General features: G+C 37.0%; 7 protein-coding genes, 1 non-coding gene and 2 pseudogenes across 10 annotated transcripts; 1 reads left to right on the forward strand and 9 right to left on the reverse strand.

Moving 5' to 3' along the window:
* Window positions 1-20564: 20564 nt before the first annotated feature.
* On the reverse strand, window positions 20565-21140 carry LOC113340556. Its single transcript, XM_026585687.1, has one exon. It carries the CDS (start codon window positions 21138-21140, stop codon window positions 20565-20567), a length of 576 nt encoding a protein of 191 aa, XP_026441472.1.
* A 5353-nt stretch (window positions 21141-26493) lies between these two features.
* Window positions 26494-29847, reverse strand: LOC113340639 (40S ribosomal protein S4-3-like). Its single transcript, XM_026585764.1, has 5 exons — window positions 29732-29847; window positions 27933-28010; window positions 27663-27843; window positions 27415-27512; window positions 26494-27128 (listed from the first exon to the last, which is right to left on the reverse strand). The coding sequence occupies exons 1-5, from the start codon at window positions 29732-29734 to the stop codon at window positions 26694-26696; spliced, it is 795 nt and encodes a 264-aa protein (XP_026441549.1). The 5' UTR covers window positions 29735-29847; the 3' UTR covers window positions 26494-26693.
* LOC113340709 lies at window positions 28299-28377 on the reverse strand. The gene has a single exon (XR_003355624.1). It is a non-coding gene; the product is annotated as a small nucleolar RNA snoR14 (small nucleolar RNA).
* Window positions 28514-28679, reverse strand: LOC113340711 (annotated as a pseudogene).
* A 707-nt stretch (window positions 29848-30554) lies between the features above and the next one.
* Window positions 30555-32410, forward strand: LOC113340663. Of its 2 annotated transcripts, none has more exons than XM_026585781.1 (6): window positions 30555-30705; window positions 30802-30963; window positions 31054-31275; window positions 31402-31547; window positions 31647-31863; window positions 32271-32410. In XM_026585781.1, the coding sequence occupies exons 1-5, from the start codon at window positions 30590-30592 to the stop codon at window positions 31838-31840; spliced, it is 840 nt and encodes a 279-aa protein (XP_026441566.1). In that variant the 5' UTR covers window positions 30555-30589; the 3' UTR covers window positions 31841-31863; window positions 32271-32410. The 2 variants fall into 2 exon arrangements, with proteins under 2 accessions (XP_026441566.1, XP_026441567.1); XM_026585782.1 differs by having other exon boundaries at window positions 32279-32410.
* On the reverse strand, window positions 32251-33797 carry LOC113340557 (annotated as a pseudogene).
* Window positions 33798-34373: 576 nt separating this feature from the next.
* LOC113340490 (BURP domain-containing protein 3-like) lies at window positions 34374-35952 on the reverse strand. 2 transcript variants are annotated; one of them, XM_026585632.1, is made up of 3 exons: window positions 35842-35952; window positions 35621-35735; window positions 34374-35498 (listed from the first exon to the last, which is right to left on the reverse strand). In XM_026585632.1, the coding sequence occupies exons 1-3, from the start codon at window positions 35884-35886 to the stop codon at window positions 34570-34572; spliced, it is 1089 nt and encodes a 362-aa protein (XP_026441417.1). In that variant the 5' UTR covers window positions 35887-35952; the 3' UTR covers window positions 34374-34569. The 2 variants fall into 2 exon arrangements, with proteins under 2 accessions (XP_026441417.1, XP_026441416.1); XM_026585631.1 differs by having other exon boundaries at window positions 34374-35501.
* A 947-nt stretch (window positions 35953-36899) lies between these two features.
* On the reverse strand, window positions 36900-38601 carry LOC113340658 (BURP domain-containing protein 3-like). Its single transcript, XM_026585778.1, has 3 exons — window positions 38524-38601; window positions 38325-38433; window positions 36900-38199 (listed from the first exon to the last, which is right to left on the reverse strand). Exons 1-3 carry the CDS (start codon window positions 38563-38565, stop codon window positions 37160-37162), a joined length of 1191 nt encoding a protein of 396 aa, XP_026441563.1. The 5' UTR covers window positions 38566-38601; the 3' UTR covers window positions 36900-37159.
* A 13731-nt stretch (window positions 38602-52332) lies between these two features.
* LOC113340559 (BURP domain-containing protein 3-like) lies at window positions 52333-53005 on the reverse strand. The gene has a single exon (XM_026585688.1). It carries the CDS (start codon window positions 53003-53005, stop codon window positions 52364-52366), a length of 642 nt encoding a protein of 213 aa, XP_026441473.1. The 3' UTR covers window positions 52333-52363.
* A 48-nt stretch (window positions 53006-53053) lies between these two features.
* LOC113340503 lies at window positions 53054-53921 on the reverse strand. The gene is made up of 3 exons (XM_026585641.1): window positions 53867-53921; window positions 53634-53763; window positions 53054-53260 (listed from the first exon to the last, which is right to left on the reverse strand). The coding sequence occupies exons 1-3, from the start codon at window positions 53909-53911 to the stop codon at window positions 53091-53093; spliced, it is 345 nt and encodes a 114-aa protein (XP_026441426.1). The 5' UTR covers window positions 53912-53921; the 3' UTR covers window positions 53054-53090.
* Between the last annotated feature and the right edge of the window lie 16801 nt (window positions 53922-70722).

Consider the following 70722-nt stretch of genomic DNA (forward strand, 5'->3'; position numbering starts at 1 on the left):
AGGAAAAGGCAGCTGCAGCAACAGCAGGGGCACAAGGCAAAGAAAGCAGCAGCAGCAGCAATACTGCACAGTAGCTGCACAAGCAGTGCAAGTAAAATGAAGCAGCAGCAGTACTGCAGGGCAGAGGCACAGTAGCACTAGCAGTTTGCAAGGCAGTGGCCAAAGCACTGAGTAGCAGGGTAGGGAAGCAACAACAGGGCAAAAGCAACAGCACAAGTGTTTCTGGCTTAGTAGCAAAAGAGGAGTGTAAACAGTGGCTCTAGGCCAAATTGGAAGCAAACCAAAGAACAAAAGAATGGCAAAAACAGCAAAGATTAAACAGACTAAAAACTAAACAGCAAAAGAAAGATGACAATGAAGAAAACAGTGTGAACAAGATAAATGAACCAAGGCCTAAGGCCAAGGGCAGGGATGTGGAGAACAAGTAACAAAGCAAAGCTAAGGCATTCAAAAAGAATGGGAAGAGAATTAGCTTGCTATGAGCACTAATTTCTCCCAATGCTCAATCAAATCAGTGCAACCTAAGCATACAAAAATGGAATGGCAAGATAATCATCTTGCTATGAGCACTGATTTCTTCCATTACTCAATCAATTCAGTGCTTCAAAGGTTTCTAGCCTAGCATTCTATCACTTCACATGTATCACAAAACAGGTATATTAACATTACATGGAACTAAACATGCATTAACATTAAACAGGACACATGTAAACAACATCTAACAGTAACAACACACATTAACAGAACACATGATTAAACAGGAGCAACAATTTTAACAGGAGCACATTTAACAGGAGACAAACAGGATATGAAAACAGGAAATTAAAACACAAATTGCAATAAAACTGACAGAATTTAACAGAACTTGAAATTAAAATTGAAACCCTAAATTGAAATCTATTGAAATTTAAGAACTGAAATTAAACCTAAACTAACCCAATTTTGGGGGAATCTCGGCTAGCCCAAGAACACCCTTAAATTGCTCTACACACTCTCTATTTATAACATACAAAATACCCAATTTTTGTGAACCCTAATTTTGAAATTAGGGTTTTGAAAATACGAAATTTACTCACCAAATCCGCTGAATTGGTGGTGACCCATGCCTCTTCTCTTCTCTCTCGATCCTTCTCTGCCCTCAATTTCAATCTATAGCCTCATCTATCTCATCAACTCTTCACGCCTAGGGTTCCAGCGAGAAAGAGGGGTGATGGGCTGATGTAATAGATGGCTAGAGAGTAGGGGGATGTATTGGTGATTGAGACAGAGGAGTTGGTGGTAGAAATGGTGGTGACAGGAGCGATGGATGATGGAAGTAGCAGGTGAGGTATGGTGGTGGTGGTAGTTTCTCTGCAGAGGGATGGAGAAGAAGGAAGAAGTCGATAGAATGGGAAGAAGGGGCTGTTTGGCTAGGTCATAGGGTTCGGTCACTATGGTGTGTAGCGAGATCATCGAGTTTGATGTTCGGCGAAGCTGAGCGGTGGATGTTGGAATTTGGAAGGAATCGAACGGCGTCAAGGATACTGGATTAAGCGACCGTTGGATTGCGAGATACAACGAATTTAACGGCACCAGATGGAGTTAGGTGCTGTAGTGTGAAGCAGGATCTTCAGACCTCGATGCACTGACGATGCTGCGACCATTGGATGTAGATGGATCCAATCTGACGGCTACAGGAGAATGGGCTTTGGGTCTTGTTATTTGGCTTGGGAGATAAGTTGGGCTTGGGATAATTCTGAGCCCATTTCTTCTTGTGAGAACAATCTCTTCCTTGCTAAGCCCATTGCTAGCCTTTTGGTCTTGTGCACAACATTCTTCGCGGCTTCCTTGCGTAATTTCTCTCGGCTTTTCACTACTTTTCTGCTCTTTTCCGCTCTGCTATTCATCCAAACTTTATTTATTACCTAAAAATGCAAAATTAAGTAAGAAAAATATTTATTCTTGAAAACAAAGAAAATACAGAATATGGGATAAAATGTAGAATTAATGCACAAAAGATGAGTTAAATGCCAAGAAAAATATATAGAAATATGCACTTTTTAGCACTCATCAAATACCCCCAAACCTGAATTTTACTTGTCCTCAAGTAAAACAAAACTAAGGAAATCCTAACTATACCAATGTCGCTGGTCTCTCGAATGCATTTAGCGTATTCACTAAGCCTTTTAAACCACGAAGTGTCCCTAGTGGACGAGTGAAGTCTCGTGAAGGTTTGCTTAGAACGTACCTACAAAGTTCTAGGTCAAAATATAAGCTCAGATTCCATCAAATGTGACATGTGCAAGTCAGTTAAGCTCACATCAAAATGGAGATGTCAATCTAGCTATCGAAGGCACAATCCTAGCACTGATAACAAAAAAAGACATGTGATAAGAGTGTAAAGTGTATCTACACATGTGTAAAGAAAGATCTGAAGTTATGACTACTAATCACCAAGAGATAGTTTCTCAGGCTAAGAACCAAGGTCGAAATCTAGCTAGCTGTCCGGAGTTTACGAGAATTGTGAATGAGTTGGAGGTATTTCACAATTACTCGCGTTGTACATCAATGGCATACACCCTTCCTTGCTTATTACAAAGAAACAACAAAATGACTATTTACATGACTCTTATTTACATTTACTATTCTCTTTTATTTTTGGAACAAGAGATGATGGAATTGATAAATACTTGATTTTTTTGTATTTTTCTGATATTTTTTTTTTCTTTTTTTTCTGAATATATACATCGTTTTTTTTTTTTTTTTTTTGAAGAAGGAAACACTTTTGATACAAATACAAAAGGAAACAAAAAATTACATGACACTTTGCAAGAGGTAGCCCTTTTTGATGCACCCAGTTAAATTCGATGGTTGTCTTTCTTAATGTAACCTCCACCTTCTATCCCAACCAACCAAAGAACAAGCTAGTCAAGTTTCGTTCAGTATTCTAAAGTGATTGGCAATCGTAACTTCCTATCAAACACCTTGAAGATCGAGGCCATACATGTATTGGTAGATCGTGCGCGTGCAAATTTCTTATCACTATGTGAATTGTGCTAGAATCAGGGTGCCTAAATATCTAGACTAAGACTCCTAATAAAAATACATATTTGCACAAGAGTCAACATTTCAAGGTAAATGAGCTCCATTTTTATGATTTTTTTTCAATTTTTTTAATTTTTTTCAATTTTGATTTTTCCAATTTTTTTTGGAATTTTTCAATTTTTTTCAAAAAGATGGAGTTTGTTTTCAATTATGACAAATTATCATGGTATCTACTCTATACCCCCAAACCTAAACTAAACATTGTCCTCAATGTTTCAAAATATGGAAAGAATTAAAATGCAACATATGGAAAGGGACATGCTGAGTAGAGTAAAAGGAGAGAGAATACCCGATTTCGGCGAAAGCAGAATTAAAACTCCGTTATTCAAGGCAAAAATCCAACATATTTCAGCCGAGATCATATTGGATTAGCAAAATATATACAAAAGGAAATTTAACTAACACATTATCTACAAGAAGATTTGGTTTTTTTTTTTTTTTTTTTTTTTTTTAATGGGATTGGACTTTTTGGAAAAAATTTGGTTTTGTTGGGAAAAGACAAATTTTGGTTTTGATGGGAAAACGAAAAAAAATTTGGTTTAAAAATGGGAGCAAAAGAATTTTTTTTTTTTTTTTAAAAAAAAAGAAAATAAAATTTGGTTTTTGTATGGGAGCAAGCCCACTGTTTGTCCTGTGTTTGCTTTGGCTCCGCTTGGTTGAAAACTTTTGGTGGAACTGAGTCCAAAATCTCGGCCTAGAATTTGGGTACTCGGCCCACTAACGAGTTCAACTAGCGTGATCGGTTACAAGCTCAGCTAGGTTTAAACCCAGAGTCCAAAATACAAGTCCAATGAAAGAATTTAAACAAGCCCACAAATTAAACAAATACAAGCCCACAAATAAATTATTACAAACCCAACAGAAAATAAGAGAATCCCAAAAATTGGCTTTAATATTACAAGCCCACAATTAAAAAATTGGAAGCTCACAATTCGGGTTCTCTTAAATGGGTTACCTTTTAAGCACAACCCAGCTGCTCTGATATTGTTGCAAAAACCCAGTTGGGCTTTGGTTCTTTTCCTTGGTGGCGTCCCAGCAGAGGAAAAACAGGTTCAGAACAGCAGGTCCAACAGCAAATGAAGTGAAGCAGATGCAAATGCTATGCAGTGAAATGCAAAATAGCTAAGAAAAACACAAGAAAAACACAGCACCAATCCCCGGCAGCGGCGCCAAAAACTTGGCAGGCCCCGGAGATGTGTGAAAATTAAGCGAAATGGTCCCCGGCAGCGGCGCCAAAAACTTGGTAGGCCTCAAAGATATTATATTTAAATGCAAAATGGTCCCCGGCAGCGGCGCCAAAAACTTGGTGGGCCCGGAAAGCGTATAAAATTAAGCGTAATAAAAACAGGCCTACAGTAATACCGCAAGTGCACGGTCGTCGGTTGTAGCTCGTGCAAGTACGGGTCGATCCACAGAGATTGGGAGTGTTTTGTAGTTTCTAGCTATTTGGGCTCTAAATTGCTATTGGGCTATGAAGCCTTTTGGGCTTTGGACTTAGGGTACCTTTGGATTATAGGCTTGTTTGATAGTAAAATGAGCTTGGGCTTAGTTGGTCTTGAAGTGCATTAGGCTTTGGCCTTAAACTTAGGCTTGGGCTCAGTTGCAGCAGCAGCAGCAGTGGAAGGAAAAGGCAGCTGCAGCAACAGCAGGGGCACAAGGAAAAGAAAGCAGCAGCAGCAGCAATACTGCACAGTAGCTGCACAAGCAGTGCAAGTAAAAGGAAGCAGCAGCAGCAGCAGTACTGCAGGGCAGAGGCACAGCAGCACTAGCAGTTTGCAAGGCAGTGGCCAAAGCACTGAGTAGCAGGGTAGGGAAGCAACAACAGGGCAAAAGCAACAGCACAAGTGTTTCTGGCTTAGTAGCAAAAGAGGAGTGTAAACAGTGGCTCTAGGCCAAATTGGAAGCAAACCAAAGAACAAAAGAATGGCAAAAACAGCAAAGATTAAACAGACTAAAAACTAAACAGCAAAAGAAAGATGACAATGAAGAAAACAGTGTGAACAAGATAAATGAACCAAGGCCTAAGGCCAAGGGCAGGGATGTGGAGAAGAAGTAACAAAGCAAAGCTAAGGCATTCAAAAAGAATGGGAAGAGAATTAGCTTGCTATGAGCACTAATTTCTCCCAATGCTCAATCAAATCAGTGCAACCTAAGCATACAAAAATGGAATGGCAAGATAATCATCTTGCTATGAGCACTGATTTCTTCCATTACTCAATCAATTCAGTGCTTCAAAGGTTTCTAGCCTAGCATTCTATCACTTCACATGTATCACAAAACAGGTATATTAACATTACATGGAACTAAACATGCATTAAGATTAAACAGGACACATGTAAACAACATCTAACAGTAACAACACACATTAACAGAACACATGATTAAACAGGAGCAACAATTTTAACATGAGCACATTTAACAGGAGACAAACAGGATATGAAAACAGGAAATTAAAACATGAAATTAGAACAAGCACATTAACACGAACTTAAAATTAAAACACAAATTGCAATAAAAAGTGACAGAATTTAACAGAACTTGAAATTAAAATTGAAACCCTAAATTGAAATCTATTGAAATTTAAGAACTGAAATTAAACCTAAACTAACCCAATTTTGGGGGAATCTCGGCTAGCCCAAGAACACCCTTAAATTGCTCTACACACTCTCTATTTATAACATACAAAATACCCAATTTTTGTGAACCCTAATTTTGAAATTAGGGTTTTGAAAATCCGAAATTTACTCACCAAATCCGCTGAATTGGTGGTGACCCATGCCTCTTCTCTTCTCTCTCGATCCTTCTCTGCCCTCAATTTCAATCTATAGCCTCATCTATCTCATCAACTCTTCACGCCTAGGGTTCCAGCGAGAAAGAGGGGTGATGGGCTGATGTAATAGATGGCTAGAGAGTAGGGGGATGTATAGGTGATTGAGACAGAGGAGTTGGTGGTAGAAATGGTGGTGACAGGAGCGATGGATGATGGAAGTAGCAGGTGAGGTATGGTGGTGGTGGTAGTTTCTCTGCAGAGGGATGGAGAAGAAGGAGGAAGTCGATAGAATGGGAAGAAGGGGCTGTTTGGCTAGGTCATAGGGTTCGGTCACTATGGTGTGTAGCGAGATCATCGAGTTCGATGTTCGGCGAAGCTGAGCGGTGGATGTTGGAATTTGGAAGGAATCGAACGGCGTCAAGGATACTGGATTAAGCGACCGTTGGATTGCGAGATACAACGAATTTAACGGCACCAGATGGAGTTAGGTGCTGTAGTGTGAAGCAGGATCTTCAGACCTCGATGCACTGACGATGCTGCGACCATTGGATGTAGATGGATCCAATCTGACGGCTACAGGAGAATGGGCTTTGGGTCTTGTTATTTGGCTTGGGAGATAAGTTGGGCTTGGGATAATTCTGAGCCCATTTCTTCTTGTGAGAACAATCTCTTCCTTGTTAAGCCCATTGCTAGCCTTTTGGTCTTGTGCACAACATTCTTCGCGGCTTCCTTGCGTAATTTCTCTCGGCTTTTCACTACTTTTCTGCTCTTTTCCGCTCTGCTATTCATCCAAACATTATTTATTACCTAAAAATGCAAAATTAAGTAAGAAAAATATTTATTCTTGAAAACAAAGAAAATACAGAATATGGGATAAAATGTAGAATTAATGCACAAAAGATGAATTAAATGCCAAGAAAAATATATAGAAATATGCACTTTTTAGCACTCATCACTATACCACAATTCAAGTAATCATAATGAATCTTTTATTAACTTTCAAAGATTATAATTGGATATATTTATTTTACAATGATCTTACAATGTCTTTACTTGCTCTCCAAATAAACTTTCTCTCTCCTAGTTTCTTGTCTAACACTCACTAAAAGATCTCTCCCCTTCTCGTGATGAATTCTTTCCTTTATATAGTGATTCCTCAAAGTGGATGACAGCTAAGAGATACACTATTTTCGGGATCACTGTGCGATACATTCGCTCATTTACAATAACTCACTCTCGCACAAACTATACCTCGCATAGAACATCATACTTTACTCGTGATTTTGCTGACATCATCCAATATGTCACTTTAATCTTGCCATGTGCGATCATCCTCGCTTACATCAGATAATCCTTACTTCGCATACTTATTGATATGTGTGATATTCCACTCCTACATTTTTCCTCTTCTCATTTTGCTTGCATTGTGAGGTGAGCGATATGGGAAATTTCCATCCTATAATATCGCATGTGTATATCTTTTCATATTCTACCTTCCCGACATTCTTCCGGAATTCCAGTTTTCCTTAGTTACGCATGCATTTTTAACCACTTATTATTTGACACGTTCTTTTAACCGCCTGTTTTTATCCATTCATTCCTCGCATTAATGAAATCTCGAAAAATGGGACTACTCTTTCCTTATATATCTTCCTTCGTCTCCTTCTTCCTTTTTTCTATTTTCTTGTTTCATCTTCTTTGCTATTGTTTTCTCTGATCAAAGCTAATTTCATCAAACAATTTTCTTTTTACCCATCTCCATTCCCATTCTAAAAATGGCTCCTGCTGGCAAGAAAATGGAGGAAGAATTCAACAGATTGAAGAATGAATTTCATTCGAGAGGTTATTCACTTTATCTTCCCCCATCATCTGATTTTTCATCCAAGCTTAATCTTGATTTGATCAATTCCGATCAATGGAACAATCAAAGAGTTATTGTTTCATTGGGACAACTTTCCATTCTTCCAATTCCTCTTTTTAACCGAGAAATACCCCTATTCTGTGAAATTTTTGTTGATGCTCGATTCGCACGGGGAATATTCCAACTAAGTGGTGATGCGATGAGAATAACATATGAATATTCTCGTCGCGCAGCTGGTTTAGGGACTTCTTATACTTATGAAGTGTGAAAAGAATCGCATCGTGATAAAGTTATTGATCCTACCAAATACACTCTTGATAACTTCTTCAACAATTATTATGTTGCAATTATGAAGAGTAATTTGACTAAATGGGTCGTTCGGTTAAGAAGAAAAGACGGTATTGCTGAAGATAATAAGATCATGCGAGATGTTGATTGGAATGACAAATCTAACAGTTCTGCTCGCAGATCTAATGACTCAAGCTGGCTTAACTGCCTTGTCATTCTAGAAGGTCCTTATATTTCTGGTAAAGCTGAGGATGGCTCTGATATTCCTCTTCCCGAGAAGTTTTCTTCTTATGAACCTTGGAAATTGGTTCTTTCCGAAGCTGAATCAAAGAAAGTGGTATGGGGCTTCGCATAAATGTTTTTAGTCTCGCATAAGTTCCTTCTAATTTATTATAGTCACATAAATGTTATCAATCTAGCATAATAATCCCATTTTTTGCAGGCTGCTAAGAGGACTAAGGTTTCACACAATGCATCAGCTTCGCAGAATAAGGAAGTAAGAAATACTCTTTTTGATTTTAACAATATTGTTGCCTCTGTTTCTTATCTTGCTTGTTCACGTAGGTGAAGTCTTTAGGTGATAAGACCTCAATTAAAAGCAAGAATATTCCTAAAAGGCCTACCTCTAAAGCTTCATCAAAAAGGTTATCTTCAATGGATGAAGTTTCTAGGACGCGTAAAAGATATGATTCTTCCTCAAGTTCGGAGTCTAGTAAGGATGATACTCTTGTTTCTGATAATTCATCAATTCTTTCTTCTTTGAAAGAGTTATCCAATCTTTTCGCTGGAGATCTTTTGACTGTTGTTGATAATTCTAAAATATGCGGTGCTCCTACTTTAGATGATTCATCTCTTCGTGGAGCTGCCTCTGCCATAAATCCGAATCTCCAATTCACAATCAACTCTTTGGTAATATTTCCAACCTCACCTTTTTGCCTTTTCTTTAGCCTTGCTTTATTCCTAATTGTAACACTTTCTTTCATTCTCGCAGGGAGACGGTTTATCTTATGTAATCTCCTTAGACTATCAAAGGAGACTTACTAAACTTGAGAAAGAAAATACCAAACTTAAAGATGAGAATTCAACCAATTCTGACTTGATTCGCAGAGCTCGAGAAAGAAATAATGAATTCATCGGTATGTAGCCTTTATTTCCCTTGTTCTTCTATTTTTTATGCGATAATTCGCATTTCTTATTTTGTTATATTCGCCGACCTGTATAACCTTTCGGATGAGGCTTCCAATCTTCCTGATGGTGAAAACCTTTTAGCACACCTTAACTCTTCTTTAAATAATTATTCCAACCAAGGATTTGAAAACTTGAGTTTGGAGGAACTAAGATTGAAATATGCTGCTCTTAGAAAAAGTCATAGATCTTTATTGACAACATTTAATAATTTTAAACATCATCTTCATGAGAGCCAAGAACAAATTCCGGTTTTGGAAACAAAGAAGAATAAGCTTATTGATGAGAAAAATGAAATTGCTCTTAAGGGTGCAAAAGCACTAAAAAAATTCCAAGAATCCATTGTTGAGGTTCAAAAAGAACGTGACTTAGATTTGAGCGAAAAGAACATCCTTGTCGAAGAAAAAAATTTAATTCGCTCTCAGCTTCTCATAGAAAGTGAAGATGAATTTAGTTGGGTTGCTAGGGTTCTGAAAGATGCTAGAGAGAATTTAGCTATTAATGTGAGCCTTGAAGTTGATCATTCCGCATTGGTTAAAGAAATTGTTTCCAATTATGAAGGTTAAATATTTCTCTTTCAATACTTGTATTTTAATTGGAGATAGTATTTTTTTTATATATGTGTCCTAACCTGCTTATTCATATTTCGCAGATAAGGAGAAGAATTATCTTAAGAAGATTGAAGAGTTAGAAACTCGCTTAGCTTCTGAAGAATTAGAAGCTGGCTTGGCTTTTGAAGAAAAAGATTTATCTGCTCGCAACTCTAAATATCAGCAATTGAAGAATAATTTCCTCATCATGGTTTCAAACAATAGTAATGATGCTAACTGTGCTCGCGAAGCTGCTGTTAAGAAAGTCTGCGTTGAGAATAACATTCCTCTTACAAAGTATAGATTTCCAGACATCCCTGATAATGAACATATTTCTGATATTTCAGACAGCGAAGGAGAAGATGAAGACTCTGAAGAAGAAACAAGTGGTTCAAAGGCTGAGCGAAATGAAAAAAGTAAAAGATAATCACTTTCGCTTGTTGTAATTTTTTGTAAATACTTTGCCTTCTGAATATGTTCATGTAATCTTAAAAATATGAACTTTTCAAGCACTAACTTTCATTTCTTTAATATAAATTCCCTTTGTTCGTGTTCACGTCCAAAATATCATTCTTTCACATGTATATGAGTCTATCAACTGGGGCAATTAACATTCCCTTTGCATTCCCATTCTTGCCTCTGTTAATTGACACATCTTGATAGTATATGAGTCTATTTTATAATTCTTTATTCATTTGGTGCGAATATTTTCGCAGTATTCTTTTTCCCTGTAAATTCCTGCAAAACTAAATTAATATAAAATTTTATATTTCTCACAAGGTCTTATTTTGCCTTCCTATGTAAAAGTCTTATCTTGCCTCAATTCTGTGCAATGAGATCGCAGGCCGTCTTTATATTGTAGTGTATCGACCCATTGATCTCATCTTATCTTTTTCTTGTATTATTTCCTCTTCAGTTTTTTCGCATAAATATGATAAGTCTTAATACTCCCTTGATTAAAAAGTCTCATGAAATTTACGTCTTTTGACACAATTCAGCTCCCTAATGGAGTGTGTCGTCCTTATCTTCCCCCTGATTTCCCCTTCAAGGAAGCTTACCTCTACCGGGTTAAGGTTATGGCTCTTCCCATCTGGTTAATTCAGCAATCAGTTGGTTTCGCAGTCTCATATTCCAACACCGATGAGGTTTATGGTTGCGACACCGCACCCTAAGTGGGGTATCTTCGGACCGAGTGCATCATAGTCAGGACTTGTCAAGAGTGTCAAGGTACGCTCCAGACGCCCCGGGCACTCATGACTCAACCGTGTATCTCGGCGCCCTGATCGAGTTTCTGCACTTCTTAGAAGAGACTTTCTCACCTTAGTCTCTCAATCTAAGATTATTATCTTAGACTGAAAATTTAAGGTACCTCTCCCGGATGGGCATTTTCGTTTGTTCTCAACCCAAATCTCCATGACTCAGGTTCTAGGGTCGGTGTTTCTTTCCCCTGAGTCATGCTTTCTAGGTTCCTCCGACTATGACGTGCGATAGGTCTTACTTTTTTGCCTCTTTCATGTATGCGAACTAGGTTGCACGCCACATCCGGATTCCTAGTCTATCTTGATAAAAATTATTATTTCTGGTGCCTTTTAGTAAGGTCTTATTATAAAGATTCTAGTTTTTCTCTTCTTGACATGGTATTACTTTATGAAACTATAATTTATCATTCCATTTTCAATTTTTTGAATTTATACAATTCACACCGAAGTTTGTTTACAATATGACAAATAGAAAGTTTGCAAGGATCATTAGTAGAGGGTTAAGTAGAGTTGATGATGTCGGACAGAGTTTGGGAAATAAAATTCACACTACCCAAAGCTTAGACATATCCATTCCTCATATTATTCATTTATCCCCTTCATTTTTTGTATCTCCTTAAGATCGCAGATGCTTTTCAGAATATTATTTCTCATAACCCTTTCAACCTCCTCTTTGCGATGACCATCGCACACTTCTTTGCTGTCTTGAAAACACAATTTCTGCCTTTGTATTCTTTCTGCCTCTTAAGAAATAGTATTTCTGGTTCGCTTAGTATCATTACCCATATAAAATCCTGCTTCAGTATTTTGCTTATCTGTTTGTCCAACATTATATATTGCGTCCATCATTAACCTCTCAGATCTTTGACTTTCTGCAGCATGCTTTTTCCAAATTCTTCGCTTACTCTCTCTTTCTTTACATTTGTCTATGTCAGTTTTTTGACAGTTTCTGCTTTCCATTGTATCTCCTCTTATAATGCCAACACCCTGGGGTAAAGGAAACTTTATGCACTGATGAAATGTTGAGGCCACTCCCAAGATACTATGTAACCATGGTCTTCCTATTAGAGCATTATAGGGAGATTCAACATCCACAACACAGAATACAATTTATGTTGGCATATTTTGAAGAAGAATCCTCATAGTCACCTCACCTTTGGGCTTGTTCGCAGTTCCATTGAAGCCGTAAATTTTATATGTTGACGGGATCAACTTATCGTCCCTTCCACCCATGGTTTTGTATATATGATAAAATAAAATATCAACAGAACTTCCGGGATCTATTAATATTCTACTTATTCCCGAAGTGTTTGTTTCATCTTCTTCATCATCTTCTACTTTAGGTTTCAGATCAATTCCTAATCTCACTACTAATGGACATTTATGCGATTCCCCTCCTCCTGGTGTTTCTTCTGCATTAAATGAGATAGTCTGTTTCTGCCAGTCTTTCAATGGTAAGCCTTTCGCAAGATTAAGAATTTCTCTTTCATCAGCATCCCTCGCATACACCCTACTTAAGATATTGTCATGAAAATTTTCTATGTTTCTGAATGAATGTACAATTGAATTACAATATAGATTCTTCGCTTTCGCACCGACTTCAATGACAAATGTATTCTTTCCTTTCTCCTTTGCATATATATTTCCTCCCGATGGTGGTGGTGGTAAGTTCTTTGATTACTGTGCTAAAAAATGATCCAATTTTCCTTGTTCAATCATTCGCAATATGATTTTCCTCACATTTATGCAATTACTTGTTGTGTGACCATGAAAGCGATGGTATACACAAAATTCTCTACTTATCCTCCCTGGTGGTGGTTCATCCCCTACATTATGTGGGTCTGGCATTTCTTCCATTAGGATGACAGCTTCCCATACTTTATCTATTGTAGTGTTCAGCTTTGGCAGATTGATCTGTTCCCATACTATCCTTCCAGCTCCTTGTTTTTTACTATAATACGGTTGTTGACCTTCTGAACTTTCTGGTGGATTATCCCTTCTTTGAATCTTATTACTCCCTCCATGATTTTGAAATTATCTATCTCTATACTCTTTGTCAAATTCTGCTTGATCTGCACTACCCATGGCTATTAGCTTTTGTTCCATCTCTGTAATATTCCTTCCTTGGTTTCCCTGCGATGTAATCGCAACAACATTTGCCAGTCTTGGAAGTAAACTTGCATTTCCACCTATCGCATCAGGTACTGCAACTGGGTATGACTCCATATGTCTTTGTTTCTCCTCAAGTGCTATGTACTCTTCTTGAAATTCGCGCAGTTGTGACATTGTTATTATGTCCTTTATCCTAAAGATTTGTGTATATAATAAATGTGTAGCGAAAATAGCATTAATAAATGCAAGAATAAGGTGTCGCTCATCTACTCGTCTTCCCATATCACTACACATGGTTCTCCATCGTATTGTCAAATGACGCAAACTCTCATTTGTTCTTCTGCGAAGTCCAAATGTCGTCTCAATCCCTGGTCTTGACATATTATTACTGATATATTGTCCTAAAAAGACGTTCTGTAAGTGACGGAATGATCCAATGGATTGTATTGGTAATCCTTCAAACCATTTCAGAGCTTCTCCTGCCAGGCTCGCGTCGAAATATTTACACATTACTGCATCATTGTTCTCCCACTGCAATAAAGATCGTGTATAAGATTTCGCATGTTGTATCGCACAGGTGCTTCCATCAAATATGCTAGTGAATGCTGGTAAACTGCATTTAGACCGGAGCGACTACGATGTGGTCGGGCCACATCAAACAAGTATGTGACCCCTGTTATTTTCTTGACACGTATTAGAAACCATCAGTTTTTTGCTTTTTAGGGAGATTTAGAGGGGGCAAGTTTTTAGGGATAAATAGTTAAAAGTAGTTTTATGTGTTTTATATGAGAAAAATTAGGATACTTTTTACTTTAAAACTAATTTTCTAATACGTGTCAAGAAAATAAGAGGGGCCACATACTTGTTTGATGTGGCCCGACCACATCGTATCCGGGGAGCATTTAGACGGTGTATCACTTCCCTTTGAATCTGCTTTGTAAAGGGAGTTTTCCCAGCTTCCTCCATTGCTTCTTCTAATTGTCTTCTTCCACCATTTCTTTTTGCAGTCATCATTTCTCTTAATTCCTCCATTTCTTTAAGAATTTCTTCACTGAAGCTTTGGTCTATATCTTCGCGCATAGGTCTTTTTAATCTTGCTTGCCTCAGTCTATTCTCATGATTATTCTGACGTATTGCCTCTTGTACCTCATATTCTTCATCTTCTTCTCTCCTTCTCCTACGCCTGTCAGTGTGCATTTCGATCTGTGTTCTATCATGTCGTTCCTCTTCACCCGTGGGATCATGTCGATTTCTGGGACATTTCTCTTTCTTGCGGTGCAACCCTTCCTTGTTCTATATCATTCATGCGATGATGTTCGCGCCACCTTACTCGATTATCATGATTATTTTGGCGTAATGCTTCTTGTAGTTCTCTCTCTTCAATTTCTTCCCTTCTTCTTTGTCTGTCTCTTTCATTCCTTGCACGTGTAACTTCCCTTTCACGCTCATTCTCTTCTCTTAACATTTCTCTTCCATGTAGTATCATTTGCGCTTGCCTCCAATCCTCTTCTTCTCTTTCAAAATCATTACATATGCGACGTAGAAGTTCACGCGGATGCTCATATCGATTAGTTCCCAAATCTTGGACTATACCACTTCTCCTTTGTTGGACCTGTGGATTATCATCTATTTGCATATCTTCTTCAATAGTTTCCATGCGTTGTCTTCGCCTAGGATCTTCTTGATTAGATCTATTTTTCCTTGATGAACTCTTGCTTGATCTCGACCTGGATCTTGTAGCACTTATGGATCTCTGTTCTTGCAATCTAAGATTATCTTCCCTTAATTCATCATTCTGACGTATCAAATTCGCACGCTCTTCACCTTCTCTTCGTCGTTCTGTAATCAATCTTTGTCTAAGCTTTGCAATTGTCATATTCTCATTCCCCTCAATTCTTCCCGTATCTCCAGTTCTTTGTATTTTCTCTTTAGTCGAACTTGTTTGCGAAGTATGAACACTTACTCTATCATAATCAATATCATTTTTATGTTCTTGTTCGCGCTGAGAACCAACTGGATCTTCGTTTCCTTGTTTTTTCTTCTATTCTATCTTCTTGTTGGTCAAGATTTGTAATTCTTCTTCTTTCAGCAATTCTATTACTCCTTCTGGCTGATGTTCCCTGTTCAATAGTAGATCCAAGTCTTGCCATCTTCATTTTCCAGATCTTACTTTTTCCAAGATTCTATGAATTTACTACCAGAATTTATCACCCAAAGCTGTTTCTGGCGCCAAAAATGTAGTTGCAGGAAAACCTACAACCACACCCCAATATAACTATACCACAATTCAAGTAATCCTAATGAATCTTTTATTAACTTTCAAATATTATAATTGGATATATGGATTTTACAATGATCTTACAATGACTTTTCTTGCTCTCCAAATAAACTTTCTCTCTCCTAGTTTCTTGTCTAACACTCACTAAAAGATCTCTCCCCTTCTCGTGATGACTTCTTTCCTTTATATAATGATTCCCCATAGTGGATAACAGCTAAGAGATCCACTATTTTCGGAATCACTGTGCGATACATTCGCTCATTTACAATCACTCACTCTCGCACAAACTATACCTCTCATAGAACATCATACTTTATTCGTGATTTTGCTGACATCATCCAGTACGTCACTTTAATCTTGCCATGTGCGATCATCCTCGCTTAATCAGATAATCCTTACTTCACATACTTATTGATATGTGCGATATTCCACTCCTACACATTGAATGCGATGATCTAATGTAATTTTATTTTAGGGATTATTCATTAAATGCGATGATTTTGTGTAATTTATTTTGATGATTTAATGTAATTTAATTAGACATACTAATGAGTCTGTCTTAGTATGTCTTGTCTTCGGGGCAGGGTGTTCAACAAGGTGACCTTCTCGGTTCATTATTGAATAAAGAACTTAGGGATAGTCATGGGGCGGGTATGGGGCGGGATCTTGTATCCCAGTCACTGCCCCGTTCAAAAAAAAACCCACAGCCTCTCCATTACCCGCTTGATCTGGGACGTGGCAGGTATGAGAAATACCCGTACGGGGCGGGTTTTTTACGGGTTACCCATAACAATTAATGATATTTTATACTTTTACCTTTTCTTTTATAATAATAAATATAATTTTTTAGTTTGAATATAATATAAATAATTAATGATATTTTATACTTTTACCTTTTCTTTTATAATATAATATAATATAATCTTTTAGTTTAAATATAATATAAATAATTAATGATATCTTATACTTTTACCTTTTCTTTTATAATATAATATAATATCTTAGTTTAAATATAATATAAATAACTAATAAAAATATAAAATCCTAAAATGGGAACGTACGGGGCGGGTATGGGGCGGGGACCTAGAATCCCATCCCCGCTTCACTAATTTCGAATATTACCCATATCCAATCCCAACCCCGTTTGTACGGGTAAAATCCTACCCAATAAAGACGAATACCCACGGGGATGGATTTGGATGGGGCAAATGGCCATCCCTAAAAGAACTAGCATATGAAATTTGCACAGAGCAATAGAATGATTTTAGCTGCCATTTTCAAGGCAACAAAGTTATTACAATCTCAAAATTAATATTATTATTCCGGTCATTTCCATCAACTTATCATCACATTCTCATTTTACTAGTTACAGATACCACCAGGTCCACCATACGCCATAGTATTCCCCGAACCCCATAACAGACCAGCAAACTTGATATCATAGCATCGCGGTAGTGCACCATTTACGGTTCGCACTGAGCGTGGGTCTAGGTTAGCGAGGTTTCCCATCTCGTTTATATACTTCATTCCCCTCATGAAAGCTGTCTTCTTATAGTCTAGAAGTTGAGGTAAATATCCATTTCCCATCGGCAGACTTGATGCTTGAGCTAATGATCCTGCATTTCCACCAAATCGTACAGCTTTTGCAGTCTATCTTAAATTTGGAAGAATTTCACTCGGCCAGTATCCTACATCTTCAGTTGTCTCGGCATTCGGTCCCACGCTTAACCACCAGTCACCAACTTCTTGAACCTATCAACGTATAAACTTTTTCAGTAAACCTTATGCATTTAGAGATCAAGATTTCATTAATCTGGATTTCAGTTTAAGTCTTAAGTTAGTATTTGCGTATCTTTTGGTATATATGAAGAAGAATAAAAAATTACTACCTCCGTTTCAAAAATTACTACCTCCGTTACAAATGAAACAAGATTATTATTTTGAAACACTCGCGAAGAAAAATATCTTAGATACGGCCTTACCTGGTATACCTTAAGATACACATCGTATATTCTTTGCCCATATACTGACGACTGCGTAAACCGATGTTCTAAAAATATGTCCCGACTGAATTGAATGAAGCCTTGGCACAAAGTATTATAACAACCAGTAGTTTGGTCTCCAACCTTCTGTAAAATTAACAATAAAGAAAAATCGGTAATGTGCCGATAAGTTTAGAATTTATATTATAATTTCAAGCACGTGATTAGCTTGAAAAATGCATACACCAAATAAAAGTTATATATTTCAACAAGCGGTATTCTATGCTGAATAAGCAAAAAATTACTAAAAACAAAACTTACAGAACCCCAGTAACCAAATAGTCGAGTTTGACTATCACCAGCTGCGACTACGGAAGGACATTTCTGAAAATTTTATGGCATAACCCAATAAAGTGAGACTTCTTTGTTAAAAAGAGATGATCAAATCTGATATAGTAAAAAGAGAAATGAAGAAACAAACGCATACCATTATTCCGAATTGAATACTATCTAAAACCTCTCGAGTTGAATTCACAATCCAAATCTGAGTACTGTACTGGTCAGGACCTATTGTAAGGTTATGTATAGACATAGAAGCCGCGGCTCCGAAATACTTTTTCCCTCGGATGTCTTCTACTACAGAGACAAACTACAACACACAACTAATCAATCTATACAATCAAATGAAATGAGCTTATCATTAGAATGCATAGAAAAAAATATATAACTTACATTGTTACCGATGTTAGGATAACCGTTTGCATCGATTGGTTCGGATTTTTTTGCCAAATATTTAGCGTTAATCAAGTCTTCTCTAGTTGTTCTGCGAATAGGTACTGTCCCCGAAGGACAACGTGCCCTTTGAAGCCCACCAAAGATAGAGGATGTTGAAACATTTTTACTTTTTTTGTCTCCTGGAATTGAGCTTGGATTCATCTATGTATATTTAAATGTCAAATTTATCGGGATATCACTTATTTTCATCATAATCAATTTAAAATTGTATTTGTCTGGTAAAACAATATGGAATAATGGACCTATATATATAAAAATTTGGTTCCACTTTCATCATGTGAAGCAAAAATTCTTATAAAGGAAGTTACTCTTGAAGTCTGTGAGTTATAGTGACTTATGATCAACACGAATTCAATGAAAAAGAGCTGATATAAACTATCTGTACACGAAATGATTTTTATCTTACCCGAATTTTATGATCCTTGAACAATGGATTATCAAATGCCGGTTGCTTATAAATGTCTATGCAATTTATTATGTCACCAGCCTCAGTCTGAGATACAGGAAAAAAAAATACATTAGAAAGAAACAACTGACATGAACAATGAATTCAAGAAAACTACTCGAAGCCATCTTTATCATAATATCTACCAGTGTAAAATCATAAGTTAAACCCCTGAATACGAATTAGAGCATAGATTACTTAATATAATTGTTTTAACTGGTTTTTTGTTTAAAACTCTTAGCTGTCTCTCAATTTCCAAATCATCTTCTTCTGCTTTTGGTATGTTTTTCTAATTATGTGGTTCGTTCTATTTAATTATATAGTTTTTTTTGTGGCATGAATGTGCATTAAATGAGAATCAATACAGATTATTTTGGGAAAATGGTCTTACACTCGTACATAAAAAGTAACGGCCTAAACGAATAAACGCATCTAAATCCAAAAATACCAAACAACATTTTGCCAGATAATCTTAGAAACCTATAGACACGTAAATGATCATGGAAACAAGAATGTGAAGGCTGCCAATTTTTATTATTACGACAGAAAAGCAAGACGTTAAAGTTGGAAAACAAAGGGATTACTCAGCCCGTGTCTCAGACACTAGTATAGCGAAATGTTGAAGTATAAACCATACAAATGTAATACAGACTACATGGCAGCACTTAGCAGAGAAACCATTTATGCTTAAGTTGGCCTGAAGCAAAATCTCCAACTCCATGACAAATTAGATGAGAATCTTTTGGTAGAAATTGTAGTTTTGTTGGTACTAATGAAATTGAATTTGGTTTTGGGTACTGAAGGACTAGAAGATTGAACCATCTCCCACATAACTTGTATGTCTGGATATCCTCTGCACGACTCCGTTTCGTTGTACAGTTTCGCCAATCCATAATCCTTTCCACTTCACATTAATCATAGATACATAAACCAAGTAACCTTTCACGTTTATCAATCTAAATAGAGATAGAGAGATTAGAATTGTATTGGAGTACAATCTTACCTTTTTTCTTGCGGGTAAGGCGAGAAGTTATAGGAAAGGCGAAACGCTTTGAACGAATGAACATGCCGGTGTTCTTGAACCAAAGCCAACTCTTCAACCTCCCAATGACCATTTCTTCTATCTTGATATACTCTCACTTGCTTCACTTCACTAGCTAGTTCACTTACATATACACTCCCTCTCTTAATCAACATGCCCTTTCATTCGTCCACATAACAAAACCAAATGGTTTTGAAATCACGAGACAACAACTCCTAATCGACGTTAAGGAAGGTGAAGCTTTTAACTTGCACAATGTACAAATATTGCCCCTTTATAGTGTTGGTTGATCTCCCATTGCCTCACAATTTCAAGAACAATAATAAGGTTATTGTTGTCATTTCGGTACAGCATAAACTTACGTGGATATATTGGATTGGAAAATAATTAGTAACTAAGACAGCCATAGAATGAGTTGAGAGCATTTTTTTTTTATGCCAAAGAGATGATTTATTGACCATGAATAAAAAGTTTGTCCGACAATAATTGGACCTCAACATTACTACAAGGATAATCTAACCAAACTCTAGAAATTCTAAACTTATTGCTGAATTTTGCAAGTTTATCAACAATTTATTATACTTTCTTGGGACAAAACATACTTTCCAAGCTTTTTTTTTTAAAGTAAGATATATTGCCAAGCAGAAAGTTGATTCCTTGATTCAGATCTATTTGGAATCAACTGTGTAGAAGTTGTTCTGCTAGTGACTGAATCTTCAGAATTAACAGTTTCTATAACGATTACAAGAGAGTTTTGATTGTTACATAGTTGTTGTGTTTTGACAGAGTCATAAGCGATTGAAGAAAATAAAAAAGTAGGTACATAATTAAACCAACATGCCGTCAAGTGTTCCCTTCTCCCTTTCTTTGCTATTAAGTCTGCAACCTTGTTGGCTCGCCTGTCGACATGTTTAAAGCCCAAAAAAAAACTAATTCAGATGATTCTGATTTAACATCTTCCAGAATAGGTATACTCTGCCATTGAACTGAAACTGATTTCCCCTGCAGATAGTTGATAATGATTTGATTGTCTCCTTCTATGACCAGATTGTGTAGATTGTTCTGATTAGCCCATCTGGTAGTATACAGAAGAGCTAGAGATTCTGCTTCTTCTGTTGTTGATGCTCTGAAGACTCCCATTGCTGCTCCTTTGCATGTTCCTAACCAATTACGAAGCACACAACCAAAACCTGCATCAGTGAATTTTGAAACCCAAGAGGCATCACAGTTTAATTTTAGAGTATCTTTTGCAGGAAAGTTCCATTGCTTAAGCATCACTGTCTTAATTCTAGGTTGTGTTGTGACAATGTTAATAGTTTGTGGATGCCAATATGCATAATGCCTTGTGATGTCTACAACAAGTTGTTCAGGTGTTCTTTCTTGTTTTTTAAACACACACAAGCATCTTTCTTTCCATATGAACCAACATTTAGTTGCATCTAGAGCCATAGATATGGAGTTTATGTCACATGTCAACCATTCATTGTACTTATCTAAGAAAGAATTATTATTAGAGATAGAGTTTACTCACTGTGATGCCATAGGTGGTAGATTCCAAACTGCTTGAGCATAGGAATAATCAAAGAACAGATGGTAAGTTGATTTGATTGCCTGTTTACAGAAAAAACACTGAGTTTCCACATCAAGAACTGAGCCTAATTTCTCTCTTGTTGGAAGAGTGTTTTGCAAACACTTCCAAGTGAAAAGCTTTATTATTTGTTAGGTATCCATACGCCAAAGTCCCTGCCAAAATCTTTTAGGCTCGGTAGAAACTGAACGGATAGGATTGAGAAATTTAGTATATAAGGATTTGACAGAGAATTCACCATTTCTGGTGAGCATCCATCTCAGTTTATCTTTTTTCAAGTTTCCAGTATTGTTGGTGTAGAGCTTGATGTTCAAAATTTCAGAAACTAAAGAATTGTCGAAAAAAGAGTGTAACAATGATTCATTCCACTTCTTGTGTCATGATTGATCAAATCAGACACAAGTGATATATTGCAAAATCTAGTAATTGAATTAGCCAGAGGTTGGTCCCTAGATGGTATCCATTTGTCATCCCAAAGGTTTATAGACATTCCATATCCTACTTCCCAGAAACTGTATTTCTTAATATGTTATATTCCTTGTAGGATGCACTTCCAAATCCAAGAAGCCGATGACTTCTTTTTGGAATATAAATCCCCTGTCTCCTTAAAGTATTTTCCCTTTAAAAAAATTTCCCATAAGCCATCTGGTTTACTAACTAATCTCCAAGCTATCATACTGATCATAGCTTGGTTTACCTTATTAGATTCTTTAAACCCCAGACCTCCTTGGTTATAAGCTTCCCCCACCAAAAATCCCTCTGAATGTCATTTATTCTTTTTGTAATCTTTTTTGGTAAAACAAAATACCTCATAGTAAAGATAGGCATGCTAGAAAGTATTGATTTGTTTATCTTGCTGGACTGTGACAACACTTTAGCTAGCCAAGTTTTGACTCTTTGTTCCATCTTCTCAATTATGCTATCAAAAGATTTCAGTTTTGATCTATCAACAAATAAAGGAACTCCTAAGTGTGTATCTCTAATATTGATTTTCTTTATTTTCATGAGCCTAGTTATTATTCCTTGGTGTTTACCATGGACTCTCTTGCTAAAGAAAAGACCTGACTTGGTGAATTTTATTACTTGCCCTGAAGAGTCACTAAAAAGATTTATGGCATCTAAGAGGTTCTTACAACTGCCTAAGTCATCCTTAATGAAGAGGAGAAGGTCATCAGCAAAAAACAAATGAGATATTGGTGGAGATGTTGGAGTACTGTACTATTTTTTCCCTGGGATGTCTTCTTCTACAGAGACAAACTACAAAGCTCAATTAATAAATTCATACAATCAAATGAAATGAGCTCATTAGAATGTGTAGAACGAAATATATATAACTTACATTGTTACCGATGTTAGGATAACCGTTTGCATCGATTTGTTCGGCTTTGTTTACAAAATATTTAGCATTAAGCAATTCTTCTCTAGTTGTTCTGCGAATAGGTAATGTCCCTGAAGAACATCGTGCCCTTTGAAGCCCACAAAAGATAGAGGATGCTGAAACATTTTTACTTCTTGTCTCTCCTGGAATTGAGCTCGGTTTCGTCTATGTATATATGTAAATGTCAAATTTCGTAAACAATATTGGAAAGTCACTTATTATCATAATGAATATCAACATTGTATTTCTATGGTAAAACAATATGGAAGTATGGACCTATATATAAAAATTTGGTTCAACTTTCATCAAGTGAAATAAAAATTCTCATAAAGGAAGTTATTGTTGAAGTCTATGAGTTATAGTGACTTATGATCACAAATGCAGACGAATTCAAAGAAAAGGAGCTGAATGTTCTTTCCCTAGTCTCACATACACTGACATACGCCTACCCCTACATGTGAAATGGGTTTGTACTTCTATAAACAAACTTGTGCACGAAATGACTTTTATCTTACCCGGATTTTATGATCCTTGAGTAGTGGATTATCAAATGCCGGTTACTTATAAATGTCAATGCAATCTATCACGTCACCAACTTCGGTCTGAGATACAGGAAGAAAACCATTAGAAACAACCAACTGTCATGAACAATGAATTCAAGAACCAAAAATCGAAGTCATCTTTATCATAATCTACCAGTGTAGAATCATAAGTTAAACACTAGAACCAGAACTATAGCACAAATTACTTACCGTAATGGTTTTAACTGGCTTTTTGTTTAAAACTTTTAGCTATCTTTCAATTTCTAAATCATCTTCTTCTGCTTTTGGTGTGGTTCTTTTTCCATCTACGTAGTGTATAATACTAAAAGAAATTAAAACAAAGAACATAAGGAAGCTAATTTGTAAATACTTCATTGTATCAAATAGTTTGTTTATGAGTTAAATATTCTAACTATGTGGTTTGTTCAATTTAATTATATAGTTCTTTTTGTGGTACTAATGTGCATTAAATGAGAATCAATACAGATTGTTTTGTGAAAATAGTTTTACACTCAATACATCAAAAGTAACGGCGTAAACGAATATCCGCATCTAAATCCAAAAATACCACAAAATATTCAGTAGATCTTAAGTAGACTTTTCTGTGTGGTATGTATCAATGTGCACCAATTATGAATTAATACACACTACTAAGTGGTTCCATATATTGGAATACATTTGGCTTTTCCGGAGATGGTGTCAAACGTCCTATGCTGATGCTGAAGATGTGGAGTACTCCTCTGAGGTTTTTGCTTAAGTTGGCTTGAAGCAAAATCTCCAACTCCATGACAAATTAGATGAACATCTTTTGCTAGAAATTGAGGTTTGCTTGTACTGAGGAAATGAAATTTGGTATTGGGTACTGGAGGACTACATAATGATTGAAGCATCTCCCACATCACTTGTATGTCTGAATATCCTCTGCACGACTCCATTTGGTTGTAAAGTTTCACCATTCCATAATCCTTTCCATCTGAAATTTCCACATTAATCATACATATAAACCAAGTAATCCTGCACATTTATGAATCTAAAAAGAGAAGGAGAGATTAGAATCGTATTGGAGTAAAATCTTACCTTTGTTCTTACGGGTAAGTCGGGAAATCACTTGGTACTTTGGTTTTTCTCCATTTATCCTTCTTCCTCAACCAAATATTCTCATTCTTTTTTCAATTGAAAATAAGTGATGATGGGTCCATAAGCCAAATGGTTAGTTGAGTTTTCTTTTTAGGTAGTTTGTGTGTACAGTGACCTCAACAATATAGTTTGAGCTGAATTTGAAATTTTATCTTCCAGAATTCCAGTGCATTAGAGATAAGCACCCCATCTAGTCTACATGATAAAGGGTCCTTTTGCATATTAGAGCCCGCCACCAACAGGAAGGTCAATGAGTTCATGGTGTCTCGTAATAAACTCATTGAACCTCTTCCCTAATCTTGAGCCGCCAGGTTTCTTTTCCAATTCCTCCTTAATGCTTTGAAATCTCCGGTTTACACCACGCTAGAGATGCCCATCCTGTTATATCATCTAATTCCTCCCAAATATCCAGTGTTTTTTCATCATTACAGGGGCAATAGACATTAGTTAATGTCCGTTCAAAATTACCTTCTTGGAAAAAGAATTTCTGACTAATTATCCATCTTGTCAGGTAGTAACCTTAACATCCGTATGGAGAAATAGATTTCCCATTAGTGATTGCAAGAACAGAATCATCATTCACTTGCTACACCTCCTCCTTTATGACTAGCGCATTCATGTGTTTCAACAATTTGTGCAAAGATTTTCTGCACTTGTTGTTGCTTGCTTCTATGCTTTGCACCCCATGTTGCAGCTTACCTCCATCAAAAGCTCTACTGTGTTGAATATGGTATCCACACTTTTCTTATTATCCGAATTCAAATTCTGGAGACCCAAGATCACTTTCCAATTTTTTATCTACTTCTTCCACAACTGAGATGGGGACAATTTCCGTAAGTGGGAGCAGGTATCTCTATCCTTTTTTCTGCGTCTTCTTGAACTTGACCATTTTTTGGTTATTGACTTGACCTTCTTCAATAGCGTTTCGTGTTTGTTAAATGAGTCATGAAAATTGATTACTAGAAAATAATCATTAAAATTAAATGAGCGTCTATCAGATACATAAGGTGGGTGGTAACGAAAATTTCCAAATAACTCAAATCATTTTAAGATAATAGCATTCCATTATTGAAGTTGGAATAACCCAGACGAACTTCTGAGATGTTGGTGTAAGCTGGAAAAATAAAAATAATGTATTTCTTCTGCATGCGGATTCCAGATTTGGTCCACATCGAATTCAAGATTTATCCAGTTTTGGGTTGTTAACCACTGCCTTTTACTTCTTTATCACCTCTGTCTAGATCTGTTATTATCACCGACTCGAGGCTACACTTTCGCACACTCTTCCCGAAGATGCATCTCTCCACAATCTCCGGATCTTATTTATGTGAGGGGTAAGCTTCAGTGAAGTGAATTTAGTAGAAAACTTATTCAAAGAATGCAGGCAACTCAACCGGCTGATGATGAGAAGGTGTTACTGGCTGGGTTTGAATGGAAACAATAATATCAGAATTTCCGATTTTATGTTTTGTTTCAACTTGGCAGAACAATACCACGTCAATTCGGTGTTATTATTAAATTTTTACTCACTTATGATATCTGATGTCAATTTTGGTCTTACTGTCAAATGGTGGAAGCCTAGAGGTGTTTGTATTTCTGTATTTCTTTTAGCTAAGGCAATTTCAACTAAGAACTGTTCCAGGTCAAGCAAATTAGATGAGCAATGCACAATAAAAGATGGTTATTTTTCATTCCTCAAACTCAGATGCAAAACCAAATCATGCAAATATTGCGATAAATTTAATGTAATTGTGGATTTGTTTGCGGAGTTCATGATTATAACTTCTTCGTGCGTTTGCTAACTCATTTAAAATTCGGAATTATCTTGTTTTAAAGTCTTTGGTATTAGAGTCATAATTTATGGGTTCATAAATCCAAGTTTCCCGGCAAATCTTAAACATACCGAAGAAACGTAATTCCACCAAATTCCATGGACCAATAAATCCAACCTTTAAAATTATACATCCAAAGTTCCAAACTCACCATCACCATAATATTATTTCACCATTATTTATCTCTATGAATATGCAAAATATATCACCCAATTCTTCTGTCAAATCAGTAAACAGATTGCTTTGGGTAACAGATACAGAAAACAAATAGTGGGAAACAGATGTCCATGCAAAAATGCATGATGAATTGACTGCTGTAAAAGAATAACAACACAAGGAAACAGTAAGATGATACTAACTCAGAAGATCAAAATAAAATATTCTCCTTGGTCTGAAACACAAAAACAGAGTCAACTTAAAAATTTTGTTCAACAAAGTAGAGATGAACTAAAACAGGAATTGTTTATCTTAAGCTACAATTAACTAAACAAGCCGCCAAAAATCCTCATGAAACCTTCAATAAGCTTATGCTGTTGCAGCTCCTTGTGCTGCAAGTCTTTTCCTTGCTTCTTCGATGATAGACAACTTGATACCCTTGCCCTTGGGGAGTGAAACCCATGGCTTGGTACCTTTCCCAATGGTGAACACATTGGCCAAACGGGTGGCGAACTCATGGCCTGTAGAGTCCTGGATGTGAAGGGTATCGAAACTTCCCTTATGCTTTTCTCTGTTCTTGATAACACCAACACGGCCTCTGTTTCTACCTCCAGTGACCATGACGACATTACCAATATCAAACTTGATAAAATCAACAATCTTATTACTCTCGAGATCTAGCTTGATAGTGTCATTAGCCTTGATAAGAGGGTCAGGGTAACGGATGGTGCGACCATCGAAGGTGTTAATGTATGGGATACCTTTAGATCCGAAGTGCACATTTCTAACCTTGCAGAGCTTGAACTGCAAAGAGGAGAATTTTTCATTTATGAGATCAAGAAAAATAAGTTTCATATGAGATCAAGAAAAATAAGCTTCATTTAACAGAGGCTGGGCAATACAATGATTAAAATAACTGGAAATCTACATGGAGAGGAAATTTTCTATTAACATAGGCAGGGAAATATGGTGACTAAAATAACTGGTAATATACAACATGGAGGGTATAGCCTTTAGTAAACTAAGTACCAGAGCTGTGAAACATTCAACAGATAAGCATGGCATAACAAATGAGCGTAAAAAGACTAACCTTAGCTTCTTCATCCTTGATTGAGTGGAGACGGAAGCGACCCTTGGTGTCATACAGGAGACGGAAGTTCTCATTCGTCTTGGGAATCGATACAACATCTATTAAGGTTGACAAAGAAGCAATATCAGGGTTTCACATACTTTTAAGACTAAGGTCATAGATAGCATTTCTCTATGGAAACATGTTAAGAAAATTCAGACTAAAATGAAGAAACAGACCAAGTGAAGGAGTACATTATGCACACGTACCCATGAATCCAGATGGATAGGTCTTGTCTGTTCGGACTTTCCCATCAACAAGAATGTGCCTTTGCATCAAAATAGCAATAACCTCACGGTATGTAAGAGCGTACTTCAATCTGTTTCGCAGGATAAGAATCAAGGGTAGACATTCCCTAGATTTGTGTGGACCTGATGATGGCTTGGGAGCCTGCACAACAGAAAAGTTCGCATAGCAAGTAAGCGTTGCATCCTTGCAGCCATACGTAAACTTAAAAAGTATATCGATCATTTACTTACAAATGCGCCTCCAAGTTTATCGAGCATCCAATGCTTGGGGGCATTAAGCCTCTTCAAATGCTTCTTCAATCCCCTCGCCTGAGAATTATCAAACAGTTAGGATACAACAAATTTGGTACGATACTACAAGTGTAAGGAACCTTTGCATTTTCAGCAATTCATACAAACATCCTTAAAACTCACAACATCAACAGAAATACTACAAATGCAACTACATCGAACAATAACAGGGGACATTCTATTGGAATGCATTTCCAGAGTTATGAGTTTTTAGATACCCTGCTTAATCGATTTATTCACTTAACACCCAAATTGATAGCAGTCACTAGACTTGGGTTCAACTTGGGTGTTTATCTAATTCCCAAAGCGATCAGAACCTGTCAAGATTCAAGAGTAACATCACAGAATTCAGTGGATTGAGCAATGAATCTTATCGTCATTTCGCTTAGGGTTTAGAATTTTAGATTGGATCCGGGCAAGTATGGAGTCACAGAACTCACAAACACCTTTCACTAACTTACATTACAGACTCATTCTACTAACCTTGACAACTATCAATCACAATTGTAAGAGTAAAAATTAAATGTTAGAAACAATCATAAGGAAAATCATTCCTTCCCACTAAGATTGATTCAAAAGGAAGGTGAAGAAATAAATTCCAGCACAATCCCCTCATATATTTATTCTATGCACTTGTCTGAACCGAATGTGGTCTTAATTTTCAACATCCAGTTATTCGAAGGCAAATCAGAACATACGTTTAATTAATAACCCAAGCAAAATATTAATCAGAAAATGGAGCAAGTATTAGATGTATCAGAGCTGATTGAAGGACCAGATTGAAAACAATAAAATTTTCTGTTAAGTCTAAAATCAAAAAGCTCTGAGAAAAATCAATTTCTAAGAACTAGAAAAAGACTGAATCAATTTATGCCTCATCACTAAACCAGATAGGAGACTGAAAATTGGAAGAAAGAAATCTCCCAAAAACTCATATGGCTACTCTGAGAGGCATTTATACAACAACAATTCCTTGCAAACAATGAAAAAAACATCACCAAAACCGACTCTCGCATGGGATTGGGTGTTCCCAAATTCCCTATTAGGAGAACAGGTTTTCGCGATGTTTTCTCCATTATCCATCTAGAAATGAAGCTCCCAAGTAATCCCACAAAAGCTAAACAAAAAGAAGAACATAACCCCATTGCAGGAAACGAACAAACCCGAACCAATAGTTGAGGAATCGGCAACCAAAATAGACAGTCAAGAATTTTAAAGCGGCTGTAGGCTTTTCTTATAGGGGATAACTAGCCAAACATGTCCAACTCCCCTAGTGTCCACCATGGTTACAATGCCTCTTCAATTCATACAAACATAGTAATTTTCATCCTACTTGACTATTAGCCTTTAGCTATTCAGATTCAAAACTTAACATATAACAGCATTCAGAACATAGTAAATCCATAAAAAAAAATTAGCAAAAATTGGAAATCCACGCAAAACCAAGATTTGTCCTAAGAAAAATCAGGACAAAATCTACAATCAAGAAGAGTAATAATGTAGAACTTTACAAACCCCTAATATAAATCTAATCCACAATCAAAATCTCAACTAAAACTACACAAATGAGCTGATCACCAAGCAAATCATACTTCCGGCACCTCAAATTAAACTTCAACGCTCAACAATTAACAACATGATGGATGCGCATCAGTGCAAACAAAAAAAAGAATGAAAATCTTAACTGAAAGAATGATTCTTAAACTTGATTATGAGATTGAAATAGAGAGATTACGAACCATGATTGATTTCTTCGACTGTAAATTAGGTTTACCCTAATTTTCTTCTTCTTCTTCCGCCTCTGGAGCTAACCCTTCTACGCCACTTTTTTCTGAGAATAAAAGAAGCCTCAAACCCTAACTGCGTTTATAAGAGTTTTCTCCAGAAAGACGAATGTAACCCTAGGGTTTACATGTAGAGAAACGGTGTAAAAAGAGTGTCATAAAAGACTAAATAAGATACAAGTGAAAAGTTTTTTGAGCAAGCTAGCCGAATAATTTTTTTCAAACTCAAGTGACTAGGAATCCGGCTCATAAAAGTCTGACTCGTTTTTCTTGAGTCTGACTTATTATATGTGACTCAAAACTAGTAAAATAATAGGAAAAAAAAAAAGCTACCCGATATCTGATTCGCGCCTAATTGGATTCTACTCATCCAAATCTGACTTGGTACATAAAAAGTTTAATTCAATCAAATATATGGCTCAATCAACCAGTGCAACATTGTACCTCTTACAAATGGTTATGAAAAAAAGTTAATTCAGTTAAATATATGGCTCAAAGAACCAGAGTAACAATGTTCTTCATTCAAATGCATAGCATCAGAGATATAATGGAGTCAGCAATCTGAAAAATGAAAAGGGAAACCAACAAAAAAACGAAAAAAGAGAGTTACCTACTCATCTGACTCATACCGATGGATTCAGATCCCGAATCAGATGGCAACAAACTATGGGTGTTTGTTCTTGGCATGTTATACCTAGGCCCAGCCCACTTTCATGTCACGTCTAAATACCAAGACAAGTTCCAAAGGTGCGCATGATGAAACCTAGGTTCATCGAACCTTCTCCCCTCCCCGCCACTAAATTAACCCTCAAAATGGTAAAGAGGTTCTTTTGGATCAAGCAACAAACAGCTGATGAGCACAATGACTCTGCTTCTGCAGCTGACAATAATGTCCCCCAAATCATGCTTCTCTCTGGTCCTCCTTCTTGGTAACTACTCTCTCCCCCTCGATCTCTCTCTGGTTCTCCACTAACTTCAACATTACTGCTCGACTGATCCCTGTGTTCTTCCCTGTACATTTTCAGTGGCAAAACATCACTTCTCTTCCAGTTTGCAGTCAACACTGTTTTAGAACAAGGAAGAGATGTGGTTTTTATATGCAGCAAACGCAGATTAGAGAACAAACCACCATTCCTATCTCAGGGTTTGGATCCTTCTTCAGATATATTTCAGAAAATCAAAATGAAGTAAGTAGTAACAACCAAACCCATTTCTCCAAATTTTGTAGTTTTTACTTGCAATTTATGTTGTGAATGGTTTGATTTATGTTTAATTAGATATGTGGAAGATGATGAAGAGATTAAGAAATACTTTGCTGCATTTCATATGCATTGCAACAATGAAGGGGGGACATTCCCTGGAGCGGTGATTATCGATGATTTTGGGGAGTTCTTTGATGACACTAATTGTAAACAAAGATATGGTGGTAACTATCGAGGCCGGGATTTAGCTGTGGTTCGTACTCTTGCGTTATGTCGTGACGCAATTCTCCACGCCAAGTAAGAATTCCAACATTTGATATCTGACATTGTAGTTAGTAGTTGTGATCAACATATTGTATTTTGGGTTTGATATTGTTCATGGCTTTAGCAATGTCTCACATGTATAATAACATCATCATACAGTGAAAGACTGCTGCTCGAATCGTCATTAGTAGGAGGAGACAAGTATAGTTGCAAGCTTTTGATTTCGGATACTCATCTTGGGGACACACCCAGGTCTTTATTCATCTATAAGAGATGGGTTCCTTCCATTTTCACAATTAAGCCAGGTCTGTACTTCTACTCAGTATCATTTGGTTTTTACCAAGAAATGCTTTTTGTATGCCTGCCTTTGATCTCTAATTTGATTTGTTATTATGCATTTACAGGTGATGCATCTGGGTCATATGTACTTAACAGTATTACAAGCAGTAACGGTGCTAGTATCATCCGCTCAACAGGGGCAACAGTGGAGGCATTAGCATCAACAACTGTATCAGTGGCAGGAAGGAAGAAAACTGCTGGTTGTGCCAAGTATTCGATAGCTCTTCAGTATCTCATGTTGGAAGATATTATTAGCTGAAAAATAGAACTCCATTACTACTGGTAATGCTCTTTACGCAATTTTGTTTTCCTTCATTTGTTAATGTCCATGTGTAGTTAATGAGAAATTGTGGAGGAAGTAGAACCAGTTATCTGTTTCTCTAACAAAGTTTATCTATTGTAACTAAAATTGATAAAGAATGAAGCTGAGTATGCTTAGTTGAAGGTGGATTATGGCAAGTTTCTTTTAGAAAACTCGTAATTAGTAGAAATTAGATAAAAAATTCATGTTTCTAGTCGAACCTTAGTCTGCCTGTCGGACAAGTTCTATATTCAGTATATCATGTCTTTGTTCCTGCAATTTCACTAGTTCTTCACCATTAAACATTTTTCAGCGGTTAAAAGATTTTATTGAATGCATACGTAATACATTACAGTTCATCCTCATCCTCAGTTGTCTTTGTTCTTAGCAACACAGATAATAGTACCTTCACTAAGGAAGTGACAGATTGGAACAGTACCAGGCTTAACCTTGAGGACTTGGAAAGCTACATGGTCAGGATCCCATTTGGAGGTGTCTTTGTGACAAACGACCGTGGCTTTGCTCTTCATTCCATCCGCACCGACCAAAGGGCACCACATAAGCTTGTGCTGTATGTGGTGAGGTTGCATGACAATAGAAAACTGCATATATATAAGGCAGGGTATGGCACACAACTAAGTTATCATTAACGACTCGTCTTAATCCTGAGCTTACTACATATCGTTGTTTCCTCATTTGTGTTCTCTGCCCTTTATTGCTGACGCTTACTGTGGTCAATACATTAACATTTTTCCCGAATTTGGAAGTACCGAAGTCAACAAGTGATTCCAATGAAGTTGCACAGAACTTCTCGTCGTTTTCCATATCTGGTTCTTCACAATCGGTGATAGTTTCATTGATTAATTCAGCATCCTCTGATTTTGAGTTGATAGCAAACTTGATCATGATCTCTGGCAACTTATCCGAGGAGAATGGGGTCACCTTAGCCAGCTTTTGTGGTAAGAAAGTAGTTCCACTAGCAGTACTTGCAACAAATTGCAAGTTCATTTTGGCCCCAGAATGTAAATCTTTTTCTAAAAAGAAGAGAGAGGCGCCTGGATTATATTGGAGCTGTCTATTATCAACTCTGTTTTTTCCAAGAGGCGGGTTTCTTGAGTATTTGTTGAGCTTTAACTGGTTTTGAATAGTGTTTTTGTGCTTGGGGGAGTAGCGTACCGTAGGTATTGCCCCGATGGAAAATGTTGCCGCGTTGTTTCGAAAGCTGCTTCCTGCTTTGTCAGTCAATGACTTTCCTCGATCTGTTATCAACCAAAAAAAGACATTTCAAGAGTATTAAGAACTAAGAAGAGACTAAAGTCTTGGGTTGGCAAGCTTTTAGTTCTGGTATCATTTGATTTCTGTTGTATTTTCTGAGCTATGTTTGCTACATCTACCTATGATATTTCTGTGCTTTGGGGTGTATCTGGGGATGGTCCTGCTGCTCTGACGTCAATCGATGACTTTCCATCTTGATCTGTTAACAAACCAAAAAAGACATTTCAAGAATAAAAAAAACTGATAAGAGATAAAGTCCCAGTTCAGAATCAAACCAGGATGCAGGAAATCATGGAGTATTATAGGCATAGGAGTGTTTGGCAATTTGTTTATCCAATAGATTTCAGAAGGAAGAGCAGCATGGTTTCCTACAGCTCCAACCTGCAACACCGATGCAGACATACATTACATTTTAAACAAGAAAAGCCCATGGAATTCCTGATACATGTAAATGTAAGCTCACCAAGAGACAAGAAGCTGAGATGAGTACAAGAAGCAATTCCATAATGTTATAAAACCTCTGAAAGAGAAGAATTTGGGAGTAATTTAGAACTTATAAGCTTCATATTTTGATATCCATTTATAAATGCAATAATGGGCATGGAAGGTCCTACTGAACTTTTTATTGAAAAAAAAATAATGCCAGGAAGCCTTTGTCAGTTTTTTTTTTTTTTAATTTACTTTTTCTGTGGGAGATTGTACACAAAAAAGTAAGCCAAATTGCACAAATGCATCACATGTGCTACTTCAACTTGGTATAATAAGCCAAAGTGTGTCTCAGCTAGTTTCATACAGCATGTGACAGTTCAATGGCAACACCCATAAATCATGACCCACTTATATATTTAAGAAAGAGAAGAAAAGAAAAAGAAATACTTGCGGATAATTCTTGAGGGGATGGGGATTATTCATGAGGTTCTATGTACGAGTCCAGTTGCAGCTTGGAAATCCCCGAAGAAGAACAGTCTACTGGCTACTGCAATATATACATCATTTCCATGTAGGCTAAAGAGCGCAATCCATCTGTGAGCCGGTCCACTTTGGGAAAAATATTAGTGCGTCTTCATGCAGTTTCTTTAATTGCAAAATAATACTGTCTGCACTCGAAGCATCATTAGGACGATCACCTGGTATTGATATGCAGGCATCAATGAACTTCTGTGTTATGGGTTCGATGACAAGTATGAATGATACAAGGCAAACAATGTTGTTTGTAGGAAACGAGAACATGAAATATCTACTCTTTGGGACCTTATGGTGCAACAAGAGTGTTTGGTAGTTGAAGTTCTCTGGTTGTAGCATCTCTTTGTAAGCTAAGATTAGCTGAAACTTCGCCATTCGCCAATTCTTCATTATCAAACATTTTTCACGGGGTACAAGATTTTATTGAGCACATAATGCATTACTCATACTCAAATGTCTTTGTTCTTAGCAACCCATACAATACTGTCCTCTGTAAGGAAGTGACAGATGGGGACAGTTCCCGGCTTAACCTTGAAGACTTGGAAAGCTACATGGTCAGGGTCCCATTTCGAGGTGTCTTGGTGGCAAACGGCCGTGGCTCTGATTTTCATTCCATCCGCACCAACCAAAGGAACCACATAAGCTTGTGCTGTATGTGCTGAAGTTTCATGACAATAGAAAACTGCGTAGAGATAAGGAAGGCTATGACATGGAACAAGGTTATCACTAACAATTTCTCTTACTCCTGAGCTTACTACATATGGTTGTTTCCTCGTTCTTGTTCTCTTCCCTTTGTCACCAAGAATTACTGTAGTCAATACATTAACGTTTTTACCCAATTTGGAAGTACCGTAATCAACAAGTGATTCCAATGAAGTTGCACAGTACTTCTCTTCGTTTTCTATAGCTGGTTGTTCACAGTCCATGATAATTTGACTGATAAGCTTAGCTTCTTCTGATTTCTGGCTGATAGCAAACTGGTTGAAGATTTCTGGCAACTTACCGGAGGAGAATGGGGTCACCTCAGCTAGGCTTTTAGGTAAGAACGTAGTTCCACTAGGAGTGCCTACAACAAAGTGCAAGTTCATTTTTGCTCCTGGATATAAATCCCTTTCTAAGAAGAAGAGAGACGCGCCTGGACTATCCATGAGTTGTCTATTTATCGCAGCATTGTCTTTGGGGATGGTGCTTTTGCCTAGACTCGGGGAGTACTTGCTGAGCGCGAACTGTTGCAAAGGCTGGCTTAGGTTTAACAGTTGCGAAGGCTGCTTTTTTGTGTATACTTGGAAGTTTGCCTGTTCAAAAATAGTGTTTGTGTGCGTTGGGGTGTAGATGTTGCGGCTTTTTGCTCCATCAGTCGATGCCTTTCCTTCTTGATCTGCTACCAAACAAAAAAAAGACATCAAGAATATTAAAAGAGATTTAAGTGTTGGATGGGGATGAAAAATATACTTCGCATGAATTTCTTAGAAAATTTTCAAGTGAGGCTTAGAATCAAACCAGCAGGACGCAAGAGATCATGAAGCATAGTCGGCATAGGAGTGTTTGGCAATTTGTTTTTCCAGTAGATTTCAGAAGGAAGAGGAGGAGCAGCATGGTTTCCTACAACTCCAACCTGCAAACAATACAGACACACACCACATTATATATAGTAAAAAAATATATATCCCATGAAATTCTAGATATTTTATGAAAACAAAAATGTATGTAAGTAAGCTCACCAAGATACAAGAAGCAGAGATGAGTAGAAGATGAAGCAATTCCATGTTATGAAACTTCGGAATTAGAGAGAGCTTTTGCTGGAATATGATGATATTAGAAGGATTTTTGCAGTAATTTATAGGCTTGATATTTTGTGATCCATAAATGTCTGTATTTATTGAAATACTACTGACACAAGTGCACACTCTTTTAAAGAGTGTGAACTATTTTATTTATTCTTTTTAATGGAAAAAAGAGTGTGAATTTAACATGTTAATTTGAAAAAAAAAAAAGAAAAAACAACTTACTGATTGTGCCTATAAACCAACACAAGTGACCGATCACCAACTAAAAATATCATTTGAGCGCTTAGAAGAGAGGAAATAAAACACTAGCTTAGTCTATGATGCCTACGCTAGCTAGATGCTGTAGCACAAAGTCTACAACGCCTACACTAGCTGTGACATATTTGGTTGGAGGGGAAGGTACCATTATCGTGGAAAACAATTCGATTTTCATTTTTTTGTTTATTGAAGCATGCACATATTATAAAAGCAACTAAACTGATATAACACATGCGAATATGATTCCTCTAGAATCGCTTAATAAAATATGGTTAAGAAAAGCCTCGACTCGGTGATTAAGAATAGATGATGAATGGAGTAGAATTTTCCCAAAATAGGAAAATTAAAAATCCCACAGAAGTGGTGGGTAAAAGCTTCCTCCTCCGAGAATATGATTCCTGGTATTTCCACCATAGTCTTCTCTGCTGTAAATTTCTGTCACGTCAAATTATGGTACTATAAACTATTTCACTCTGTCGACAACAAATTACATATATTTTATTTTTGTAAGGTACTAAAAAATCAATAAATATTTACAGACATATATTTTTATTTTGTAAGGTGCTAAAAAATCAACACATATTTACGTACAGTCGAACTTCTGACCTCATGTACGAAAACAAGTCCTCATAATAAACAGTCTTTAAAGCTTGGCTATAAAATTGCAAGATTTTGGAGGAAAACCAGCCTCCCAACAAACAACTACTTCAAGTGTAAGCAAAAAAAACTCCCAATTAGAGAAAAACTAAACATAATTTATTTCATTCGATACCTTAGCTTTACAGCCATATTGCACTTATAACTATATAAGCACCATCTTAACCACCTAAACAAACCCGATCAAACATCAAATACGTACAATCCTTTAATCCCATACATACAACACACATACACATATACAGCTTAAATAACTACACAGATCTTATCTAATAGTACACACGTATACACATTGCCCATTAAGAATATTACGATTCATCATTATAGTCTCATATCCTCAATTTTCTTTGTTCTTGCCAGCCCAGACAATAGTATCCTCGGTAAGGAAGTGACAGACTGGAACAGTACCGGGAGTAACCTTGAGGACTTGGAAAGCTACATGGTCAGGATCCCATTTTGAAGTGTCTTTGTGACAAACGGCCGTGGCTTTGATTTTTGTTCCATCCGCACCAACCAAAGGCACCACTGAAGCTTGTGCTGTATGTGCTGCAGTTGCATGACAAAAGAAAACTGCATATGGATAAGGTAGGCTATGGCACACAACCAAGTTATCACTAACAATTTTTCTTACTCCCGAGCCTACTACATATTGTTGTTTCCCCGTTTGTGTTCTTTTCCCTTTATCTCCGCCAATTACCGTAGTAAACACATTTACATTTTTCCCGAATTTGGAAGTACCGTACTTAACAAGTGATTCCAATGAAGTTGCACAGTACTTGTCTTCATTTTCCATAGCTGGTTTTTCACATACCATAATAATTTGACTGATAGATTCAGCTTTTTGTGATTTCGGGTTGATGTTAAACTGGTTCAAGATTTCTGGCAACTTACTAGAGGAGAATGGGGTCACCTTAGCCAGCTTTTGTGGTAAGAAAGTAGTTCCACTTGCAGTACTCACAACAAAGTGCAAGTTCATTTTTGCTCCCGGATGTAAATCTTTTTCCAAGAAGAAGCGAGACGCGCCTGGACTATTTATTGCAGCATTGAGATTTGACCCGTTTGGAATGGTGCTTTTGCTGAGAGGCAGCTGCTTATATTTAACATCATAGAGATTATCTGAGATGCGCAAGCTTCCTACTTTGTCAGTCAGTGGCTTGTGCTTTGGGTTGTATTTAACATCGTAGAGATTATCCGAGACGCGCAAGCTTCCTGACTCGTGCTTTGCGTTGTATTTAACATCATAGAGATTATCCGAGATGCGCAAGCTTCCTACTTTGTCAGTGGGCGACTCGTGCTTTGGGTTGTATTTAACATCATAGAGATTATCCGAGGGGCGCAAGCTTCCTACTATGTCGGTCAGCAACTTGCCTTCTTGATCTGTTATCAAACCAATATATTTCCAGAAAATAAGAGCTAAGAAGAGACTAAAGTATTGGGAGCGGTAAACAATATACTTCGCATGAATTTTTGAGAAAATTTTCAACTGAGGTTTAGAATCGAACCAGGATGCAAGAGTTCATGAAGTATAGTGGGCATGGGAGTGTTTGGCAACTTGTTTTTCCAGTAGATCTCAGAAGGAAGAGCAGCAGCATGGTTTCCTACAACTCCAACCTGCAACACCATGCAATTCAAACAATTACAATACAAGCATGCTATAAAACCGCGATATTGTATCAAAAACAAAAATGTAAGTAAGCTCACCAAGAGACAAGAAGCAGAGATGAGCAGAAGAAGTAGTTCCATGGTATAAAACCTTTGAAAAAGAGCTATCGATGGAATGATGATATCATTGATATGATAGAAAGAAGATCTGGTGAGTAATTTATAGGCTTGATATTTTGAGATCCATAAATGCAATAATGCATGAAGGTCCTACCTACGGAGTTTGTATTATTGAAATAATGGCAAGAAGCCTTGTCTTGCAATTCTAAAGACTATGACTAGTGCTATCACACGCACTCAACTTGGTGAGCATTAAAATGACTAAAAAACAGTCCAATAAGTTCCTCTTTATGCTACTTGCTACAATAAGCCAAAGCGTGTCAGAATGTAGGTCTCATATCTATATACATACGTGACCGTTCAATGACAACACCCATAAATTATGACCCATGCATGTGTTCAAGAAAAGAAAAGAAAAATACCCGTGGATAATTCATATGTGTGTGCAATGATAGAGGTTCTTTTGGATATGCATGAAAAATAGTCCATCAAGTTGCAGCTTGGGAGCCCCCAAAGAAGATGACATAACTATTTTGGCTATTGCGGTATATCCATATGCATGTGGACTAAAGATCAGAGCAATGCATCAGTATGAGGATGGGAACAAGTGGTAACGTTTTTGTCCCATTGGTTTTAGGGATATCGACGTATATGGAAATTGTCCCATTTATTAATGGGCTAAGGCCCAAAAAAATTATGTTTACTGTTAGGCCCAAAATATTTTTGGGTTTCAGATAATTATCTGGAAATATGAAAAATGTTCGGCATAAGTCATTATGCATCCAACTTTTTAAGTGGATATAATTGATAAGGAAACTTAAATATAATATATCTAAAAATATCGCGTTTTAGAATTTTTCAAATTTTATCTTGTTGGAAAGCTTTTAAATAGATGTACACGACGAGTATAAACAATAATTAGAAATTTTTGTTTTCACGAAAAATTGGAGGTAATCAGCATTTCAGGCGAAAATTTCGAAAACTGACTAATTATTTATTATGAGCCTCCAGAAAAAATGCATACACCACAAACGATGCATAACACGTTATGAAACCATATTTTTGTTCATGGATCCATTATTTTGGTTATCCAGCCACTAAAACGATGTATATCTCTGAATCAACAGGAAAAACAGACGCATAACGAATTACGCAACCATTTTGCTCGACTGCATAACAAGTTATGTGGTCATTGTTTTGTTAATTTTAGTGCGTACATAAAAAATTGATGTGTAATGCATTACGTAGCTATATTTTCGGATACATATCAGGTTATGCATCCATTTTCTCGATGAATAAAAGATTATCCAACAATTTTCAATTTCACAGTTAAAAAAAATGTTGGATAATGCGTCACGTATCCATTTTCTCGACTTCATAACAGATTATGCAGATATTTTCTCGACTGCATGACAGATTATGCAGTTATAACATCATCATCTTCTTCTTCGTTTTCTTCTCCTTGGACTCCTCTTGGCCATAACAACATCATCTTCTTGTTACTTACCAGCTTCTCAAATTCAGTTACAACACATACAACCATACACCCACCATGACCATTACATTTCTCTAATTTCTCCTTGATAACCATTTTCACAACCAAAAACACTAAATTTGTATAATGCATTCTAAAATTATCATCACACCATAATCACCATCTGCAACCACACAAAAACCATGTTATCAATAAAAGGGAAAACACTACACCATTTCCAGGATTTTGTCACAGGCTATACCTGTTACTAATTGAATTTGTAACGGTTATAGATGTACTAAATAGCCCGTTATTAATAATTGTGATTGCGTTTGTAACGCTTTTATCTGTAACAAAATCCAGATACAGTTACATAAAAGAAACGTAGCAATAACTAATTGTCACAATTGACCTAATTTTATGATAGCGACACGTGTTTTAATTATCACATATACACCAACGATTATAATTGTTACACCATAACTACAACAATTCACCAAGAGACACGTGTCATTTTCTTGTTACGACTAAAGTAACGGGTATAAGTGTTATTGTTATTTTGCAACATTACTTAGAAGACACGTGTTTATTTTACTAACAATTTGTGTTACGGTTTTTCCCGTGACAATTCTTTAATTACAATTAAAAAAAAAGTACAGCCCAGGTCATGATTATAGACCTGGGCTTCTAGTTTACAGGCCTATAATACTGGTCCTCATCCTGGACTCGTACTTCCAGTGTACAAGCCTACAATACAATTAAACTTGAAACCCAATTGCAGGCCATTCTTTTTGGAATTGCAATTCATACATTCACAAACTGCATAAAGGAAGTCAATACATTCAATGTAGAAGCTCAAAGAAAGTAATTTATCCAAAAACAATTCAATCTTATTCATTAGTCTCAGACAAGAGTTATAATTGCAAAATAAGTCAAAACATTTTGCAGCACTAAATTAAGTGCTCAATCTGAAATTCTTTTGAAAACCTAACTAAGAAAGTTCAAAATTATTCATACAATATAGAATTTTACCCGCCAAACTTCACCATTTATGTCTTTGATCGCTAACTTAAATTCAATCGGATCTAGACAAAACAGACCTGTAGAAACAAGAAACAAAAATGCGTAGTCAGTTCAAGTCCCAACAATACCGAAAAATACCTATAAGGACAACATATGCTGCCCCTACGAATCCACAAGCCATGATCAGACCTAAACTTCCCTAATAAAGGTTGTATTTTAGGATGACAACTAAAAAATAGTGAATAAACACTTTACATGTATATCACAATTGAACACAAACTCAAAAGCGTTAAGACTTCAAACTGCAGTACAAAGTTAAAAGTATCTCAATAGATTTCTGAAGCTGTGAAAAAATAGACAAAGGGACCATGTAACACGAAATTCAGACTAGTGGAGAGATTTTAGGGTAAATGAGTATCAATGCTTACCACAGATGGTCGGATTCCTCCTACTGCAGTATAGAGGAAGTTCTCCAAAAGGTATTCATTCATTTTATCCATTAGGTTTAAAATTACACAAAAAAAGGATGAAATTCTGATTTCGATGATGATGAACTTGGCCAATACTTCATAAATGATATCAAGTAAAGCATCCATGTGTTGTGTCTCTGGTTCACATACGACAAAGAACGTCGCTCCTGGCCTCCTGCAAAGCAAATCAACATCAGTACAATGACTTTGTTCAGATCTTAATACACAGTAGAACAAAATAAGTTACTAAAGTATACTTCATATTCCCTCCTTAACATAAGGTCAAGTCAATGATTAACAAAGCAGTATGAAGATAAGGTCAAGTCAGTACATTAGCGCAAAGTCGAAGCACATGTTTCAGGTAACTTGACAGATTAAACCTAGATCTAGGTCATGTAAACAACAATTGGCTCATCAGTACCGGGTATACAATCATGCAACAAGCGTGAAAACATAAATGAAGAAAACAGGGAAAGAAGAGGACTATAAGGGAATTACTTTTGTGGAATGATGTTGGTATGCAAATACTAATATCACAAGGGGGATATGAACTGTTCTCCTTACAGTAAGAATAAGATACCTGATAGCCAGTTCCCCTTGATGTGCAACCATTGTCGCCAGCTGTGTAAATATCTCACTTAGTTCGGTAATAGTGGATTCCACATTCTGAAGAGCAACTGTATGGCTTTAAGAGTAGTTGTCCTGCCTCAGAACAACCTGCTGCAACATAGAAACTTCCATCTGCAGGGTTGTTGTACCAAGCATGACTACCATAAAAGTAAACCACAAGGTTGGAGAATACCTGAAAAGCAAGGGGCGTGGACAAAACAAATTATGAGACATGATCAACAACAAATCAAATTTTGAGAATATTAAAGTACTCACTCTGAACGCAGCTTTATGTAGAGACGATGAGCGCATATAGGCTTTCATGAGCCTGAATATCATTGTAGTTACTAATCCAAGGATGACCTGTCAAGAGAAATATAATTAGGATCACAAAGAAAGAAATTCAGCAGTCTTTTTTAACAATATGAGAATATTAACTTAATGCCTCAGCATCCATCACTCATTTACGTGGGTCTTTATTCAATAGACGCTTGAAAAAATGCTTGGCTTCAGAATATAAAGAATGCCAAGGAGGTTCATCGAAACTTGAGCCCGCCCTAAAGGCCCGAAAAATCCCAGACTCTGAGCGAGCCCAGAACGGACAACTTCCAAAAATATATACGATATCACACCAATATAAGATCTATGTAGAACCTCAGGTGCAACATAGTATGCACTTCCAACGATTTCATTGAGCCTTTCATCTGCATCGTGTCAGATAAATTAAAAGTTAGAAATGATAGATCTCAGGGTGCTTAACACAAGTTGTTCTTACAGAACGAAATCATGTAGAATCCATTCATAGACAACAACAACAAAAAAGGCTGGGAACCTAGATTCAGTAAGATGGGAACCAATTTCAGGTATCAAAACAAACATGGTTGACATCTGAAGTTGTTTATGTGAAAGAACTGCTAAACCAGCAAGTAATATGTGGCACTTAGGTGTGATGAAATTACAAATTGGAGAACTAAGAAAGAGAAATAAAGGTACAGAGGCAACTAGCATATTGATATTCAAGCAATTAAATCTACCACCCATTGTAGAGCTAATGATATTAGAGTCAAAAAAGCATAATCACCATTATAGTGCAAATGTGTGTTTTTCCTAATATAGTATAAATTGAAATGTCATAAATGCATGTAAAAGGAATTAAACTAATTATTCATATTGATCGTACAAAGTTAGGTAATCAGGGGAAGGACACCTGGAGTTAGAAAAGTATAACAGGAATTTATAGTGCCAACGTGTGATTCTTCCTAAACAAAGTATGAATTGAAATTAACAAAATGCATGTAAACTAAGAATTCTGGCTGACCTTACATAGTCAAGTAAACACAATATGGGAGTGAATTGTGTCACATTAGAACATAAGACAACAAAGCCTGTCTGAAAATATTTTCTAGCCAACATTATATTCACAGTTCCAACATGTCAGGGATATCACTTTACTATAAGAAATTAACAGTCAGAGCGCGCTGCCTCTATATCAAGCACATATATGATAAACCTCCAGGTGTTCTTATAGAACAAAATCTAGCAGAATCCAACATTAAAAAATATAAAGGTACCCATCCATTCATCTCTATTCACAGAAAACAACAACAAGACAAAACCTAGGAACAACCAATAGGGTACTAAAGTGTGGTGAAATTACACATTGGAGAACTAAAAAATAAAAATAAGGATACAGTGATGACTAGTATATGGAGTTTTAAGGCACTTAAATATACTAACCATTTGCAAAGCCAAATGATATTAGAGTCGGGAAGTATAATAGTCATTTATAGTGCAAATTCTTGTTTCTTGCTGGACAATATAAATTGAAATATATAAACCGCATGTAAAAGAAAAATTAAAGATCCTTGTTGATCTTACAAAATTAAGTAAACACAATATGGAAGTGAATTGTGTTACACACGAACATAAGACAACAAAACCATGTCTGAAAATATTTACTAGCCTACTTAAAAACAAAAGTTTATCTAATAACTACAAAAAACTTATTAGTGAAAAATTACGTCCGAAGCAAACATGCTCAAAGCTATAAATAAGCTTTGGATGCCAAGTCAGAGACAAACTTAAATAAATATGCATATAGATATCACCGGGTTCTTCTCCTTGACAGACCCTTCAATTGTACCTTGCCCTGTATCAGATATCACATTGACATTTCATTAGAAAAGAGATGTGTTGAACAAAATAACAAACATCACATGAGAAAGGCCAAATAAAGATACATCTAAAGAGGTCACCCAATGAACAACTAACGATTATCACCCTTCTAAATTATCGTTAAAAAATTAACAAGGGTCAACTAGAATTCAATTTTCAAAACAAACCCACTTCTCCTATTTTTTCATCCAGTTCGATTAGATACAAAATTAAGATTTGAAACAAAAAAAAATTTAACTTTAAGAACCCTAAACATATGAAGAATAGAATCCAACAAACCTTAATTAACATACTAAAGATTATCACCCTACTAAAGTACCATTAAAAAAACTTTAGTGGGTTAACTGGAATACAATTTTCAAAACAAACCCACTTCTCCTATTTGTTCATCCAGTCAATTAGATACAAAATTAAGATTTGAAGAAAAAAAATTAAACTAAAATCAAAAAATTTAAGAACCCTAAACATACTAATTCTAGAGATACAGGGACCGAAAGATTTACCTTTCGTTTCTTTCCTCTATGTCATGATATATTGTAGATTAAGAAAATGATCTAAGATTTTCTTATTTGTTATCATCATTGGCTTCTTGAATCGTTGTATAAATTAATTACAAATTAGTTCCGCTGCAGAGAAAAGAAGAAGAAGAAGAAGAAGAAGATAAGCCAGGAGTTCCGCCACTGAGAGATAAGGGAAGGAAGGATAGAGTAAAATAAAAAAGGATAAGGATCGATTAGGGTTAGTTCAAGTGTGGTATGCTGTACGTGTACCAAAGTAATGAATTTTTGCGTATATTTGGGACAGGTCCCCGATCCGTGTGACAAAGCTAAAAAAGAATGTAAGATCTAACGACTGATCTTTGTCCGTCAAAAAAATAGACGATTAGCATTTGGTTGGAGGAAATGATGCACCGATACTGATACGGGGATACTGATACGGTGACACTGATATTGGGATTCATCAATTTTCATAAAATAGGGATATGATGGGATACGTGTATTTATTAAAAAAATATTTAATATAATAATAAATCATTCTATTAAAAAATCATAAAATAAAAAAATCCGATAAATACTTGTATTTTGAATATTAAAGTGAGCAAACATCAAACTTTCAGCATTTTGGGTTTCGGTCTTACTTATGTTAATTGAATGGATAAAATCATATGTACTCCGATTTCTCTCTAAACAACATGAAGAACATGAGCGCCCAATAAGCTTTAAAGCTAGATTTTTCTAACACTATTTTTTTTATTTTTTTTAAGCACCATAAAAATGAATACCAAGTCTTTTTTCTTTATAGTCAACAAGTTATTAGGTTTAGATATAATTCTTCGATATGTTCATGAGTACAAATATCTATAAATATTAGATTGTAGGTATAAATTTCTAAATATATAGATTTTATATTAAAAAATAAATGTTAGATTATCGGAAGTATCCCCTCATAAAGTATCTGAGAGGTATCCCAGAGTATCCCCTACCCTTTTTGTAATTAAAAAAAGGTGACACTTTAAATGGAGTATCTGATACGTATCCCTAGGTATCCCCAAGTATCCGATACTGATACGACATCGATACGGATACGTCACCAACTTTGAAGTATTTGTGCTTCATAGCAGTTGGAAGTGCTCATACGGATTAACAGGAGTGTGTGAGAAGTATGTGTGTTCTTTTGAAAAGTGTTTTTAGAGAAAATCATAAATTTTCCAACCAAAAAAAGCCACTTTCATAAAATAAGTTGACATATCTGAGGTTAATGATGATCGAGTATCAATTTTGTTGGGTTAAAATATTTTGCTTTCAATGTTTTAAGTTCTAAATAGAAATCTAATGTTGGTATTTCCGATCATATGATTCGAATAAGACCTGGTGACAAAATATATCAGATTTGAACATCCCAGGTTCGAAGATTACTATAGTTAGACCTGAGTTTCTCATTCAGATGAACTAAAGAAGAAATTTACCAGTTTTGAACTTCCTGGGTTCGAAGATTACTAGAGTTAGACCTGAGTTTCTCATTTGGATGAAATGAAGAAGAAATATACCAGTTATGAACATCCCAGGTTCGAAGATTACTAGACTTAGATCTGAGTTTCTCATTCGGATGAACTGGAGACAAAATATATCAGAATTAAACATTACGGGTTCAAATATAAATCGATTAGACCTGAGTTTCTCGTTCCGATGAACGGGAGACGAAAAATATCAGAATTGAACATCACAGTTTCAAAGATTACTAGGGTTAGACCTGAGTTTCTCGTTCGGATGAACCGAAGACGAAATATATCAATTTCGAACATCACAGATTCAAAGATTACTAGAGTTACACTTGGGTTTCTCGTTCGGATGAACTAGAGACGAAATATATCAGTTTTGAACATCACAGGTTCAAAGATTACTAGAGTTACATACCTGTGTTTCTCGTTCAGATGAACCGAAGACGAAATATATCAGTTTTGAACATCACAGGTTCAAATATTACTAGAGTTACATCTGGGTTTCTCGTTCGGATGAATTGAAGACGAAATATATCAGTTTTGAACATCACAGGTTCAGGATTACTAGAGTTACACCTGAATTTCTGGTTGGATGAACTGAACACGAAATATATCATTTTGGAAATAAGTAAAGTAAATATTATAGATTAAGAAAATCACCATATTACCCATAACGGAAATAAGTGAAGTAAATCGTATAAACAATGAAAATGACCATATTACCGTTACTAGAAATTAGTGCAATAAATATCATGGAGATGGTGAAAATGACTATACTACCCTTATTGGAAATAAATGAAATAAACATTACAGATTGTCAAAATGACCATATTACCCTTACTAGAAATAAGTCAATAAATATCACACAGACAGTTAAAATGACCATATTACCCTTACTAGAAATAAGTCAATAAATATCACACAGACAGTTAAAATGACCATATTACCCTTACTAGAAATAAGTCAATAAATATCACAGAGACAGTGAAAATGACCAAACTACCCTTATAAAAATGAGTAAAGTAAATATTACAATCTGCTAAAATGACCATTTTACCCTTAAGGGAAATAAGTGCAATAAATGTTATGGAGACTGACAAAATGACCAAACTACCCTTATTGGAAATAAGTGCAATAAATATCACACAGACGGTGAAAATGACCATACTACCCTTACTGGAAATTAGTGAAATAAATATTATGGAGACTGTGAAAATGACCAGACTACCCTTAATAAAAATAAGTAAACCAAATATTATAGACTGTGAAAATTACTAGTTTACCATTATTAGAAATAAGCTCAATAAATATTATGGAGATTGTCAAAATGACCAGACTATCCTTATCAGAAACAAATAAAATGAATATTACAGATAGTGAAAATGACCATACTACCCTTACTGGAAATAAGTGCAATAAATATTATGGAGACTGTCAAAATGACCAGACTATCCTTATCAGAAATAAGTAAAGTGAATATTACAGATAGTGGAAATGACCATACGACCCTTACTGAAAATAAGTGCAATAAATATTATGGTCATTTCATAATCTGAAATATTAAATTTACTTATTTTTAATAAGGATAGTCTGGTCATTTTCACAGTATTGCACTAATTTCCATTAAGGGTAATATGGTCATTTTCACAGTCTGTAATATTTACTTTACTTATTTTTAATAAGGGTAGTCTGGTCATTTTCACAGTCTCCATAATATTTATTGCACTAATTTCCATTAAGGGTAATATAGTCATTTTCATAGTTTGTCATATTTAGTTTACTTATTTCCAATAAGAGCAGTTTGGCCATTTTATAGTCTCCATGATGTTTATTGCATTAATTTCTAGTAAGGGTAATATGGTCATTTTCACAGTATGAAATATTAACTTTACTTATTTTTAATTAGGGTAGTCTGGTCATTTTCACACTCTTAATAATATTTATTGCACTAATTTCCAGTAAGGGTAATATGGTCATTTTCACAGTCTCCATAATATTTATTGCATATGTTTCGAATAAGGGTAAAGTGGTCATTTTCATAGTCTGTAATATTTACTTTACTTATTTTTGATAAGGGTAGTTTGGTAATTTCCATAGTCTCCATGATATTTATTGCATTTATTTCCAGTAAGGGTAATATGGTCATTTTCACAGTCTGTAATATTTACTTTACTTATTTCTGATAAGGGTAGTTTGGTCATTTTCACAGTCTCCATAATATTTATTGCATATGTTTCGAATAAGGGTAAAATAGTCATTTATATAGTCTGTAATATTTACTTTACTTATTTTTGATAAGGGTAGTTTGGTAATTTGCATAGTCTCCATGATATTTATTGCATTTATTTCCAGTAAGGGTAATGTGATCATTTTCACAGTCTGTAATATTTACTTTACTTATTTCTGATAAGGGTAGTCTGGTCATTTTCATAGTCTCCAGAATATTTATTACACTTATTTCCAGTAAGGGTAAAATAGTCATTTTCATAGTATGTAATATTCACTTTACTTATTTCTGATAAGGGTAGTTTGGTCATTATAGTCTCCGTGATAGTTATTGCACTTATTTCTAGTAAGGGTAATATAGTCATTTTCATAGTCTCCATGATATTCATTGCACTTATTTCTAGTAAGGGTAATATGGTCGTTTCCAAAATGTGTAATATTTCCTTTACTTATTTCCAATAAAAGTAGTCTGGTCATTTTCACAATCTCCATAATATTTATTGCACTTATTTCCAGTAAGGGTAAAGTGGTCATTTTCACAGTCTGTAATATTTTCTTTACTTATTTCTTATAAGGGTTGTATGGTTATTTTCACAGTCTGTAATATTTACTTTACTTATTTCCGATAAGGGTAGTCTGGTCATTTTCACAGTTTCCATAATATTTATTGCACTAATTTCCATTAAGGGTAATATGGTTATTTTCAAAGTCTGTAATACTTACTTCACTTATTTCTGATAAGGGTAGTCTGATAATTTTCACAGTTTGCATAATATTTTGTTGCACTTTCTTCCATTAAGGGTAATATGGTAATATAGTAAGGGTAAAATAGTCATTTTCACAGTTTGTAATATTTACTTTACTGATTTCCGATAAGGGTAGTCCGGTCATTTTCACAATCTTCAGAATTTTTATTGCACTTACTCCGATAAGGGTAGTCTGGTAATTTTCGCCATCTTCGGAAGAAGTAGATATGTCAAAGTCAAATTTCTATAAATTCATGACTTGTTGACTTGGTCTTGATCCTATTTTCTAATATTAAGAAAATTAAAAAGAAAAAGAAAATTGTATTTTGATTTATAGAAATGAAATATAATTGTTAGTTTGTATAAATGTGGGAAAATTAGTGACAAGTAAAATTCAAAGTGTTATAATTTTGTGGTTGTTTTAGAAGTGGTGAAATATTAGGGTGGAATCATCACTTTGAATTATAATTGTGATTGTCTGTAAAATTGTCAACAGATATTATTGTGACTAATAAAAGAATTTAATATTCCTAATTATTATCACGAATACAAAATTTAATAACAGTTATAACTGTTGCAGGACTTATCACAGGTGTATCTGTGACTGAACATAAACTGTGACAGGTTGCACTGTTACAAAATCCTGGTTTTGGTGTAGTGAAACCAACAATCTCATCACATTAGGTAATTACTTAGATTACCACATCAAACCGAATTCCACTTCAAATAAAAACACAAAATCAAGCCTATCGTAATCACAATCCCTAATTACCAAGTCATCAGATCGAGATCAGAATGATTTGTTTCGATATTAACACAAACAATGATCGAATCACACAGATTAACATTCTTATTATAAATTAGAAGATCAGAAAAGGAAAGTTGAAAATTGGATAGGGGTATGATGAAACAAAATCATGGATATAAAACCTAAACATGAAGTCGATCTAAACAAAAATAAATAAAAAAAATCGATTTTAACCAAGATCAGGAAATCGATCAAACTTGAAGTGAATCCAGTTACTAGGTTGAAAGAAATTAGAACTTCCACTTTTTGCCTCTTTATTTCTTAGTCTCCAATCTTTTGTCATCCATGAAAAAAAAGAGAACACGAAATAAAATAATTTCAGAAATGATGGGTGTGTGAAAAATTCAACGAGAAGATGGGAGCACGCGTGAGGTTTTCTACCGGCGGGTTCCACGGTGAAAAATCTAAGAAATGGGTCTAACAGTAATTTTCACTTTGTTAATTATGACAAAATTGAGTTTAATGTATAGAAATATGTGTTAACCCCATCCGAGAAGATATTGTGCCAAGGGAGAAAACAGGAGTAAGAACTCAGCGTTATGTTTTTTCTTTTGCAAACGAGTGCTGGCACAATTGGTCAAAGGTAGATAGCGCGAGTTACAAGTCGCGCGGTCGAATCCCACCTCTTGTATGGAAAAACATGTGTGAGGGGGATTCGATCCTGTGACCTGTATTTCACACTCTCCACCCTTAACCGACTGTGCGAGCTCTTCTCTTTTTTTTTTTGCGAAATTCGATACAAGATATCTCTTAATGAACAAAATAATGGTTTATTTCGAGGAAAACCAAGCTACCAATGATTGATTTCATTTGCCTGGCATTTTTAGGGGTGACCCCAAAAGAATTAGGAGCGACATTAAAAGACAAATTTTTGTCACCTAAACGTAAATCTAAGCTACCCCTTATCTCGAATTTTTTAAAATGACCAATATGCCCTTATATAATCGGAAGCTTACACCATAATCGGTAGGTTAAATTGAAACTATACCTACCGATTATTGTGTAGATACCTCGGCTAATATCCCTTTTATAATCGGTAGATTATCCAACTTGTAAGACTACTGATTGTAAGGAGCCCAATATTCAACCTTGGCCAAATTTCATAGATTTTGAGGGGTGCAGAGCCAACCATAACCATTTGGCTTGAGCTGTGGGTGTAGGCATAATCGGAAGCCCAGTAGGTTACAAACCCTACCGATTATAAGTTGCCCCAAAATGAGTTAAATCCTTCACGTGATGAATTTTAAAATCTGCTATTATCGGTAGGGTGTACAACTAAATAACCTACCGATTATAACGAGCCCCAGATCCAACCCTTGCCATATTTCATAGGTTTTGAGGAGTGCACAGCCAGCCATAACCACTTGGTTCGTGTTTTGGATGCAGCGGTAATCGAGAGTTAAATAGGTTACCAAACCGTCCGATTATAAGTTGCACCAAAATGAGTTTTTTCAAAAAAACTTCATGTATTGAATTTTGAAATCTGCTATAATCGGTAGACTATACAACTTACCAACCTACCGAATATAAGCAGCCCCAAATCGAACCCTTGCCAAATTCCATAGGTTTGAGTGTTCAGAGCAAGGCATAACCATGTGGTTCGTGATTTGGATGTAGCCATAATCGGAAGGTCAAATAAGGTGATGTAATTTCCGATTATACAGTTGCCCCAAATTTGGTTTTTGCAGAAATCTCGAATAGTTCGAATTTGAGAACTAAAATAATCGGTAGATAATAGGACTTCCGATTATACAGTTGCACCAAATTTTGTTTTTGCAGAAATCTCATTTTTTTTTTCGAATTTGGGAACTAGAATAATCGGTAGTTAACCTGCCTACCGATTCTAAGTTGCCCCAAATTTCTTCTTTGAAGAAATCACCAATTTTGGGAATTTAGGAGGTACTATAATCGGTAGCTTAGTGAGGTTCTCAGTCCTACCAATATTGTTATAGAAACCAGATACGAGTTAGGCACAAAAACACACTTAATCGGTATTATAATCACGTTAATAAGCATCCGATTGCAGTATATTAATCGGACACAAAAAAACTTCCGATTGTGTAAGGGCATTCACGTATTCTCCGCGTTTTTGGACATCCCTTAACGTTGTGTATGGGTTGGGAATAAAAAGATCGCCACTAATTTTTTTGGGATCGCCCCTAAAAATGCCAGGTTCATTTGGGTGTAATCAAACTCGCAATTCGAGAGAAACTATATAATTTATTTCACTGGATACCTTAATTTTACATAACCACCTTAAGAACCAGATCAAACAGCAAATACAACCCTTCAATTTTCTTCATTCTTGCCGGCCCAGACGATATTATCTTCCCCAAGGAAGTGACAAATTGGAACAATAGTACCAGGCTTAACCTTGAGGACTTGGAAAGCTACATGGTCAGGGTCCCATTTTGAGGTTTCTTTGTGACAAACGGTCGTGGCTTTGATTTTCGTCCCATCCGCACCGACCAAAGGGACCACATAAGCTTGTGTTGTATGTGCTGAAGTTGCATGGCAGAAGAAAACTGCGTACGGGTAAGGCAGGCTATGGCACGCAACCAAGTTATCACTAACTATTTTCCTTACTCCCGAGCTTACTACATATTGTTGCTTCTTCGATCCCGTTCTCTGCGCTTTATCACTGGAAATTTCCGTGGTCAATACATTAACATTTTTGCCGAATTTGGAAGTAACGTACTCAACCATTGATTCCAATGAAGTTGCACAGTACTTTTCTTCATTTTCAATAGCTGGTTCTTCACAATCGATGATGATTTCATTGATAATTTCAGCTTCTTCTGAGTTTGGACTAATAGCAAATTGGTTCAAGATTTCTGGCATCTTATTGGAGGAGAATGGAGTCACCTTAGACAGCTTTTGTGGTAAGAAAGTAGTCCCACTAGCAGTAGTTACAACAAATGTCAAGTTCATTTTTTCTCCGGAATATAAATCCTTTTCTAAAAAGAAGAGAGACGCCCCTGAACTATCTAAGAGTTGTCTATTTGTCGCAGCACTGTCATTTGGAATGGTGATTTTGCCGAGATGCTGGGAGTAGTTGTCGAGATTTTAACTTTTTTGTGTAGTCGCTGATGCTTAACTGTTGCAAAGGCGGCCTTTTTGAGTATTTTTGGAAGTTTGGCTGTGTCGAAATAGTGTTTGTGCGCGTCGATGGCTTTCCTTGTTGATCTGTTATCAAACCAAAAAGACGAGACATTTCCAAAATATTAAGGACTAATAAGAGAGTAAGAGACTGAAGTATTGGCTGGAAAAAAATGTAATTTTTTTTTGACGCAACCAGTATGTATTCTTGGGTGGATCTAAGAAATAACGTAAATTAATGTTTCGATTTTATTTTTTCAATGTTTCGATTTTGTTTTTTCTGAAAGTACCCAAGACGACGAGGTTTTAGTCAGGTAATAAATTATCGGAATATTAGATTTTTGTCATCTTTGCTGAGCTATGTCTGCTGCCTGTTCCTATGTGCACTGGACAGGTTAATAAGCAAATTCCAATAGTTGTTTTGTCTATGCGAGTTTTCAAGTGAGGTCTTGAATCAAACCAGCTGCCGGATGCAACAGCTCGTGAAGTATAGCTGGCATACGAGTGTTTGGCAACTTTTGTTTCCAGAAGATTTCAGAAGGAAGAGGAGCAGCATCTTGGTTTCCTACAACTCCAACCTGCGTGCAACACTAATACAGGCATACACCTCATTATAAGAAAGAAAAGAAAACTTATGAAATTCTAGTTATTGTATCAAAACAAAAATGTTTGTACATATGCAAGTAAGCTCACCAAGAGATAAGAAGCAGAAATGAGCAGAAGAAGAAGCAATTCCATTATTTTATAAAACCTGATAAAATGGTGATTTGTTATGAGAGATCAAGAATTTGGGAGTAATTTATAAATGCGATAACCTGGAAGGTCTTACCGAGATGTATTTACTGAAATAATGCCAATTAAGTGCAAACTCTTTTAAAGAGCGTGAATTTTTACTATTTTTATTATTTCTTTATTATGATGGAAAAAAGAGTGTGAATTGAACATGTCCGTTTGAATAAAATACTTGGTGATTTTGGATACAAACCGGAACACGTTTATATGAACTTTACATTGACACACAGCACGTGAAGCCAAGGACCTAAACAAAAGCTCCTTTGAGCGAGATGAACAACTCATGTGAATTTAAGGTGATTTTGTTGAAGACATAATTGTTATGTGATCACACAATGGGATTTATTACGAGGAAAACTAAGCTAGCAACGATTACTTCGGGTGTGTTAGGGATTCCGTTACTTACTGATAAGCACAAACTAGCTAGAACTAGAATCTAGGAAATAAATAAAAGATGCTCTTCACTCTGGCTATTTTTTGCTCCGGTGCGGACTTGTGTGTGGTTCCGAGTTTATACTAGTCCTTTTTCTTTGCTGCACCTTTGGTGCTTTTGTTTGCACTTGTTAAGTGCTTTATTTTCTATTCTTTTAGTGTTTTCTTTTCAATAATATGATAAATTTTGTAGTACAGAAAAAAAAACTCCCAATTAGAGAAAAACCCTAAACATAATTTATTTCATTAATTACCTTAATTTAGTCTAACGTACAGTTTATGATCATCTTAAGTTTTCTTAATTCTTGCCAACCCAGACAAAATTATCCTCACTAAGGAAGTGACAAATTGGAACAGTACCGGGCTTAACCTTGAGGACTTGGAAAGCTACATGGTCAGGGTCCCATTTCGAGGTGTATTGGTGGCAAACGGCCGTGGCTTTGATTTTCATTCCATCCGCACCAACCAAAGGCACTACATAAGCCTGTGCTGTATGTGCCGAAGTTTCAGGACAATAGAAAACTGCGTAGAGATAAGGAAGGCTATGGCAGGCAACCAAGGTATCGCTAACAATTTGTCTTACTCCTGAGCTTACTACATATTGCTGTTTCCTCGTTCGTGTTCTCTGCCCTTTATCAGCGAAAATTACCGTGGTCAACACATTAAAATTTTTCCCGATCTTGGATGTAGCATATTCGACAAGGGATTCCAATGAAGTTGCACAATACTTGTCTTCATTTTCTAGAGCTGGCTCTTCAAAGTCCATGATAGTTTGATTTATAACTTCAGCTGCTTCAGATTTTGGGTCGATAGAAAACTGGTTCAAGATGTCTGGCAATTTATTGGAGGAGAATGGGGTCACCATAGACAGCTTTTGTGGTAAGAAAGTAGTTCCATTAGCAGTACTTACAACAAAGTGCAAGTTCATTTTTGCTCCAGGATAGAAATCCTTTTCTAAGAAGAAGAGAGACGCCCCTGGGCTAGCTAGAAGTTGCCTATTTGTTGCAGCATTGTCACTTGGAATGGTGTTTTTGCCGAGAGGCGGTTTTTTTGAGTATTTGCTGAGCTTAAACTGTTGGGAAGGCGGGTGCTTTTGGTATTTGCTGAGGTTTAATTGTTGCGCAAGCGGATTTTTTGAGTATGTGTATCTTTGCCAATTTGGCTGTGCTGAAAGAGTGTTTCCCTGAGTTGGGGTGGACGCATTGCCGCTTGGCTTTCCTTCTTGTTCTGTTATATATCAAACCAAAAAAAGACATTTCAAGAATATTAAGAATTAAGATCAGAGACTTTAAATTTGCGCATCACTTTTTTAGAAAAAATTTAAGTGAAGTTTAGAATCACACCAGCAGGACGCAACAGTTTCGTCTTTTGTTGGAAATTCCTCAGATGTGGGAGGCATAACATTGTTGTTTTTGTGGTAAGTCCTCCTATGTGGGAGGCGCTTTAACTTTGCTGTTAATTGGTATTTAACATTGCTGTCTGGCGACTGCCATCTTTTTTTTTTTGTATGATGCTTTATCATGCTTTGGCTTATGAAAGAGTTTTGATTGCCTCTGCTGGTCCAACTTTGGGTAACATATCCTAGGAGTGATCAATTCCTTAATTGGTTGTGCTATCTCTTACGTTGTTTGGACTGAGGTTATAACAACTTTCATTTAGCCTTCGTTTGTTTTTGCTTAGAGCTCGCTGTTGAGCTTTTGCTCTTTTGAGTTAGCTATTGGAGCGTATTCTGATGATATTTTCAATGATGTTGTAGTAAAGAGTTCGTTGAGGCTTGTGAAGGCAATGAATTCTAGACTTAATAGAACTTAAAAATATAGAAAACTTAACTCAAAATTGATTTCAAGTGATTGGAAAATAACCAAGACACTAGAATCCACTATTACACATGAATGATGTCAAATATTTCATAACTTTAATTATCCTTTTAATCTTTTATTTCTTAATCCACAAATAATCAAACATATTCTCAAAAATTAATTGTATCCCCTAAGCATAGATTATCTAACCAAAGCATAACCTATCTAATTGAATCACAACTAATGAAGAAAATTATGTAAACTTTTAAGAACTCTGCAAAAGCAGTAATTGAGTGAATTATAATTAACTATTAGAGAAAATGAAATAGTTACCCATTGTTCATGTGTGAATAGATTCATCCATTGCCTTGGTTACGAGAGAATTATCCGCTCATCATGTTGGAAACACGCTCAAAAGTTGATTTCATTTATGCTCAAAGGGTTACAAATGATGAATAAGGGAGAATTATAATAAAAATCGGGTTTGCAACGCTTATAACTGTTGCAAAAACCGTTACAAAGATCCCTACTGTTGTTGTTGCGTTTTTAAGTCTGCCTGTAAACTGCGACCCACAGAATGAGTTGCTGTCACTGTTCAAAAATGACTGCTGGTGCAGGTTCGTTCTTCGTGTTCTTCAGTTTTGCAGCAGCAGAAATGGCAGCTCTGCAAATTTGATTTTTCGCTCTGTGGTGCTCTTTTTCTCTCCCAATCTCTCCGTCTCACTTCTCTATGATCCCCTCACCCTATATATACTCAACAACAGCAAAATATCACGCCATAACTCTCATAAATTTTCATTAAACTCGGCAGTGAAGAAAAATATTCTAGGAATATTTTCTTCCCTGTTTTAGCTTCTCACGTGTTTCTACAGCTGCAAAATCTCCTCATTTATCTTCTTCACGGTCCAGAGTGTTGCTAGAGTCATCATACACGAGTAGAACACACATAAATCTTTCAAAACCCGTGAACTATTCTTCTCATGCACGGGCAGCCCTGATTCCTTGTCACGGATTTTCCAGCCAAATTTGATCGAAAAAAACACCCATACCAGCTCTTTTATGACATATCACAACTACCCATGAAGTTTCAGCCCTTTAGTCCACCTAGAACATCTTCAAATTTCGATCGAAACATTCTCAGAGAGCTGCCATATTTTTCCCGCCAATTTTTAAGTTTCAAATGAAGAAGATGGTGTCCCCCTAACCAGCTGTGGGGTGCGAATAGCATCTGCCTTTTGGGGTGCCCCTTAGACAAATCTGGGTTCCGTATAGCAAGTGTCCTCCGGGGGTGTTCCGAGTGATTTTTCGAGCCGATTTTTCCAACAATATTTATTTTCCAAAAATACCTAAAAATACACAAAACACCATAATAAGGACGAAAACGAGTACCAACAATACGAAACATTGAGGACAAATTAGACACATAAATGCGTCTATCAAATACCCCCAAACTTATTATTTGCTAGTCCTCGAGCAAAACTAATAAAAAATAAATAAAACCGAGTTAATCTCGGGAGGGTTTACCAGAGGTGTGCCCACAAAACCATTACTCCAGACCCTAGCTATCTATGCAGAACCTTGGAAGGCACTAAAGAATCTCCTTGGTTGGCATACTTATTGACTACAGGAGGAAGTACCCTGATGCGAAATTCCAATTGTTGTACACGAGTTTGCACTCAAGCATACTAAAATTCATATAAAGTGACAGAGCTCTACTCAGATAGTTTCTGGACATCATAAACCGGAGTCAACCAATCACATGGATAGATTAAGAAGATGGATGTAGAGAAAAATGTGGATGATGTTGACTAAGGTGAACCTATCCTAATGGACTGAGATACTGGTCTGGACTAATATCAACACACTGGCAAATACAAGGGAACCAGTGGTCGATAATCCTAACTCTAGGTCAACTCAGCTGGCATATACAAGGGTACCAGTGGTCGACTTTATTGTATTTATTCCGGTTGGTCTGGTGGTCTGGTCTCAATTTTTTTTCATCTCAGTCACTCTATTTCACCCTAGTAATGGTAAAAAAAAAAAAAAGAAGTGATCAGGATTCTTTCGATGTTTCCATCACGAGGATATGGCGAAACTACCATGTTTTCTTTTCTAACACCTGAGCTCTGTGCTTTTATGAATAGACTCTTCTAGATGTTTCCATCTAATCAGATTGGTTCCTCAACTCCTACAATCAAAATGTTCCCATCCACTTAGATCGGTTAGTGCCAACCTTAATAAACATAAATTTCTAGGCTCTGGAGTTTATTTATTGCAACTAAAAGCTAACAAAAAGTTTCTTCCCCACCCCCAAACTTAAATCTAACATTGTCCTCAATGTTTCTAATGAAAGAGCAATACCAAAAAGTAAAGTAACATGAGGAATCAGTAAAGAGAGAAGTCGGAAAGATAGTACCTGGGTGAAGAGAGAATAAAAAACTAATATACAACATACAATCGCCTCGATGGTCAATCAAGGGTAAACAGGGTCCTCCAGAGGGACCTCCTCAACATCACCTGTTGGAAAGGGCTCTAAAAAGGGTTTCAATCTCTGACCGTTAACCTTCGAAGAACTACTACCATCCGGTGTCTCGATCTCAACAGCTCCATGAGGAAAGACAGTGCGAACAATAAAAGGACCCGTCCACCGAGAACGTAACTTCCCAGGGAAAAGATGCAAGCGGGTATCATACAGAAGAACTTTTTGACCTGGAGAAAATGACTTCCTTAAAATATTTCTATCATGCACAAGTTTCATTTTGTTCTTATACTCCTTCGCACTATCGTAAGCATCAATACGAATCTCGTCCAACTCATTGAGCTGGAGTTTCCTATGGGCTCCTGCCTTGTCAAGAGAAAAGTTTAGCTGCTTAACAGCCCAATAAGCTCTATGTTCTAACTCGACAGGTAAATGACATGCCTTGCCATACACAAGCCGATAAGGCGACATTCCAATGGGGGTCTTAAACGCAGTACGGTAAGCCCATAAGGCATCAGTAAGCCTAGACGACCAGTCTTTCCGATTAGGATTAACTGTTTTCTCTAATATACGTTTTATCTCCCTATTGGAAACCTCAACCTGACCACTAGTCTGTGGATGATACGGGGTAGCTACCTTATGTGTAATACCATATTTCTTCATCAAAAGCCTAAAAGGTCCATTACAAAAGTGCGACCCACCATCACTAATTATAGCCCGCGGTGTACCAAAACGTGTAAGAATATTATTTTTCAAGAAATCAATCACAACCCTATGGTCATTGGTTTTACACGCAACCGCCTCAATCCACTTAGAGACATAGTCTACAGCGACAAGGATGTATAGGTTACCAAAAGAATTAGGAAACGGACCCATAAAGTCAATACCCCACACATCAAAGACCTCGACAACTAAAATAGGGTTCAAGGGCATCATGTTCCTACGGGAAATGGTTCCTAATTTCTGGCAACGTTCACAAGTAACACAGTAACTGTGGGAGTCTTTAAACAACGAAGGCCAATAGAATCCACACTGCAATATCTTAGCAGCAGTCTTCTTAGCACTAAAGTGACCCCCACACGCATGATCATGACAAAAGGAAATAATACTGGACTGGTCACTCTCAGGTATACATCTCCTAATAATCTGGTCTGGACAATACTTAAACAAATAAGGATCATCCCAAAAGAAGTGCTTAACCTCAGCTAAAAATCTAGAACGCTCTTGTTTACCCCAATGTTGGGGCATTCGACCAGTAACAAGATAGTTCACTATATTCGCATACCAAGGTAATTGGGTAACAAAGAACAATTGTTCATCAGGAAAGTTGTCCCTTATAGGAAGGGAATCATTAAGGGTATCCACAACAAGTCTAGACAAGTGGTCTGCTACTACTTTTCTGCACCCTTTTTGTCTCTAATGTCCGGAGAAAACTCTTGTAACAACAGGATCCACCTAATCAATCTAGGTTTCGTATCCTTCTTAGACAAAAGATATTTCAAAGCAGCATGATCAGTATATATTACGATCTTAGAACCTAAGAGATAGGGTCTAAACTTGTCTAAGGCAAACACAATGGCTAACAGTTCCTTCTCCGTAGTGGTATAGTTCAACTGGGCATCATTCAGAGTTTTGCTAGCATAGTAAATTACATGAAGTAACTTGTTTTCTCGCTGACCTAGCACAACACCAATAGCATAATCTGAAGCATCGCACATGATTTCAAAGGGTAGGTTCCAGTTGGGTGCCTGGACTATGGGGGCGGTAGTGAGTAAAGTTTTAAGCTTCTCGAAAGCCTCTAAACAAGCATCATCAAAGACAAACTTAACATCTTTTGCAAGCAAATTGCAAAGAGGTCTAGAAATCAAGCTAAAATCCTTAATGAATCGACGATAAAAACCAGCATGCCCTAAGAATGACCTAATACCTTCTACGGTTTTTGGGACCGGTAAAGGTTTAATAAGGTCAACTTTGGCTCTGTCTACCTCTATACCCTTTGAAGATACGATATTCCCTAGAAAAATTCCTGAACGAACCATGAAGTGACATTTCTCCCAATTAAGCACTAAATTCTTTTCCTTACACCTAGTCAAAACTAATGACAAATGATGCAAGCACTCATCGAAAGACGAACCAAACACTGAAAAATCATCCATAAAGACCTCTAAGAACCGTTCTACCATGTCAGAAAATATGCTCATCATACAACGTTGAAAGGTCGCAGGGGAATTACATAGGCCGAAAGGCATGCGTCTATACGCAAAGGTACCAAAGGGACAGGTAAAAGAGGTTTTCTCTTGGTCTTCTGGGGAAATAGGAACCTGATTATAACCGCAATATCCATCTAAAAAGCAATAATTGCTACGTCCAGCTAATCTCTCTAGCATTTGGTCGATGAAGGGAAGGGGAAAGTGGTCCTTCCTAGTGACCTTGTTCAATTTTCTATAGTCAAACAGACACGCCAACTCGTGGTCATTCGGGTTGGGATTAAATCATTGTTATCATTCTGGACTACAATAATACCGGATTTCTTGGGAACAACCTGAACGGGGCTGACCCACTTACTGTCTTAAATGGGGTAGATAATTCCTGCATCTAACAGCTTCAGAACCTCCGTTCGAACAACTTCTTTCATATTAGGGTTCAGTCGACGTTGCATCTCCCTAGAAGGTTTGGTGTCACTCTCTAAATAGATATGATGCATACAATCAATAGGACTTATACCCTTAATGTCGGCTATGGTCCACTCTAAAGCTTCCTTGTTATTCTGAAGGACAATCACTAGCCTACTTTCCTGATCACTATCCAAGTCGGATGCTATAATCACAGGTAAAGTTTCAGAGGGGCCTAAAAACACATACTTCAGGGTATCTGGTAATGGTTTAAGGCCCAACTTGGGAGGCTTTTCCAACGAAGGAACTAGAGTAGGCTCGGGAACGGGTAAAGGTTCGAACTTAGGTTTCCATCCATTACTAGTGTCTAACAAAGGGGTTGAATCTAACAAAGCATTTACCTCATTAATCACATCATCATCATCAAAACCAATCCCAAAGTGAGCTAGGCATTTCTCTAATGGATCTTCTATCAAAGTGTTTGGTAATGACTCCTCTACTAAGGTGCCTATCATGTTCACCTCTTCTACGCTCGAGTTGTCCAGTTCCTGGGGTAGCTTACTAATGTGAAATATGTTCAGCTCAATAGTCATATTACCAAACGACAAATTCATAATACTAGTTCGACAGTTAATGATCGCATTGGATGTTTCTAAAAATGGGCGACCTAAAATCACCGGTATCTGGTTCTCTGGGTCAGGGACAGGTTGGGTATCTAGGATAGCAAAATCCACTGGATAAATAAACTTGTCGACCTCAATAAGAACATCCTCGATCACACCACGAGTAATTTTAACGGACGTATCAGCTAACTGGAGTGTCATCTGGGTAGGTTTCATCTCACCAAGTCCTAGCTTAAGTACACATGGTATGGAAGTAAATTCACACTGGCTCCTAAGTCAAGCAAAGCTTTCTCAACATGGTGTTTACCTATTGTGCAAGAAATGGTAGGGGACCCTGGGTCTTTATACTTAGGAGTAGTGGTATTCTGAATAATGGAACTCATGTGACTAGCTAGGAAATCTTTCTTTTAGACACTAAGCTTACGCTTTCGTGTATACAAGTCCTTAAGGAACTTGGCATAAGCCGGAATCTGCTTAATCGCATCCAACAATGGTAGGTTGATAGTAACCTGCTTAAAAACCTCTAATATATCATTAAAGTTGGACTCCCTCTTAGTCGGAACTAGTAGCTGGGGAAACAGGTCTCTGGGAACAAAGCCGGGCTCAGCAGGACCCTCATTGGTCTCTTTGGAGACTCTATCAGTCTTTTCATTCTCTGGCTCAGAAGGGTGAACTACAGCATGTTCACTATTAGGCATGGAAACCTTGTTGTCTATCTCTCTACCGCTCCTAAGGGTTTTAATAGCATTTACATGATCTGATGGTCTTTCACCTATTTCATTAATTCTTCTAGGTTTTGGTTGAGTTTGACTAGGAAACTTACCTCTTTCTCTTAAAGACTCATTTATATGACTGATCCGGGTTTTCAACTCGTAAATATCCTGAGAGTTAGCCTGACCTATTCTCTTATTTTCTTCTAAACCTTGAGCAACAGATTGCTGAAACTGCATAGTGTTACGAGTTAACAAAGCAAGAGACTCTTCTAAACTCATAATCTTCTTATCCGAAGGGTTCTGAAATTGTGCCGGGGCTGAAGGATTCTTAGGATAGCCAAAACCTGGGGGAGCTTGAGAGTTACTAGACTGACCTTGATTCTGGCCCTTAGACCAAGAAAGGTTGGGATGGTTTCTTCATCCAGGGTTATAGGTTTCTGAATAAGGGTAAAACTTCTGACGGTTATCGAATCTAGTGTTGTTATAAAGAGCATTGGCTTGCTCCTCAACAGTATGGTCTTCCCAAAAAGGCTCTATTGTACCACTAGTACCACTAGAATGACCTAATTCCAACGCTTCTAACCTTTTGGCTATGGCTGTTATTTTAGCATCTGACTTATAGGATCCTTCTACCCTATTGACATTTCCTCTACTTAGAAGAATTGTTTTCTGGGGTTCCCTATTATTTTCCCATTGTTGGGTCTTATTGGCGATTTCATTCAAAAATGTCATCGCCTCATCAACAGTTTTATTCTCAAACCCACCTGTGCATAAGGACTCAACCATGGTTGTTGTTGAATAATCTAAACCCTCGTAGAGGATCTGAACTAACCTAACCTTCTCTAAACCATGATGAGTACATTGAGATATTAAGTCATTGAACCTTTCTAAATACCTATATAAAGATTCTTCCTCTTGTTGAGCAAAAATACAAATTTGTGTCCTAATAGACGATGTTTTGTGCCTTGGGAAAAACTTATGTATAAAGGAAGATGTAAGTTGTTCATAGGTTTCAATTGACTCAGAATCCAAACTATACAACCAAGATTTGGCTTTATCTTTTAAGGAAAAGGGGAATAACCTAAGTTTCAGTGCATCATCACTAAAGTTTTTAATTTTCAGAGTACTACATACTTCCTCAAATTCCCTAACATGAAAATATGGGTTCTCATTCTCTTTTCCTAAAAAGGTTGGGAGCATCTGTAAAGTCCCAGGTTTGATTTCATAATTTACCTCGGTTTCAGCTAACTTGATACAAGACGGACGAGATGTCCTAGTTGGGTTCAATAAAGCTTTTAAAGTTGCCATTTATGGCACTACCAAAGGACTAGGAGTACTTTCTTCACCAAGAGGCAGATTCTCAAAAATGAAGTTTCCAAAAACAGGTCTCTCAAAAGAAGAGTCTTCGAGCTCCCCGCCTTCACAAGAATAACTACTAGGTTTATCACTAATCAGACGACCTAGAGTGTTTTTTTCCAAGCCCGTTCTCTAATGACCTCGGGCATACACTAGAAAAACAAAACTAAAACGAAAAGCCCTAAAAGGGAAGGGAAGTTCTATGCAAACACAAACAAGGCTGACTCCACCACATCAAACCTACTGAATTCTAGCAAACAAAAAGCATGATGGCTCCACTTAGATTGTTTCTAGACCAGCTTCTAATCCTTCGAAATGGAATTCGTTACAATTTAAGAAAACCCCTCTGGAATCAATCCGAGTCAAAGTAAGTTGAATTGAGGCGAGGGAAGCTCAGTGGAGCTTTGATACCCAAGGCCTCACCGCTATCACAAGGCGGCGCAGTCACGCATTCAACTCACATAAACCATCATGAACTTCGAAGTATGGTAAAAGAGTAACCAATATTTTTCGAACGACTTTCCTACTAAGCTCGTTATCATATAGGTCTCGTTCTATTCCAAATTTTAAAGCTTAGGTTCGCGTTTGGTTTCGTTTTCCTAAGGTGGGCAAGAAGAGAACGGTGATGAAATCCGAACCCTTATCTTGTATGGCCAGTCCTTTCCCTTTATTAATAATTTAAAACAGCCATTTTAAGTTCCTCAGCATATATGCAGACGAAGGAATACAGTAACTCGCTGACAGGGGATTCGCGAGTGTTTCGACAAACTTACCTCCCGTTCCAGACGGGGGATGAACCGTTGTCGTCGACTCGGGCCACAACTCCTATGTTTTGTACGAACCCGAGGGTCCGAGGTGATATCGTAATCACCGTCCTTCTCTGCAAACAGTTTAATATTTAATCTACCCTTCCGTAGGGTTTTAAAAAAATTAATGTCCAAATGTCCAAAGTCCAAAAGAAAGGTCCAAAAAATAAAGTGCAAAAATAAAAATAAAAATACAAAATAAAAAGAATTCCTAATACAATCTAATAAAATAACACTCTCTTTTTTTTCCTCTCTTTTTCTATAAAATAAAATAAAAATCTTCTTCTTTAGCTCCTTTCACTTTGCCTTTTACTTCAAGTCTTTAAATATTCGCCAAAAGCTTTGGCAAAAATTTATTTCGCTCCAAATTCCCAAAATCTGAAAGGAAAATACAAAAACCCAAAAACGTAAAGAAGAACAAAAAAAACTAAAGAAAATAAATCTAAAAACTCTATCCTAAAGACAAGCCCGCGTCGGCGGCGCCAAAAATTGATGATATTTTCAATGATGTTGTAGTAAAGAGTTCGTTGAGGCTTGTGAAGGCAATGAATTCTAGACTTAATAGAACTTAAAAATATAGAAAACTTAACTCAAAATTGATTTCAAGTGATTGGAAAATAACCAAGACACTAGAATCCACTATTACACATGAATGACGTCAAATATTTCATAACTTTAATTATCCTTTTAATCTTTTATTTCTTAATCCACAAATAATCAAACATATTCTCAAAAATTAATTGTATCCCCTAAGCATAGATTATCTAACCAAAGCATAACCTATCTAATTGAATCACAATTAATGAAGAAAATTATGTAAACTTTTAAGAACTCTGCAAAAGCAGTAATTGAGTGAATTATAATTAAATATTAGAGAAAATGAAATAGTTACCCATTGTTCATGTGTGAATAGCTTCATCCATTGCCTTGGTTATGAGAGAATTATCCGCTCATCATGTTGGAAACACACTCAAAAGTTGATTTCATTTATGCTCAAATGGTTACAAATGATGAATAGGGGAGAATTATAATAAAAATCGGGTTTGCAACGCTTATAACTGTTGCAAAAACCGTTACAAAGATCCCTACTGTTGTTGTTGCGTTTTTAAGTCTGCCTGTAAACTGCGACCCACAGAATGAGTTGCTGTCACTGTTCAAAAACGACTGCTGGTGCAGGTTCGTTCTTCGTGTTCTTCAGTTTTGCAGCAGCAGAAATGGCAGCTCTGCAAATTTGATTTTTCGCTCTGTGGTGCTCTTTTTCTCTCCCAATCTCTCCGTATCACTTCTCTATGATCCCCTCACCCTATATATACTCAACATCAGCAAAATATCACGCCATAACTCTCACAAATTTTCATTAAACTCGGCAGTGAAGAAAAATATTTTAGGAATATTTTCTTCCCTGTTTTAGCTTCTCACGTGTTTCTACAACTGCAAAATCTCCTCATTTATCTTTTTCACGGTCCAGAGTGTTGCTAGAGTCATCATACACTAGCAGAACACGCATAAATCTTCCAAAACCCGTGAACTATTCTTCTCATGCACGGGATGTCCTGATTCCTTGTCACGGATTTTCCAGCCAAATTTGATCGAAACAAACACCTATACCAGCTCTTTTATTACATATCACAACTACCCATGAAGTTTCAGCCCTTTAGTCCACATAGAACATCTTCAAATTTCGATCGAAACATTCTCAGAGAGCTGCCACATTTTTCCCGCCAATTTTTAAGTTTCAAATGAAGAAGATGGTGTCCCCCTAACCAGCTGTGGGGTGCGAATAGCAGCTGCCTTTATGGGGTGCCCCTTAGCCAAATCTGGGCTCCGTATAGCAAGTGTCCTCCGGGGGTATTCCGAGTGATTTTTCGAGCCGATTTTTCCAACAATATTTATTTTCCAAAAATACCTAAAAATACACAAAACACCATAATACGGACGAAAACGAGTACCAACAATACGAAACATTGAGGACAAATTAGACACATAAATGCGTCTATCATATTCTCAAGAATGAGTATCTCCTGTGGAAACATGTTATCGTCTGATATCATGATCGTGATGATGTTACCTTGGGTCTAGTCCGTAGAAGGTAACTGAGGATTGTTTCCCCATATTGTTTTGTAGAATGGGGTTTGGCCAGCACCATGCCATAATGATTTCATCTATTTGATGTGCATGTTAGAAATGCAAATATGATATGACTAGTCCTAAATGTATGTAAAATAGATAGGAAAAAATAAGAAAATAAATATTATGACCTAGAATATAAGTTTGAACATAAATTCAAAATGTAGACAAGTAATAGTCAAAAAGAGTGGTTTTATTAATTACAAAAGAGGGTGTAAACCCTTAGTACATTTCGAGGGAGGTTTCATGACCTTCTTACAAGTAGGGGCTCATAGCCCTTGCCTCAAATATGAACTTGTTAAACATCAACCTTCATGGGTCGTGTGATTTCAGGAGTCTGCTAATGCTTCTCATTATTTTGTAGTGTCAGTTGGGATTTTGTCTGTAGCCTAACTTATAAGGAGACATTTCCGTCAATTGGCTGTTTTTCCCTAGTCTGATTGGGCTTAGGAGCCGTTGTCGCCTTTTTGATGAGTGGCCAGGGGTTTAGTGCAAAGTCATGTGGGATGGGTGTCTTTGTTTATTCAAAGTACGCCTGCATGCTAGTCTTGCTAATGCGGTGGTTGTAACCTGAGTAACAATATAGGAAAGATAGTAAGGCACTTGTAGGCGCAGTACTTATGTCAGCAAACTTCTTAGGACTACCCTCGATCTCAGTTTGAGTACGAGGTCTGACTTCTACCTCCTTGGGGAGGTCATGTGATTGCTATAAGAGTCGTTGTATCAGCTCCGAGGCTACGGTGTTGCACGACGTTGGGGTGTCAGGCGAGTGTGCTGGTACATCGCTTATTGCCATGTAGTCATGGGTCTCGGCTGGGCTATTGATGCCTCTAGCTCTCCTTGCTTGTGCCTTTGGGGAATTCATTTTGTTCTCGCCGTTTTGCACATCCATCTTGTAGCAATACTTTGCCTCGATAGTCTCCAATTATTTCTGCCACTCCGTCAGGTGTTGGGAATCTTAGCTTTTGATGATATGTGGAGGCCACTCCTTTGATTCCATGTATCCAGGATCGTTCGATAATGGATGTGTAGGGTGATAGCACGTCTACCACGCAGAATGTTGTTAGGGTAAGGATTTTTCCCACTCGGATCTCTAGTGTTATCTCCCCTCTTGGAGAGTGGACGACCCGTTAAAGCCAAATATGTTGTATGTAGATGGTATAAGGCATTCGTCTTTGAGGCCCATTTGTTTGAATGTTTCGTAAAACAATATCTCCATAGAGCTGCCACCATCAATTAGTATTTTGGGCATCGCCCATGGTAGCGCTTTGTTTTTTACTTCCTCACCCTCGCATTAGGGGAGTGCGATAGCCATCGTGACCACAAAAGGATCGTTGTGATTATGTCCTCCTTCTAGTGCTTTCGAGGCTGAAAATCTGATAGGTAATTTCATCCACTCCTCCATTGCAGGTTCTCTGGCTACAATGAAGACTTCATCTCCTTTAAAGGTCTCGTTTGTGTATTCTTCCAGTATTGTTTCCTTCTCTCTCAGGGGAGGTAATCACCGAGTGTGATATGGTGTTGCAGCCTAAGTATTGCGCCTCGCGAGGGATCTCCACGCGATGTATGGGTGCCCCAGTTATTGGTGGAGCTGTTGGTTGCACCACATATTCTTTCTCTCATTGATCATGTCTTGCAATACCTTCTTTAGGTCCCTACACGAATCCGTCGTGTGGCTGTGGGATTGATGGAATTTACAGAAGTCAGACCGATTTTTAGTTCGTTCTGGTTGCTGACCTCTATTCCACGGGTAGGTAATTGTGTGTTGTTCGTCGATCTTCTTGAGGATCTCCGAGATTGGTGTGTTTAGCTTCGTATAGATAGGGTCTATAAACTTCCCCTTCTTTTGCTGGGTCTGATCTCTTCTTTTCCATCCTGCAGTCCGATGTTTATCGAACTGGGTTGGCCCACCATTGGATCGCCCTGCTCCTTGGTCTGGAAGGTTCTGTGGTTCTACCACGTTGGCTCCTCTGTTGGTTCCTTTCACCATTTTGTCATAAGTTCCGTCTTGGAGTTCCTCCAAGGCAACATAGTCTTCTTGGATTACTCTTAGTTTACCCAGATTCTTTGGTATGCCCTCATGCATACGGACAATGAGTTGGTCCGTCTTTCTAAGACTATTTATAAAGCCCAAGATTGCATAGTCTTCGGGGACCTTTCCAATCTCGGCGCATAGCTTCCACCATCGTGTGACTAAGGAACGGAGTGACTTGTTCGGCCCTCTCGAGATTTGGAACAACACGTCAACTTCAGGTCGGATTCGACTGTTGTGAATATACGTCTCTAAAAATAGCTCGGATAGATGGTCAAATGACTGAACTGAGCCCTTGGGCAGATTTTTGTACCATAACATGGCTTCGTCTTTTAGGCTAGCAGGAAAAAACTTGCACAACACCACATCATAATGGTCCCATTGGGTGAGTGTCATGCGATAAGTCCTTAAGTGCTCAATTGCGTCTCCTGTTCCAGTGAATGGGGAAAATGTTGGCAAAGAGCATTTCCTAGGATATGGCAATCTCAGTAGATTTTCAGAAAGGGGTGATTGTCCTGCTTCTCTCAAGACTACCGGTAGTTTATGGTTCTCCGGTTTTCCTGCTTTTTCTTCACACATGGCTTCGAGCCTCTTGACTCGTGCTTGAAGCTCGTCGTCTCTTCCCCTCGTTTCGGCCTTCTTTCTTCTTCCCACAACTCTCTCGGGTGAGAAAGAGGGTTCGATGTAGTGACGCATTGACCGCCCCGAGTCATCATCTTACTGCTCAACGTATGACACAATCTTGGAACAAGTTGACCTCGAGTCCCCCCCTCGCCTAGGGTTGGTAGCTGCGAGGTTCTCGGCCTCACAGTTAGTTTTTACTTCGTCGATTCTTCTTTTATCTCGCCGATGTTTAGGGTCAACATTTGATGAACCTTCGGAGGGACTTCCCTCGTGATCGAGTATACATCGGCTTCCCTTGGGGAAGCGATCAGCTGTTTCCTCGTTAGAGGTGTCTGGGATATCAATTCGTTCATCATCTTGCAAATGTTCAAGGGGGCTTTCTTCCTCCGGAATTTCCTCAATAGTAGAGAGTGGCACCTTCTTCTTGGCACTACGTCTTAGCCTGCGGTTCATCCTCTCTAACTTTTTGTTTCGCCTTTCGAGTTTCACCTTTCTTTCATCCCGAGCCTCTTGAGCTTTTAGGATGGATGCTGTAGCAATATTAGCTTCGGTGAGGTTAGAGGGATTACTTTTCTTGACCTCGGAGCTAGATACTTGCCTTGTCAAGTGGTTCAACCCTCCTGGTTGAGTAAGATGGATATCATCATTCTTCTCGAAGGGGTTTCCCTCGCCTTCGAAGCTAGAATTCTCAGTCAGTCCTTCCCGATATCGATCATCGGGTTGTCCCTCGACTAGGACCATAGCTTCTCCTTGCTCTATATCGTCGAGTCCTTCTGTTTGGGCTCCACCATTTTCACCTTGGCGCGTACGAGCGGATCGTCTCGTAACCATTACCTTCCCTGCAACATATGCAATAATACTTAATTTATCTTTTCTCTAGAAAAGTGGGACCCTAAGTTTGTAGGTCACGCGCAATTACTAAGCTATAGTTCAGACTAGACAGTTTAGTACAGGGTTGCAGTAAATTTTGGAAACATATGAAAATGTCAAAACACTCCTTTTAAGAGTGAGGTATTGATGACGGAGGGAAAGATATTTTTCCAGTCCTCTCTTTTCGAGGAAATAACCCCATCATCACACCTCCCTTTTCTAAGAAAGGAATCTTATCAGGATGATTGAGTACGTTTTCCCATTGTAGGAAACATATCTTATCA

The sequence above is a fragment of the Papaver somniferum genome, unplaced genomic scaffold (assembly GCF_003573695.1).
Source record: "Papaver somniferum cultivar HN1 unplaced genomic scaffold, ASM357369v1 unplaced-scaffold_22, whole genome shotgun sequence".
NCBI lineage: Eukaryota > Viridiplantae > Streptophyta > Magnoliopsida > Ranunculales > Papaveraceae > Papaver > Papaver somniferum.

What these genes read in the sequence shown, in the direction of transcription:
- LOC113340639 (XM_026585764.1), bottom strand. An exon ending in ATAAACTTGGAGGCGCATTT is followed by an intron (nt 27,844 to 27,932) that starts GTAAGTAAATGA and finishes TCTGTTGTGCAG; the next exon opens with GCTCCCAAGCCATCATCAGG. An exon ending in TCAAGGATGAAGAAGCTAAG is followed by an intron (nt 27,129 to 27,414) that starts GTTAGTCTTTTT and finishes TCCTCTTTGCAG; the next exon opens with TTCAAGCTCTGCAAGGTTAG.
- LOC113340556 (XM_026585687.1), bottom strand. Translation starts at nt 21,140, where the DNA reads ATGGCTCTAGATGCAACTAAATGTTGGTTCATATGGAAAGAAAGATGC.
- LOC113340559 (XM_026585688.1), bottom strand. Translation starts at nt 53,005, where the DNA reads ATGAACTTGACATTTGTTGTAACTACTGCTAGTGGGACTACTTTCTTA.
- LOC113340490 (XM_026585631.1), bottom strand. Translation starts at nt 35,886, where the DNA reads ATGGAATTGCTTCATCTTCTACTCATCTCTGCTTCTTGTATCTTG. An exon ending in TCTCTGCTTCTTGTATCTTG is followed by an intron (nt 35,736 to 35,841) that starts GTGAGCTTACTT and finishes TATTGTTTGCAG; the next exon opens with GTTGGAGTTGTAGGAAACCA. An exon ending in TGATCTCTTGCGTCCTGCTG is followed by an intron (nt 35,502 to 35,620) that starts GTTTGATTCTAA and finishes TTTGTTTGGTAG; the next exon opens with CAGATCAAGAAGGAAAGGCA.
- LOC113340663 (XM_026585781.1), top strand. Translation starts at nt 30,590, where the DNA reads ATGGTAAAGAGGTTCTTTTGGATCAAGCAACAAACAGCTGATGAGCAC. An exon ending in CTCTCTGGTCCTCCTTCTTG is followed by an intron (nt 30,706 to 30,801) that starts GTAACTACTCTC and finishes GTACATTTTCAG; the next exon opens with TGGCAAAACATCACTTCTCT. An exon ending in TTTCAGAAAATCAAAATGAA is followed by an intron (nt 30,964 to 31,053) that starts GTAAGTAGTAAC and finishes ATGTTTAATTAG; the next exon opens with ATATGTGGAAGATGATGAAG.
- LOC113340658 (XM_026585778.1), bottom strand. Translation starts at nt 38,565, where the DNA reads ATGGAACTACTTCTTCTGCTCATCTCTGCTTCTTGTCTCTTG. An exon ending in TCTCTGCTTCTTGTCTCTTG is followed by an intron (nt 38,434 to 38,523) that starts GTGAGCTTACTT and finishes ATGGTGTTGCAG; the next exon opens with GTTGGAGTTGTAGGAAACCA. An exon ending in TCATGAACTCTTGCATCCTG is followed by an intron (nt 38,200 to 38,324) that starts GTTCGATTCTAA and finishes GTTTGATAACAG; the next exon opens with ATCAAGAAGGCAAGTTGCTG.
- LOC113340503 (XM_026585641.1), bottom strand. Translation starts at nt 53,911, where the DNA reads ATGGAATTGCTTCTTCTTCTGCTCATTTCTGCTTCTTATCTCTTG. An exon ending in TTTCTGCTTCTTATCTCTTG is followed by an intron (nt 53,764 to 53,866) that starts GTGAGCTTACTT and finishes TGCCTGTATTAG; the next exon opens with TGTTGCACGCAGGTTGGAGT. An exon ending in GCTGTTGCATCCGGCAGCTG is followed by an intron (nt 53,261 to 53,633) that starts GTTTGATTCAAG and finishes GTTTGATAACAG; the next exon opens with ATCAACAAGGAAAGCCATCG.